This window comes from Phyllostomus discolor, chromosome 8, assembly GCF_004126475.2.
Source record: "Phyllostomus discolor isolate MPI-MPIP mPhyDis1 chromosome 8, mPhyDis1.pri.v3, whole genome shotgun sequence".
Taxonomy (NCBI): domain Eukaryota; kingdom Metazoa; phylum Chordata; class Mammalia; order Chiroptera; family Phyllostomidae; genus Phyllostomus; species Phyllostomus discolor.
Genome location: NC_040910.2, coordinates 26,007,321 through 26,079,409, shown reverse-complemented (window position 1 = coordinate 26,079,409; position 72,089 = coordinate 26,007,321).

Sequence of the window (72,089 nt, the reverse complement as noted above, 5' to 3'; positions counted from 1 at the left end):
ATAAGACACCAGTCTGAGCTACTAAATAGTGTTTTGCAGGGACCTGAGATTTTAATAGTAGTGACTGCATGAAAATATGAAGCCAGCTTAATAATGCTCTGGGATTTTTCCTGAGGCAATTTAAAATGAGAACATTTATTTTTATTCTCTCTATTTTGTCCAGAATGGTATTAGGTAAACAGCTGTAATTTTTTATTCTCTCTTACTGTGACAGGGGTTGACAGTCACTACTTGCCTCCCAAGCAAACCACATTTGACTAGAGACTAATGAGGTAATGAAGGCTTGCTCATGAACACATTTCAGTCGAGTACAATCAACCTGACATGCCCTGATGAGCCAAAATTTGGACGGGGAATAAAAATGTATCGGGTAACAAGTAAGCAAACAATTTCTAACTGGCCCAACCACCTTGAAATAACAAGTGTCAGCAGATTTCCTTCCAGAAATAAAAAAGATAAAGCAAAACATATATTTTTTCTAAAAATGGAAAGACGCTTGCAAATAACTTTTTCAACTTTTACTTTCATTACTTATTTCATTTTTAAATTGATGATCAAAACCACACCTACTTCAAAGGATTCATCTGAGAATAAAATAAGCACAATGTTATTTATGATAAATTTCTATGCAAATATTAAATTAACGCCATTAAGCTAAGAAGATGACAGTAGTAGCTTTTTTTGCTATCACAGTGAGCATAGTAACCAGTCGGTGTATTTTTAACTGATTTGTTGGCAAAAGGGCTCAATCTAAGTTCTTTTCTAAGAGTCTTCCTGTTCCTTTCTTTCAGGAGATCAGCATGCCCTTGTGATAATTATCATAACCAGCTAGAAATACACCCACTTGACTATCACTGTGTGTGTTTATATTGTTTCTTGTTTTTATTTTGGTTCCCAAGCCATATAAAAGCTTCTCAAAAATCGAGAGACATTGATCCGCATATCATTTGACTGCACAGTAGGCACGAAATCAATTCACATTCTGTCCATAAGAGCTGCTGCACACAGAGGTCTTTAATCATAAATCTCTATTCCAAAATCCAAACAGTTAAGCAAAAACATAACTAAGTTATAAAAGATCATCCTCTTATTCAGACCTGTTGCAGTCTTGATTCATAAAAAAAAAAGAGAATACAGGTTGTTTCTAGAACAGTAATATGTTTCCCTTTACAGAAAGACACACTCTCAGTATTACAAGTGGCTCTAGTAATAGAGAGATGATTTTTAAACCACCTCATAAGATAATGCCATTCAGATAACACTCTCACTTCATTAATATCCCATAACTTTAGGCCATAGGGAACAGGCAGTGAAACAGCCCGGATGGATTCTATTTCTTCCTAGCTGCACTCCTACTTTCTATGTAATTTTAATGGCCAATTTCTGACATGCATTGTGTCTAGATAGCTTTTTAGAAAACTAATTAGAGCCTAGCCACTTTCACCCACACAGATTTTATACCCATCCAATTCTCATTATCACATTCAAAAGCACTTATAAATTGACATTTATTATTTACTGACATATCTGATATATATATATTTAGCATAATCTTTAATAAATATATAATGTACACTATTAAAAGCCTGATTCTCCATTTAGATTCTGTTTATTGAAGTAATAATAAATTCCAGGACCTGTAGTGTTATCTTCACATAGGAAATACTCAGCAAACATTTGTTGATAAAATTCGTGATGCTGACAATATTCTTAAAATCAAAAGAAATACACCAATTTAATCAAAACAAAATCAAACTAGCCCAGTCCATCCATTTTCTACATAAATTTAGAATAAACATAAAAATACCACATGCATATTTTAGCCATCTTGAATATAGATTTATTAATTTTCTCCTTAATGAGTAATAAAAAAGACATGTCACTCTATTTACAGCTCTTTCAGAAGACTAATTTAGACCTTTCTACCTCAAGTAAATATTAAGAATTTGTATTAAGAATTTATATTATCTTAATATATATAATTTATATATTAAGAATTTTACCAAAAGAATCTAAGTCAAAGACAAAAACTCTTATCAATTATATTAAAATTCACTTCACTTTTAGAATACAGACTCCCATATTAGCAGACACAATTCTTCTATTCCATTACTATCACTATTTTTAGTGTTTAAGAAGCAAACACAGCTTCTTTTTGTTTCTTCTGTTTCCACAGAGCTACAAATATAGTAGATTAGAAAGTAGTTGATTCCGTCAAATTCTTCTCAAGGAAGTAAGTCGTTGCAAGCAAACAAGTCTTCGAGAAAAGGCTTCATGTCCTGACTCCCCTCCTCCACACACAGCCATGAAATACTAGATCCCAGGCATGTGCTACCACACCCAAAATTTTACCATTGTGGGTTTATTTAGCTTAACCGTTGCCTTTTTCGGGCATCTCCTAATAGAAAAAACAAATTGAAGTACACTGTTATTTATTCTATTTTCTCAAAGAATGCCAACTTCACCATCTTCGTGTGATCCCTAAGACAAATGAATTCACCCTTCCTTGTCACAGAGACCTGCACACCAGACCGAGAGTACGGAGTAACAATGCTAAAAATAGAAACCGTTTGTAACTGTCTTAACTAGATCTTATTATATTGGCCTCTACAGAATTACTCCCCAGTAAGTTGTGTGTTTAAAAAGCTCTGAATTTTATCAGGAAAAAAATACCTAAAATAGCCTATCAGAACTTATATCTTCATTTGTTAAAAAAAATTTTAGATGACTTTTCTTAGGTTTGCTTCACATAGAATCCCATTAAAATCCAAACAAAACAAAAACAAATTATTTTAGACTAAGTACTAGGAAAGATTTTGTTTCCTTGAAGAATGATACACATTTTATTCAAAAACATGGAGAACTGTGTAAACAGTCATTTTTCCTTACTGCTTTAAACCTCCGTGGATAATCAAAGTTTTAAAACTGCAAATTAGAATCATTCATTTCAAATAGGAATTATGTGACCTGTTTATTTTTGTTGCTGTTGTTATTCTTCTGTTATGGTCCAGCATGTGAAGAAATCAGGAGGGAGAAGTGGTGAATTCAAGAAAGAAACCTAGAGAACATGGCTTCCCAGATGGCCCCCAACGATGCCCCTCACCTCCTGGCATTTGTGCCCTTGTATAATGCCCTCCACTTGAGGGCCAGTAAGATCCACGACTGGCCTCTAACTAATAGAACTTGGCAAAGAGGGGCTGGATAGCACGTTTTTCATAGGATAGTGACCTCCGCCTCGCTGGCCAGCTCTCTCTCTCTCTCTTACTGATTTGAAAAGGAAAGTTGCCATACTGGAGAGGCCCACTTAGCAAGAAACTGAAGGAAGGTGGTCTCTAGCAAACTGCCATCCGGAATTCATGCCCTCAGTCTCACTACCCTAGGGAAGCTGAGCCCCATCAACAATCATAAAAGGAAGCTTGGCAACAGAACCTGCCCAAGTCAAGGCTTCAGATGAGGCCTCTGTACTGGTCAGCACATCAATCATGGCCTCGGGAGAGACCCTGAAGCAGAGAACCCTGATAACCCACAACCAGCTGACTAACCCACAGAAGATAATAACTGTGTGCTGTTTTTATCCAATAAGTTTATGGTAATGTGGTATGTTACAATAGATAACCAACAACAACAACAAAAAAAACACTCATATCATTTACTTATAATTAAATCCAGTACCAATCTTGCTTTGTGGTTAACACATGAAGAAATGTGCTCAGCTGGCTACAAATAGGTATCTTACATCTGACTTTATATTTTTAAGTCAATCAGATGGGCATTACAAATTATTTTATCCTTTTTATGTAAATAATAAGATTATTCCTTCCTTATGTTTAAGCCATTTTTAATGTTATGCCTTATAGTGGATTTCCATTTTATAAATCCAGTTTGGAAAAAAGCTATTTTCCACATAGGACATTTGAATGCTTGGGTAACAGGAGATTCCAAAAGTCATTACCTGGTAGTCAGAGGCCTGAGGGACAAAATGTAAATGAATGATGGCATGTTTTTTTTACCCTCTACTTTCACAGACTTCTCATAAAGCAAACCAGAAACACTTTTCAGTTTCTTCTGATTAAAGATACTGTCCTCTGTAAATAATTATATATTCTTGATGATGAATAAAGTCTGTGAGTCCTAATGCCATCACTGGAAATTGTTTCTTTTTAACATTGCAGCATTGAAGTATGCATGCTGTTAAATCCCTAGGAGGCTAGTTGTTTGATTATCCAATACTGTTCATCCTCTAGAATACACTGCCAAAAAATGGTTCTGTGAATGTTTTTCCCAAAAGTAACCAAGACTTCTTACACTATGTTCATTCCAGTCAGCCCCCTGTGTATCACAGGAATCCTACTTTCTAACTAGTTCATACTATTTTATTGCTTCTCTCTGACTTCTTCAGTCTTTTTATAACAGACCTCAGATTGCAAAGCAGTTAAAATTAATGACTTAGCCAAACAGGGTAGGAGTTTGACTCTGTGTTCTTTGCTCTCCTTTTCAGCCTCTGTGGGAGACTGGGTAACTTCTCTGCTCCAGAAACTTCTAATTGAGCATAAAGAAGGCTGGTAAATCACTGTACTGTAGCAACAGAGATCCAATGTTTTCTCTGCCTAATGATCCTAAAGCACATTCAATACATGTTCTTCACCTGAAATCTTAGCACTGTTCAAGGCATATTTATAGGTATTTGGGAGCGGGTTGCACAAATCCCCTTTGCTCCATTTCACAGTTTACTTCCATCACTTTCTCTTTATATAGATCAGTGAAACCCTAGAAGATTTACTGTGAGTAAATACTCTAGATATGGGATTTGCAAGATGTTAATACCAGGCACCAGCTGGTCATATAACAGAGATTATCTACACTGGAATAGGAACTAGTTTACAAAGTATGTTTCATCTCATAGTCCCAAATCTCATACTCATTTACATCTGTATCACTGCTGGTTTAGTAGCTAGCAAATTCTGCTATTTATTATTTATATCCTGCTACTTTCATAAAAGCTCTAAATTTACTTGAAAGCTAGTATGCAACCAAATAACAATAGAGTAGAAATACGTATATTAGACAGGTCTTGAGGCTGGACATACTCATGGAACCCTTATGGAGACCTTCCCGGGTGACCCATCTGGCCCAGTGCTCCAGTTGTTCTCTAGGACAGCACCCACACGTTTCTTCCTGAGCACTTTTCAAGAATTATAATCTCTTTAGTTACTCATTTGCTTAATTTTCTATCTTCTCCCTTCAACATAAGCTCCGTAAGGACAGGGACTTTGTGTGTGTGTGTATGTGTGTGCTGTTCAAAATTATAATGGGACACCATAACTCACGAAATATGGCAAAGCAACTGGCATGTAATAATAATATAAGCTCAGTAAGTATGTTACTAGATGTTTAATTTATATGGAAATGGGAGAAAAGGAGTGTCACCTAGGTGAATGTCAGTGCTGTGATGAAGACCTGTGGCAGCCAATTGTATTAGAGGAGTTCCCAGTGAATTAAGCTTTTTAAAGGCTTGGTCTCAGTGCCTGGAGAAGAGGTCAATCAACAGGACCCAGCAGTGGAGCACATGCTCCCAGAGATGTCATCCTCAGCTCGCCAACAGCAAACACCACCACTGAGGCATCTGTGCCAGCTGTTTCCTGGCGCTCAGATATAACAGGAGTGAGTGAGTGATCATAAGAAGTCTTCATAAAATCCCATCTACAGTCTCCCAGGTTAGGTGAGGCACAACATGGAAGTGAACATTTTATTTCCCCAACACAAATAGAGATTTTGAGACCAGCTACTCCTCTTTCCACTGCAAACCTTGATGATTCAAATATTTAGGAAGTAAGCATATACCCTAGCTGTGACCTATGAAATCAAGAGGTTCTGAAGGATAAATAAAATAAACAAATTATATTTTTACATCTCCTTGGGGTTTATGTTTTCCCTTAACTTTAAGCTTCAATGAGAGCTGGAATTACAGCTTAAAGTTATAAAATAACATATATATATATATATATATATATATATATCCATACACACACGTATATAATCATTGAGTGCTGCTAAGTGTTGTACTTATCACTGTTTGCACCATGACTATATATCATCTGCTAAAGCCTAGAAAATATATCTGTTAAAGAAAGAAAGACTCATATCAACAGACATGCTGAATAGAATAACAGAAGGCCAGAAGAGAGAACATGTGAAAGTGACTTGTAATGCTATACCGTTTCTATGGTTACAATGCAAATATGTCTCAAACTACCTATCAGCCAAAAAAATCCTAGATTTATTGAGAAATAAAAATAACTAATTAGAAAAAATACCTTCTAAATATGTAATTTTATGTAAAATATTCAAGTCATGGAACAAAATAGTAAACCTTACCCATGGATTTAGTTACTGACCTTCAATGGCTTATACTAATCCTATTTTTGTTCAATTGATTAATATAAAACTAAAGCAAATTGATAATTACTGCACAAATTTGACTTACATAAAAGCAATTGCAATATATGCTAGCAAATAATTATATTCAAATTTTCCTTTTATGTAACTATACAAAACAATATTGGTTTTAAGCCTGGCTGGTGTAGCTCAGTGGACTGAGCACTGTGCTGTGGACCAAAAGGTTACCGGTTCGATTCCAGTGAGGACACATGCCTGGGTGAGGGCCAGGTCCCCAGGTGGGGATGTCCAAGAGGCAACTAATCAATATATCTCTCAAACATTGATGTTTCTCTCCCTCTCTTTCTCTCTCCCTCCATCTCTACAAAGCAAATAATAAAATATTTTTAAAAACAAAACACAATATCTGCTTTACTGATGGAAGTTTTTGAATAAGTGATTTCATCAGGTTGACCTCTGAGAGCCATACAACTTGACTAAGTAATGAAAAAGTCCACTATGGTGTTATCATAAGGCATTCAAGTGACTTAAATAATCAAAAGACATCTAGTACTACCTTTTTTATTAATGATTGGAAAGAAATTTTCAGAATTTTCCATTAAAAATCTTTTTTCAAAAGCTAAAAAAAAGATTCCCTTTTTTTATAACTATAATAAAAATCATATTTGTAACCTATCTGGTTAAAATGCCAAATAATATTAGGTCCTCAAAATGGGTAAGTGTGAGAAACCTCAAAATTCTTTATTAGATTCAATTTTAAAAACCCATAAATATTGCATAAACAGTAATCAACTTAATTTAATTCCAGTTAATGTATGATCAGGGTGTGGACCATAAAAGGAAGGCTATATGAATTGTATGCCTAAGTACCAAATCAATTAGTTAATCATTCTAATAATGATTACTACCACTACTATTTTATGCAAGCCCATGAACTTGAGTGTCAGAAGCACTCCGTCCGGCCTTGAATCACTCAGGAAGAGGCTGTGTGGTACTGTGATGAAAAGCACGAGCTTGTTGGGAACCGCCCTGACCGGTATCAGAAGCTGAAACCCCCGCCTAGGCTAAGGCTAAGGGAACGCCCTTGGAACCGTAAGCCAGCAAGGAGACAAGGGCTTGTCTCCCTGGCAGGAATGCTGCTTCTGCTGCTGAACCCCAAAAAGCTTGGTGGGTTAGCCAAAGACGGGTAAGATTCCCCACGGGGGGAACGACCTAAGGCAGGCACGATCACTTTGGGTGGCCCCCCAAAAGAAGGACTTTGGGAGCTGTAGCAAAAGAGGGTGACGGACCCTCGCTCCTCGGCTTTGACGTAGCCTGAGTTCTTATCGTCTGGGAGAAAATCTCCTTACTGCCTTAGTTCCCGTGCTAAGCCTGAAACAATGACAGGGTGGTGCAGCTCTGGGCTGAAAAGGGGCGGATTCCCTGGGTGATCAGGCCTAGGAAAGAACATGTAAATTACTGTGAAACCTTCTTTGTTTAGAATGCTCTCAGTTGAATGAGAGGGGTCCAAGGAGGAAGTTTGTTCCTCAAAGTCTTACAGCTCTTTGACCCTGACTCAATAGACCAGCAGAGTTCCTTGTTTTCCATAGTTCCTTACTTCCCCCTGATAAGTACTGTACTTTACCTGAATTATTATGCAAAATGAGCCCAATAAAAGCATGTATGGACGGTATATGGGGGGGGGGCCCCCTCCCACTAGAAGGGGTGGCCATTTCTGTCCCTACTTCTCCACAGAAACTAGTCTTGTCTCTGTGCATGTGTGTTTTTTCTCGCGTGTTTTTCGGCGAGCCATCCACAGCGTTCCGTGGTCACTGCTGGCCAGTGACCCACGCGCAACACGAGCTCTGGAACCTGTGTCTGGGTTCGATCTGTGACCCCGCCATTAATTCACCATGTCATCTCAGATAATGCAATCAATCTCTCTGTTCCTTGGTTTCCTCATTTCTAAAATGAGAATGATATCAGTTTTTTATAAGATGTTAAGGAAGTCAGCACATAAAGCACTCAGAACAATTCCTATTTCCATAGATGTAAAGGTTACTTCTACTAACTTGCCTTTTTCCTTAGCTTGTGTGTATTACATGTTCCCAATAAAATTGAAACACTGGGTAGTATAAATATGTTTTTAAATGTTTATTCTGCCTCAGCACAAAGAAGAAGTATAATTAAAACTACATACATTATATAAATACAATATTGTATCTTATGTGTCAATATGATTTTTTACTTGTAGAAATAATAACATGGTGCTAAAAATACCTACTAATGATATGGCATATGAATGCAGTATTACCCATTTTTTTTCTGAGCTAATTTTGTAGGGAACCCCACCTCCAGTGCACACACACACTCACACATACACACACACTCACTGGGATCACCTTTGAGGCCACCCATACAAAGAGACCAAGAAGACTTCAGGATTATAATTGGTTCAGCTTTGATACTTGAAGGCTCTGTTCAGTAACTGACACTCTTCATCTAAATATAGTAGACATGAGCTACTCTACTGGAATTCTTAGTTCATAAAATTTTAGTTTCACTTATCAGAGGTTGCTATTTAAAAATGGTGAAACCGGTATATTTAAGGCAATTTAATCTAAATATAAATGTGAGTTGACTATTGAATTTCCTTGGCGTGCTTCAGTTAAGTCACCATACCAAGTATTGAGACACCCAAACACTTTGCTGGGGACAACCTCAGCAAGTAACTAGACCTTAAGCACTTGTGTGTTGCCCAGCAGCCTTAAAATTCTGCCTTCTTAATTTTTTTCATGAAAAGTTGCTATTTTCAAATTTTAAAACAAATACCCTAACTCTGAAGATTGATCATCCAAACTTCAAATGTCATGGTCCCAGAAAAGTAGCATTGAACAGTAGACTCTGCTTTCCTGGTAGAAGTATTATAACAATAAGATTTGTACTCACTAGGGAAACGCAACAGAATCCAGCTGACTGTCACGGAATGGACGGCCCAGGAAATTATCCCCCTCAGAAATTTTCCCACTTAAATAGGACTCTGAAATGTTCAGAAAATGATTAATGAATGCTTGGGAAATATAGCTCTTAAGTATTATTTAATAGGGGAATGACTGTACCGCAGGTGCTATTGTAATTAAGGCTCTCATTTATATATAGTAATACATTAAACTCGTTCAGTCAATATGATCCCTAAATTATAAGTATAAAAGATAGACACCATTTTCAGAAAACTAGGAATGAAAGCCTACATTTTACAAAGAGACAAATTAGGATTATTTTTTTGTATTGTCAAAGGATTTTTTATTTTGAGAGTAATTTTCCGGAGTTCTTTTATTAAATAGTGACTAGTTGGTGCGTGGGAGTGTTTTTAGGTTGTTTACTTCCCAGGCACAAAAACCTCAAAGCTAGATGTTTAAAATCACTGACAAATAATAAAGATAAAGCATCAATGAAATTTTCATATAAATCAGTAAAAAAAATATGATTCCATTTATTAAAAAATCAATTGATAGATATCTTTTGAAGAATACAGCTGTAACTTAAAGCAAGGGACACGTATAGTCAAATTCCCTGCTATTCTTGTTTCTTCTTAAATTTGAAATATACTCTGAAAAGTCTACAAACACATTTTTCCATGTTCGCAGCCATGTCTTAATTTCTTCTAATGGTTGAATAAAAAGTAAAAACATATAAGCAGTTTAAACACTAAGAAAGAAACTGCTATTTCTCCCTAACAATGCAAGTCTTTCCACTAGATTCTTTTTTAAACCATAACAAAATGCCATCTTTATAATCCTCTCAAACATCTGCCATACTAAAAAAGATGACTTGATACTAAAAACACATTTAGAAACTGAGAAAATTCTGAATTTTAAGGAAGATACAAAAACACTTCAGTCACAAAAATCACTTGTATCTTGAAAAGAAGAGAAATAAAACACTTTTGTCAAGATAAAATATCTCATCTTGTTTTATGTGGTAAATTTAGCTAAAATACTTAAAACAATAGAAAGTCAGTAACTCAATCACTATTGGTGACTTTCTCAAGCTAAAGGGAACTAATTAGGTCTTTGAATTAGTCGTCAGAGAGAAGAAACAAAAAGAAAAAAAAAAATGGTTCAATTACCTACGTCCCATACCTGTGCTCATAAAAGTACCAGAGAAAACAGTTCAAAATATAGGAACTATGTGGTTGGAAATCTGTTGCAAATCTATGATTGCTACTCATTTCACTATTTACATTTTTCAGACATTCTCTTAGACTTTAAGAAATCCATTTTGTATAGTTCAGCATTTGTCTAAAAAACAAGAAGAAAAAAACCCTTATAAGTCTCAACTTAAATAAATGTTTACAGTTCCTATAGTTCGTTTTATAAAAATCTGAGAATTTCTGCTATACTTCTTTTAAAGATATGTGTAAATAAACCTTCCTTTTTTCCCTCACTTCAATACTTCAATGAAATGACTCTGCACTATAACATATTTCCTTCAATTCTTCCATCTTTCCTAACAGGGTGGGACTTATTTGGGGGGGACTGGGTGAGAGAAGGTCTTTGTTAAAGACTATTTCTTCTCAGTACGCCATTGCCCTCTAGTGGTTCACGGCTAGACGTTCGGAGGCTTCCACCATCCACAAGGGAAAGACACCATTTTATGCTTCACTGAGAGACTAGGAATGTTCATGCTGAGTTATCACAGTGATTTCGTCTCTTCATGAGAAGACAGCCTTTGTATTTAGCCAATTTTTTATGCTTTTTGCCTAAAACATTTTAAAATGCTTGGAGTCTTTTATTGCATGCCTGATTCTTTCCAAGTTTCCACTTTCCTTCCTTCTTTCCTCCCTAGCCCCATCCCTTCCTTCCTTCCTCCCTTCCTTCTTTCCCCCAGTAGTCAACCTAATTTATTGAGAGAGGAACCACTTGTAACAAACGGGTACTTAAAATCATCGTGAGCTACAAAATTGTTTGTAGCACTTGCAAATTCTTCCTCACAAAATTTCAATCAGCACATTACATTTAGAGAGGCTGGACAAAGTCTGAGTCTGCAGTACCCTGACTAAAGACCACGAGTTACTCCTCTTTAAGAAACTCAGGTTTGTGTGCTGAGTATTTCCATAAAAGTTACCAGAAGACCAAACGATAAGCATGCATCCCATTTTACCATAGAGAGACTAATTTTAAGTGGTATTATTTCTAACGGCATTCTCTTTTGTTCTAAAACATACATTGATTTGTATGAAAAATTATATGGTCACCCTGCTTAGCAACTCTCAAATCCTACTACTTTAAATCCCCTAATAGCAAACATAGTGCTTCCCCTTTTCCCCTTCTGGGCATGATTAACAAGTGGCAAAAATACTAAGACAGAGAAAAGCAGATTAGCAAACTGTCACCAACAATGGTCATTTAATGAGTACTTTACTGTCTATATTTAAACATTCATTACGAAAACATTCACCATGAGAGAACAAACAACCCTAGAATGGATATTTAACAGTAGGCAATATATATCATTACCTATTATAAGCAACATAAGCTTTCATCTACATAAATCAGGGCTCTATTATAAGCAATATAGATTTTTCTCTTCGTGCCCTGATTTGTAGCAGGCATGTCTAAAAAGACGAACGTGAAAGCGAGCAGCATGGGCCAGAAAGTCGGACTTCACAGGTTGTCCATGTTCCCATATTTGCTCTGATCTTTCTAAGCTCCGTTTTGGTTTTTACACGAACACAGGACCATTTTTCTTCAGAACCATGTCGCCTGCTCCAAGAAGCTGAGTGCTCCAAATAACTGAAAGCTTGGAGCAACGTTTGAAAAATACAATCTACATGTTTGCTTCTTAGAGATACATAACAGTTGGGATATCCCCTCCACACCACTACCATCCCTCCATTCATGAGAAGGCGACACTCGATTAACTCAGAAAGGTGTCCTGAGAAGCCCCGTGCACTGGGAGCCAGAAGCCCGCAGTCATCCACAGGATCCTCTCTGGTCTCTGTTGCAGAGTGCCACATGTGATCTTGACCCGGATTTCTGGGGGTTTGGGCCTTTTCTGGCCTTTTCAGGGCGATTTGCTGGCGCCTGCAAGCTACTGTTAGAGCCTATGGTTCCAGCCATTTGCTTCAGATCATCAAGTTTCCATACATTACTGTCTTCTCATTCCTGCTCATGTCTCTGCCTTTTCATTGGCTCTCTCAGCACTTCTCATCTTCCTGTTATTAACTGGTAACTTCTAGAATCCCCGTACCATTCACTTAAGTCACGAAGAGTTAGACATGGACTGCCTCAGGTTCATCTATTTAGGTCATCAAATCAAATATCCCTTCCCTTTAGAGAATATAAAGTATAATATTTTTCAACTACGGTGAAGAAGTAAATTACCAATTAGCAAATCTGGCCCTCTGCCTAGCAGACTTCTGTTAACATGTATTATATATAGAGCAATGGCATTTGCTATTATGAGGAGGTTTAATAGAAAAGAAAATGCAAATCACAGTCCTAAACTATAAATTTACAATCCAAATCCACTTAGAGACATAGCTGTTTGGAACAATTAATCAGTTAGAATGCAAAGGTCTTTGAATATGAATTCAGAATTGTCTGAAAGTACATTAACTCTTAATTGTCACTCAGTTCTTAATATCTGTATGAGTAGAGAAAATAGAATTAAGTTCTTACCAAAGCAAACCTGACCAGGTTTGATGCCATCAGATAGATAAACATGAACTATGACAGCCACAAAGCCAAATGAAATTAAATTGAGTTTGCGGAGGAGAAAGCTCTTTATAAATCCAATAAATAAATTAATGGAAAGAATGGTGAGCATGCCAATATTGAGTATGTGTCAGGACTGATTTTGTTTAACCAAAAGAGACATAAATGTAAGATATTTCTCAGGCTCTTCATCTTAACTGGTGTCAGTTTTTTATCAGGACAAATTGTTCTCAGACTACTTATACTCTTACCCTTGGAATGAAATTTTTAAGACAAATTTTCTGCTAGGCTGAAAAATCAAGACTTATGGGCTAAACAAAAACAACATCTGTCTAACCTGTGAATGCGAGCACATTTTATAGCATTATATTAGAGAAACAGTGCATTTAAGTGCAAGCAGATATCTAATAAAACTTCTATTTAATAGACAAATATCCACTTGTATATATTTTTATATGTGTATATGTACATATGTATTCAAACTGTAAAGTAATAACACAGACAAAAGGTGACAACCAAGAAAAGCAATAATTATTTCTAAACACCTTAGTCTTCCTTTGTGCCTGGGTAACTAGAGCTGGGGCAGCCATTCTGCAACGCTGATGGGCAGGCCTACAAACACTGCCTCTAACACACTGAGTCCTGAGGCAGAACCAGGTACTGCCTGTCTCCAGACTTCTTGTTATATGAGGGGAAAAATTAAAATTATTTCTATGTAATCTGCTGTGAGAAGACTTTTCAGAGACGTGCAGCCGAACACACTCTTAGATGACACCCAGCTTCAGAATAATTCAGCAAGGTGAAGTAGAATTACCCAACTAGCGGCTATTACTATAAGATCTGGAAACCCAGGTACAGCCCACCATCTGATGCCCAACGGAGAGAGCAGTCTGACCTCAAGGAAGTCTGCTAGCAAAGACCCAGGCTCTGCATTGATCAAAGCAGCACTCGCAGCCTTACAAGAAGAGAAGAAACCAAGATAAAAGAAGGAAAACCTGGGTGGGGTCTCCCCTGTCTCTAGAAGTAAATGTATAAATAATTTAGTTACCAGATCTGGACCAAGGGTCAGAGTTGAGTAATGGGAAAAGAGTGCTTCATGTTGAGCCTTGTGTCAGCAGTGGAAGCTTCTCGAAGCCTTCAAGGACCAGAGAGTAAGAGGAGATAGACAGAAACCATGGGTATTAGGAACTCTGGACTGTTCTATACACTATGTAAATAATCAGCAATATCAAACATAAATGTTACTAATAGATAAAAAAACTAGATAGATAATATTGGCATTAACTCTGTTCAAGGGGTGTCCAACCTTTTGGCATCTCTTAGTCACACTGAAAGAAGAGTTGTCTTGGGCCACACATTAAATATATTGCAACACATAATGGCAAAAAAATCTCATAATGTTTTAAATAAGTTCACGATTTTGTGTTGGGCCGCGTTCACAGTCACGCTGGGCTGGCTGCACACGGCCCGCAGGCCACAGGTGGGACACCCCTGGTAGACTATCTAAAAGTAAAAATCACCTTCCTCCCTCTCCCTCCTTCTCTTTCTCCTCTGCACCCCAATAACATTTTATTATGCAATAGAATAATGAAATGGGGCTAACGTAGTCTCAACTTTAGCAGAAGCTACAAGGCAGTTGATTTCTGCTCTCCTTATGAGATGCCAGCAGTCAGCCAGAGAGAACACATCACACACATCAGAATGACACAAGGGAAGGAAAGTGAGCTTTAAATATCTCACAGGCTCACAGTACAGAGTGCCAGCTCATGATAGCGTGACGTAAGAACCTTCCCGCACTTTCCTGTCTCCCAGACTGTCCCCACCCAGTGTCAAACACTGGAGGGGTCAGAAATAGCAATAGGCAAAGAGAAGGATTGAAAATGGAAAAGAAGCCAACTTATGGCCCCTTTCTCACTAGAGGAAGCCAACATGTAATAACCCTGAACTGACAAAATGGGCCCATTTTATCTTTGTATAAAGTTTAAAGTTTTAATTATCACTCTGGACATATTAATTACTCATTGAGGGATTTTTATTAATAAAAATGACTGAAGAAATGCGGTGACTTGCCCTGATTTTTATCCAGTAGAAGGCAAGGCTGGCCCCACCGAATAAATGTAAAGGAAGACAAAGACAAAGTTGGTTAACAATAACATCCCATGAGTCCTGTTTGTTCAGCACAGCGGATACATTTGTGGTGGCCCCGATCACATGCACCTCAGATTTAGTATGTCCCTCTGTCTCCTTCGCTGTATTTTAAATGCCTTGAGAGCATGAAACTACTGCCACACCTCCACGTTTACTGACGACACAGAAACTGTTACAAGGGCTTCCCGCCTCCACATCTTCCCACCTCCTTTCAGCCGGGAGTGCCTAACCCTCCATCTCTCCTATTTCAAAGGAAATAATTGATTTGCTCCTTGTGAATGCTAAACCTACCTGATATCCTGGCACCTCTCCCTCGAGGATGTGATGTCAGCTATTGTCCTCTCTCTGACTGCATCATTTTTTCCTCTCTGCTGCATTAGTTCCATCAGCATAAGAAGTAGGGTACTTATCCCTTCTTAATGTGCACCTCCCTTCTTCATTCCTTCTTTCTTATGCTTTCTTGAACCCCATACCAGTCAGACTCTTACCATCGCCATCACAATTACTCTTGAAAATGCTACCAAAGAGCTCCTGTTGCCAAATCCAGAGCTGGACACTCAGTCCGCACCTCACATGATTCATCCAAAGCACTGGCACAGTTGGAAACTATTCCAGGACGCCACGCTGGTTCTCCTCCTCCCACGCTGCCCTTCCCATCTCACTCTCCTTTGCCACTGTCTCTCCCTCCCCAAGCCCTTCACATTGGAAAGCTTGAAATCTAGCAAAAACAGAAAAGCTTTTCCTCCTTTCTAGGTACACTCCTTTTTTTGGTGGTATCCTTTTATCTTAAATGGTATATAAATATACAATTCCTGAACATTGTATCCCATGATAACTCCAGGCCAGGCCTCTCTCCTAGAATCCAGGTGCATCTGTCCGATTCCTTACTCTCATTCTACTTAGAGGTCTAATCACCACTAACATGTTCAAAACCAGCCTCCTAAGTTGGCTTTTTTGGGTTTTTTTTTATTTCTCTCTATCATACTCCATATCTATTTATTAGAAAATCCTATGAGGTGTGTTTTCTTCTGTTAAAAAATCTGCCCATGTCTTACCACCTCCACTTTACCAGTTTGGTCCAATCCATTATCAACTCTTGAACGAATTACTGATAGATGCATCAGTGACCATCTCCTGCTCCTACACATTCTTCTTCTTGGCCTTTTAAAATTTTCTAAGTGACTCAATCAGAAGAATACATCCACAAGCTCCCACCTCATTCTTCTTATTAAAAATTATTCCTATCATCTCACTCATGCTTAAAACCTTTCCACATCCTCCAGAATGGGAGCTAAAGTCTATACAGTGGTCTATAGGACCTATTTGCTTTACTGCCTTCTTTTTTGTCTGATATCATTCCTGTCACTCTCCTTCTCTCCAACTCTGCTTCAGCTGCATGGAACACTCCCTTGTACCACTCAACTGGGGCACACTCTGGTCTCAGGGCCTTTGCACTGCTGTCTACTCTTCCTGACGTGGTCTTCCTCAGGTAGCCTCGTGGCTGGCTCCTTCACCTGTTAAGTTTTTCACCTTATATCACCTTCTCAGAGAAGTCTTCCTTGTCTACTCTATTTGGAATTGTAACTCTCACTCTGGACTCTCTACCTCCTTGCCTGCTTTATTTTTCTTCATAACTCTCATCACTATCTAATCTGCTATACTTACTTTTGTTGCTTATTGTCTGTCTCTTCATATAATACAAACTGTATCAGAGCAGAGCTGTTATACATGATGGCCTAGGTATCAAGTAGAAGATCAAGCACCTGGTACACACTCAAAAAATATTTTTGAAGAAGAATCTGTGCACTCCTCTACCCCCACCACCCTCCTGTACATATATGCAGGTGTTATTGCAAAGAAGAACCAACAGATCAATGAAATGGCACAGGCTGGAGCAAAGAAGGAGAGGAAACCTGAAATTAGCAGGAGAATGGGGAATGCTGTATGGTAGGAAGCATACCAGACTTTTAGCAGTCATATAATGTGATTTCTAATCCTTGTCCATCACCAATTAATTGATGAGCTTCATCAAGTAAATTTGCTTTTATAGCCTCAGTTTCTTTAGTTTAAAAGTGAGTTGAATTCTGTGATCCCTAACATCCTTCCAATTTGAGGGAAGGGAACTTAAATTGATCCTTGTGTTGGAGTTGACAGTGGAACAACCAAGGGGCATGTGTGCAGGAGAGCACTCTACATAAAGAATGGGGACTGGGAAAACCAGTCATGGCTGGAGAGGTATCTACATGGAGATAATTCTTAAAGAGAGTAAGAACATAGGAATGAAATGAAAAGACAAAGGAAAAACTTTATAAAATACCCACCCTAAGGATAAAACATAGAAAGTGGTAACAAATGAATCATAGATGAGTATTTCCAGGAGGGAAAAATAGAATGGTGGAGGTATGAATTTCAAAAACTATAGAACAGGATAGCTCCAGGTGCTCATCCATTTGTCTTTAGAATAGGATGAGGAGTCTGGTGGTGTTATAAATTCAATAATGACCTCTACATTTAAACAAGTAAGGAAATTGTGATGGCAGGCTAAAGAGTTTTAGAATTTAACAAAAGATAAGTCCCCCCTCTGTTTTTTATTGTCATTGTAGGCATTATGGTATAGATGTTACCATTTGGCGCATCCATTGAATAAAGGAGAGCTTCCCATTTTTTCACCTTTAGAAATGTGGAAGTGATTGAAATCTTCCTTGAAGCCATGAATTTTTCATAACAGCCAGGTGGCTATTCACCCAGCTCTCTAACTCTCCAAGCCCAGCTGTGATCCAAGCAAGGTCAAATGGAAATAATATTTGAAGTATTTCACTGAGCCCTATCATGCATGCATGTGCCACTTTCTTTAATTTACTTTTCATGCACAATTACTCACTCATATACTAAAAAAAAATCAGTAAACACAAAAATACAAATTTGCTTTTCATTCACAAGCAGTAAAACACCTTTCTGAATTTTATTGTTCTTCAGTGTTACATGCATTGTTTCACACTTTAAATTCTATATTCTATACATTTGAGAGTATCAGGTAATTATATAATCTGTATATTTTCTATTTTAATGGCAACATGATGATGCAATTTTATTATATAGTATATAACATACATTAATGCACACATGTGTATATATACCCTTTCATAAGAATTTCTCAATTTAGGCCATTTTTCTGAATTCCTAACTTTTGTGCTATTATGTCTGTCAAAGTTACTAATACCTTTGTAAAAATACTTATGTTTGTTTGTTCATATTTTTCAGTTGCTTTCTCAGGAATTAATTGTACCTAATATGGTATGCTTAGCATAAGAAGCAAAAAAATGTGTATGACTCTATTAAGTACTGTTTTATTGCCTTCATCCCCAAAATAGTATTCCAATTAACATTTCCACTCCTACTGCTTTAATAACTTGGAATATTGCTTTTCTTTTTAACAATTTTTTAATATTAGTGAGTAATTCAGCCAATTATTCCTTGAGACCACTGGTGTTAACCTTAAAGCAAGATGAACATTTTACCTGTACATTGGGAGTCTTAGAACTTTGGCTTCCCCTAAATATTTAGTTCAACACAATAATTAGAATATTAATTAGATACTGATTGATTTAAAAAGAAAAAATACAATATGAATCACTAGAGGGCAGCAAAGATCAGAGAACAGACATGAATTCAAATGCTGATTCTCAATCCAGGGTAAGACAAAACTGAAAGTTCTAAAGCTACCAAAGGGCCAAGTGCTTTCCCCAAATGCCTCTGTGAATCTTAAAGCCTTGGCTCTTATATCATCTTGGAATAAAAAGCTGCACAATCCTGTCATCTTTCGCAAGGTCGACTGCCTTTAATTTGCTTATCTGCGAACAATAAATACTCTCAGGCATTCTCAAGATATAAAAAAACACTTTTATGGGTAACTTCCCAACAGTTACGGTATTTCCAATTTTTTTAAAGAAATAGTTATAAAATAGGTCAACTGAGATTTTCTGTGGGATTTTTGTTTCTTCAGAGAGACCAGATGTTTCCTAATGACTTTTGTTTCCCCGTCTAGGGCACTTAAAAATGAAACATTTTTATCTCTTTAAATATGGACTTATTTTATGGGTCTTTCAGAAACACACAAATGTGTATAAAGGCAAAAGTATTACACAACTAATCATTTCAGTATCTGTTACTACTAATAGAAATTGTTTAACATGTTTTTTAATCTTGTTAATAAATTAATAGGAACGTCCAATAATCTACCTCTTCCTTTTTGAATTCTCAACATGTTGTATATACATATTCAAACATTTAATAATGTTTGAATCTAACATCAGAAGGAAATTCTAAACTTATAACAAATTCTGCTTGCAAGTGATTTACCCTACTCTTATTCTGCATTTCAAAATTCATATTGGAAGTCCTAAGTCCTTAGCATTATATTAGTATTTACTCTAGAGCAGGGATGTCAAACTCATTTTCACCAGGGTCCACATCAGCCTTATGGTTGTTTTCAAAGGACCAAAATAATTTTAGGACTGTATAAATGTAACTACTCCTTAACTGTTAAGGAGTTGAAATTATCTTCATCCCTTTGAACGCAACCGCAAGGCTGATGTGGCCCTGGTGAAAATGAGTTTGACACCCCTGCTCTAGTGGACTTTAAGATCTCCCAAAACATCAATTATATGGGGGTTTCTCTGGATATAAAACACACAAAGTAACAGAATTCTAGAAGTAAAATAAAATTATGGTTGTTTCATAATGTCATCCTTCTAATACTACCCTTGACTTTGTGATGTTGACTTTGCTTAGTGTCTTCTGAATACCCTGGCAACGAGCGGTTTATGTCCTTAGAACTTAGAAATGAAAAGTGAAACAAGGGGTACTTAAGGAGATGTGTTTGAGGCTTAGAAGTGGCTGGTTTATTTGAAAATTGAGAAACACATAAAAAATTTAAAGACCTCTCGATATCATTATAGGTTTCCCATTTATCTGCATGAGGGAAAAATTAAATTGGTTTGAAGGCTTCTTAAATAAGACATAAAATAGAACACAGGGAAAAAATGAGGGCATGGTGCATGAAAAACCATTTTCCTTGTGACTGCAAAATTTAAAATTTCACCTTAATGCTAATGGTCCCCAAATCTACTTTCCAGCCCATTTTTCTCCCTATAACTAAATTACTGCTGCACATTTCCATGAGGATTCAAGTACTCTGAAATTCCTCAAGATCAATGTGTTGAAAACTGAACTCATTACTATCTCATCTGAACCTAAAACCTACTTCTCTTATTTTCTCAACTTTACACTGGGGCATCATGCCTCACCCCTCATAAAAGCTGAATAGCTGAAAATCATTCTTGATTGTTTTCTCTCCTTCATAGGCAATCACTAAATCCTACTCTTTTTATTGTGTAAATATTTCCTAGATGTTTCCTCATTTTTAAAAGACCTGACATATCATCTGTAGAAACTTCCTAACAGTCCTCTCAAAGACATTATCTATATCGTTATCAGAACACTAATAGAGATATCATTATTTTACTCCACTGCTCAAACATCTACAAAGTCTCCATTAACCTACAGAACACACTCTGACTGCCCTAAGAGGGCATACAAGATTGTCACTACTTTTGCATTTACAGTATAGTCTTGATAAATTTTTGTTGAATAAAAAAGAACTCAATGCCCAATATTTCTGTGTTGACACAGCATTGGTACAGAAACAGAATTATTGTTGGGAGTTGTATCAAAATATTTAAGGTAAGAAAATTTAAAAATATATGTGTGTGTGTGTGTGTGTGTGTATGTAAAACATATATATACATATATATAATGTCAGTTTAATATATTTCTTAGCATCAAAGGAAAACCTGGTGAAAAACAAGCAGAGTAGGCAGTAATCATGACAAAAACTGATGAGGCAAATATTTCCCACAATATTGCCAAAAGCAATACAGAGAAGCATGGAACCGTACTGGAGATTTGGAGATTTAAATCCAACACTACAATCCAAATACAGTATTTCTGTCTCTTAGCTACATTTTTTTTCATCACATGTCCCTTTCAAAAAGCAATCATCAGCTCTGGAAAAACCTAATTCCTTGAGACATTTATAAACAGGGAACAGTCAGGACCGGACACTTCCTCTGAAGACGAGATGGAAACCAAACAAAGCCACTTTCATCTCCCGTGGCACTCGGGGAGCTGGCAGCACTGGGAAAGCTCTGTGTGTTCACTCGGCTCCTCCTGTGTCCAGGCATCCACAGGAGGTGTTTACAGAGCAAAACAGCTCATTTCTTTCTTCAGAAAGTCAAACCACTGCAACTGGTAGTGATTAATTAAAACAGCATGAGTGTGGAAAAGGAAGTAGCTGGTTAGTCCAGGAAAGAGTCAAGACCAAATGAGCCAATTTTTCATTAAATCTTAAAAATGATCAAGGCACATGTCTCCATGGATCCTGAACTCCTGAATACAGTTTTTTTCTGCCTTGTTTAGTTTTCAATTTGCATGAAAGTGTATTTTAATGGTACAGTGGCCTTTAGTTGGTCCAATTGTAAAGAACTTTTCCCTTCTGTTATTTTATACATCTTAAATATTTAACTAAGCAAGATTAGTTCTCCCATTTAATATAATTTATTTGGTATCATATGTGCCTATTTGATCCATGAGACACCCCCAAAATTACTGATTTTGACTAAATTTAACACTATCCTGAGACACTTAAGTAATCAATAAGTAATATTAAAATGATCAATGTAAAAAAACTCTCTAGGATAGGTGTAAACCAGAGTAAAGTAAATACATGATGAGGTATTGTTCTTCAATAACTTAAATATAATTAGAGTAAAAAATGGACACAGAGAAAATTAACACTATGAAACACCAGTATAAAATTTCATCAAGCACTGATTGGTACATCAGGTGATTGAAATCCTGTTCATACTGAAAATAACCAATGAAATCTTGAGTTCAGACCCATTCCATGCCCCAATTTTGTCTTTTTCCTATATTTAATTTATCCAGTCAATACAATGTGAATGATATCAGCACTTGACAGTACTTATTTGTATTTAAAATGCTATTGTTTTTCTTCTGTTCAACATGAGATGACTACACTCACTTTTCTAAATAAGGAGATGCCTGATTATAAACTAGACACATAAGAATTTGGCAGGGGAGGTTAGTGGGGGTAAAAGAGGGTACCAGGGGATCAATGGTAATGGAAAAAAATACAATAAAAACAAAATAAGGATTTTTTATATTTATTAATTCTTCATTTTTTTCCCTAAAACTCACTATTAAAGAATGTGGGTTCACGTTAGGAGATGTGGGGAGGGTTTGAGGAAATGGGGTACTGCTGTAGATTAGAGGGTGATGGGAAGCAGGAGTCATTCTATGATGACTTATCTTTCTTGGAGCACAGTTGATTGAATTATTTACCCTGACACATATTAAGGAGGGAAGACCAGGCTGAGACGAGAGCCGTCAGTAGAAAAGCAGCGGCAAGCACTCGCCTCAGCCAGGACAAGGAAACGGTCTGGCACTTGGTAGCCCGGGTAACATTCATGTTTTGTCTCTGTTCAGACAGGACTACCAAGTGGTATTGCTTTTCTCTCCATGTATCCTGGTCACATAGTGGCCTCTTCTGATGTTGATATCCTGTGAAATTGTTTATGATCAGAAAAGAAACACAAGGCCTGGCCGCACGTGTTAGGCCAGCTGGTTGCACCAGCCACGCCGGAAGCACCAGGCCAGCCGAGACGGCAGACGCTGCACGCTCCTTCTCACTTTCCCCCTGGCCCAAGTAAGATGTTTCTGGTCTGAGGGTTTTCGAGAGAATGTAACAACAGCTGTACTAGGGTTTGTCACCTGCCTGCTGTTGCTGTTACAGGATGACTTGTTGAAGACTCTGGTGTGGCAACTGCTGTGTGGTAGCATTCAAAACTCAGGACAGAATGCATGTGCCAACTGCAACATGACAATTAACGATCAGATACAACACGATCATTATTAGTCCTTGACACAAATCTGGAAGCCAGAGTTCTAGATTACAAACCAGGCAATACGTGCACCTGTGTTTGTTTTATAAAGTCAGGTACTTCATTTGTCTTAGTTGAGTTATGGATTTATGCATTTGTCTTGTAAGAGAGGTGCCGCAGAATTGTTTTTACTGTGGCAGAAATCTTGGTTAATCAAGAAGAAAGTGGGAATGAGGCAAAATGTCCATAATCCTTGCTAATGAATGTAGACTAGTGTTTTAAGCATTCAGAGTGGAAGCTGTATTTATAGCTTTTGCTAGATTCAAAGTCAAGTTCTGCACCATTTTGCCAATGTATTGTCTCAAGTGTGAAAATCACAGCCCATGTATTATGTCTGAGGGGGTCAGATATCTCTTCTGAGAGTTTTTTAAAGAAACATGCATGAACCTTCATTTGGAGGTTTATGGGCAATATTTTTCCCCAAGAAAACATGATTTGCCAGACAGATGATAGTCTTAAATATCTAAAAATCTCTAAAAATGACCCTGAATATAATATATAAGACAGTGTGTGGCAGGCAAATATAAGTCACTCAGGGAGAGAGTGTAGCTGGAGAGAAGAAAAGGACCAAGGGTATTACAACATTTGAAAGTCAGGTAAAAAAAAAGCCAGCAAAGTAGACAGAGAATAAGTACCTGATGAGTTAGGTTTAAAAAAGACTGGAGAATATGTCAAAGAGGCCACAAGAGGAGAGATTTTCAAGAAGGGTAGATTAGATATATGGTCAAATGCTGCTGAAATCAAAATTTAAAAAAAGAGAGAAATGATCACTGGCTTCTGCAAAAGAAAGGTCATGGTAATCTTGTCAAGAAACAGATCAGTGACTGGTAGTGACAAAGGCCACTCTTGAGTGAAACAGGGATCAGAGCAATGAGCAGCTGGAAAGTATAATTTTTAAATATTCTTGGCAGCATCAAATTACGAAGAAGCCTAATAGCTCCACAAAATCCATATTAATAAAATATTAAGTAAAACTACCCAAGTTATAAAAAAAGAAGTTAAACAAGTTGAAATTTCTATTGTCATTGTTCTTTGATGAAATATCATAAATATGTCTATTTCCCTGAGATAATTTATTCATTTAACTTGATCCTAATACATTTACTCCAGAATTTTTCATAGAACTTTGCAAGTTGATTCTAAAGTCTATGCAGAGAAAATGAACTTACAACAATACTTGGGAAATTCTGAAGCAGAAAATAATGAGCATTAGCCATATGAGATACTAAAAATTATTATAAATCAGTAAGAAATATTAGTACTGGCCACAGATATTCAATATAACAGAAACCATAGTCCTAAATGGATATGGATCGTTAGTTGCTGGTGAAAGTCTCATTCTAACTTAGTGAGGTAAGGGAACAGGGTGAGTGTTGATTAAATGGTGCTGGAATAACTGGATAGTTATTCAGGGGAAAAGAAATGAGGTAGAGTCCTCCTTTCAATTCTCACACTAAATGATTTTAAGAAAGACTAATGTTTTAAAAATAATAAGAATCAAACCATAAATATGAATGAAAAATTCTCTTATATTCTTGTGTTTGAAATGTCTTTCTAAGCATGGTTCAAAACCTCTCTAAGCATAATACAGAATCTATTAGAAAAAAATATTGATCAATTTAATAAAAATTAAAATCTTTTCCATGGAAAGGAAAATTTAAAAGAAAACACAAATTGCAAACTTACTAACTTGGTTTTTTTTAGTAGCACACATGCTAATAAGCTAATACCCTTAACTATATGTCTGCCCATACATATCAATTGAAAAATTATTAGTAACCCACTTAAAAAATATGTAGAGTACATGAATTCACATGAAAAATATGCAAAGACTTTTAAATTTTGAAGATACAATCAGCCTCAATCATAGCAAAATGAACGTAAGCTAGAATTTATGCTCCGACTGCACAAGCGAAACTGCACCCATTGGACAACTACTCCCATCTGCTGCACAGCATGGCGCCTACAGTTAACAATACAACATTGTGCACTTCAACACTGGTTAAAGAGAACAGATCTGGTGTTAAGTGTTATTGCCACAAAAGAAAGAGGGGGTGGACACCAGGAAACTTTGGGAGATGTTGGATGTGTCTCTCTCCTTGACATTGGTAATAGGTCACAGGTATTTGCATATGTCCAAACTCACCAAATTATACACATTATACATGTGCAGTTCTTTGCGTATCAATTATACCTTAGTAAACCTGTTTTTTATTTCAAGTTTTGGATACCAAGTTTTCAATTAATGCTTTTGGCAAAAGCAAAGTTCCTTTCATACACTGTATCAGTGAGACTATGGGGAAACAGTCTCCCTCATACAGTGCTGGCATGAACATAGGTTGATACAGCCCTCTAGAAGGCAATTTCAGAGAATCAATCAAAGTTGTAAGTAAGTATATTCTTTATTTGATAATTCCACTCCTGAGTTTATCTTTAAATATATGCCATACAAATATAATTTAAAATATTTTTAGAGCAGCATTTATGAGACAGCAAGCCATGAAGTTGTTAAAAGGAGTGATGTGTACCTATGTACACATCCCTGAAACATTCCTAGATAAACTGTTTAGTGGAAAAGCAAAGTGTATTATAACTTGTGCAAAACAAAACAAAAACATAGAGAAGAGAAACCTGAGTACTGGAGATTAAGGATAGAAAAGTTACTTACTTCTTACTGTCTAACATTTTGTGCTGCTTCAATTTAGTACCAAGTCATGCATTGTCTTCCCCCCAAAAATATTTAAAAGATCTTTTGAGAGGACAAATGTGTGAATTGATGAAAAGTGAAATGATGGCAATGAGTGAGGACAATTATTTGTAGTTTGCTGAGGACACAGAGAAACTGAATTAATGTGAGGTCAAAGTTTTGCTGTTTTTGTTGTGAGTGTAGCTGTTCTTCAAAAGCAAATGAAACACTCTGAGGGTGTGGTTGTGTCCCCATCAGAAGGAACCAGCTGGTGAGGAAGAGACAGGTGATTCTAATAGAGGCGGATAGCGAAGTCCTTGAGGAGGCATAAGGGACTAAATTCAGGTGAGCAGGAGAGTCTGCCTGTGATTAGTACAGGGGTGCTTCCATTTTAACAAGTAAAATGAAGAAAGTCGGTGGTGGTGGTGGGTGTGTGGGTGTGTGTGTGTGTGTGTGTGTAAATGACAAAACTATGGGGGAGAAGGTGGCCTTGTGGAGACAGGGACACCTCTTCCATTTTTACAAGGAGAATACAACATTATAGATACAAATCTTCTGAGAGCTTGCTGGAGGTGGCTGGAGAACTTTGAAGAAAGAAGATCATGGGTGACATACTCATCTTGGATCATGGGAAACTGAGTAGAACTATCAGACAGGGTTGAGTATGTTTGGAGACTTGTGGTTAACGTACAGTGAAATTAGATTTTTTTCTGTGTTCAGCTATTATGTTACAAGTGCAGTGGAGGTAGGTAGTTGGGTTAATTGAGGTTAGGGTATCAGCAATTACACAAGGGAGTAAGAGAGTGATAAAGGAAGTGAAACTGTTTACCAGGGAGTATGATGATTCACCTTGCAATCTCAACGAGGCTAAATGTAAGTGAAACTAAAGATCAGGAGAGGCAAAGAATGATGTAGTGGTAGGACAAATGGATTGAAGATCTGTTCTACTTCAAAGATAGTCACTCTGGGGACTGGTAGAGAAAGTTAGCCAGGGGATAAAAAATAGGGCTAGAGTGGGATGTCTGAAATAGCGATCCAGATAACAACAGGCTACAGAGTAGAACCATGAAGGTGGGTGGCTAGTGTGGACTAGAGGGAAAGACTGGAAATAATATGGGATTTTCTATTTCTCATATTCTAAGAGCTTTGACAAGTAGTATGTATTGAACATTATCAAATACATTTTAGCCTTTTAGAAATTAGCTCTTTTTTCTTAGTGAATATGTATATAATGTCTGACCAGAATAAGTCCAGCCATTGTTAATATAACAAGAATGGTTTGTGCAACATCCATGTAACCTGGCTGCCAAGGAGAGTGACTGGAATGCACATGTGTAAACAATGATGAATTCACTGTACCAGTCAGTGGGGGTGGTAGACACCACTTGAGTGAGCATGTGTACTGTGTGGCCATCACATTTAAAATGAGCAAGCAGAACAACAGACCTGCATCCAACATTGTGTGAAGCTTGAACATTCCTTCGTGGAAAGTATTTGGATGATTCAAGGCCGCAGCTATGGGCAGCTGCTGATTGGCAGCTTCTTCAACAGAATGCGCCCACTTATGCATCATGTTTCATGCAGAGTTTTTTGGCAGAACATCAAATCACCCAGGTGACTCAGCCCACCTACAACTGAGATTTGGTGCCCTATGACTTCTGGCTTTCCCCAAAACTAGAATCACCTTTGTAAGGGAAACGATTTCAGACCATTAATGAGAGTCAGGAAAATATGACAGGGCAGCTGATGGTGATTAGAACTGTGTGAGGTCCCAAAGTGCCTGCTTTGAAAGGGACTGAGGTGTCAACGTCCTATGTACAATGTTTCTTGTATCTTCTTCAATAAATGTCTCTATCTTTCATAGAATGTGGCTGGATAGTTTCTGGACAGGCCTCTTATATATGCATATATATTGTATCTTTTGTTTCTAATATTAAACCATCTTCTCAAAGAATAAAACTACTTGAAAACAGTATGATTTTCTTAATAATCTGTTTTATGTAATTTGCTAGGATTTTATTTTCAATTTCTATATTTCCAATCATAAAAGTGATTATACTTTCAGAACAGTATTATCGTCAAAGCCTAAATTGGAGAATTTTCTATCCTTTCTATACTCTTGACCATATGATTTGGCATGGAAATGTTAAATCTGTTCCTTGTAAATCTGTAATAAATCATCTGTTTTTATTTAAAGTTCTATGTGAAAATAATTTTGCAATTTATCTTTTTTATTTCCTAATTCTTGGTATGCTTTAGAAATTTATTGTCTTCCATAAAATAATTTATTTCAAAAAATTTTCAAATGTATTAGCATTAATGAGTATTCAGAATTATCTTACAATTTTAATATCTTATTTACATGTGGTTGTATTCTTTCTCTCATGAAAAATTTGCAATTCATGAACACAGTTTCCAGAAATTTAACTTTTTAATTGTCCCCAAAGAATCAACTCTTATCTTTCCTTTGCAGTTCCACTATTTTTTCTTGTTTTTTAATTCACTTATTTTAATTCCTTCCTTATTTTCCTCTTCTTCTTTTCCTTGCTCTTGTTTTTGTCTTTATAATTTTTTTCTGGACCATTCTAAGTTAAAGGCTTAGTTCATTTTTGTGTTATTGATTAGTCATAAAATCACATCCAAGTTTAGCTTTGAGAAAATTATATTGGTTTTGTATTGTTGGGTTCTCATTTTTATTATTTTTAAGTAGTTTATAATGGTACATTTTAATGATTTTTTTTTATCCTAAAAGTTAGGTCAATGAGAGTTTACATTTTATGGTTATTGCTTCTGCTGTACACACTGTTCACATTTTAAATTTTGTCTGACACAGCATCAGAGCTTTATTTTTATATGTGTGTTGAAAGAACTGACCTGGAAATCTTACGTGAGGACAAGCCTGAGAGCCACAGCAATTACTTTGATATCTGAGGCACTGAAATACCTTAGTAACATTACTTCGGTTCGCACTCAGACAGTCTCTAACTCGCAGTTAACTAGAAGTTCGCTTTTTTTTTTTAACGGTCATGGTGGGGGTTTGTATGTTTGTTGGCTTTTTTAACAAAAAATTGCTCAAATAAAAAACTCTGGGCAATGGTTAAGTTTTAGTACCTTGGGCAGAGAAGAACAAAGAATAAATAAAATACCATTATCACTAAGGCACCTATTATCTTACTAAATGGATTTAAAATGTATGTGGCATAGCAACAATTGTTATGCATATGTGCTCATATTCTGAGAACAAAACAATACTGTTGATATCTCTGTATAATGCTTTGAATTTTATGATTGATACTTGACAAGTGCCAATTTTACGTTTGAAATTCCTGGATCAATTATGACATAATTTGTTGTGAAATGTCTATAATTATAGAGTCAGGCCATGAGAAAATAGTTCACTATAGCCATAAGAAATAAACAATACAAAGATATTACACAGTTTCATGCTATTTTCCCGAGAATCTACCCTATAAACCACAAAGCCTCAATTTCCCTGAGGTTCTCGGTTAAGGTGGTAGTCTTAAGTGAAAACACAGGAATCAATTTTCTAAAATTAACTTTAAAAGTCAGAAATAACTACAGATAATTTATTTATGATGCATATGTTTCTTGTTAGGAGACATTTGAAAATGTTACTAATAACAAAATTACAGTATCCCAAAATGTTACAGTACTTACTGAAAATTATTTGGTATCCTATGATAAACTTGCATAAATTGTCAGATATTCATATAACTTTTTTTCCTAAGAACAGATTACTTTTTACTCAGTTTCTATCTTTAAAGTCATTCTTATTTTCAAATAAAAGAGTTTCCTACTATGTTTGGTTATTAATCCAAACTTTTCTTCCTATTATAAGATCCATTTCTCATTTACTTATTCAGAGCTGTGCATTACCATAAATGCATTAAAAAAATTGCTTAAGCATATAAACACTGAATTTTCCTGAGCATCTATTTACTAGTCTAATGAAATCATTAAGAAAAGACTTCCGTTTTCTTGACATATTTTATTATTGTTTCTCAGTCTCCTTTATCATCATCCTTCTTCCTTTGCCCTTAAACACTTGGTCGACCCTAGAATTTCAGCCTAGTGTCCTTCTCTTTACACTGATATCTCTATGTAAGCAAGTCCATGATTCTGGCTCAATTACATCCCACTAATCTATACTCCACACCATAGCTGACTATCCTTCAACAGCATAGATCATTTCAACTTTCTGATGATTTTTTGAGCAACCGCTCTGTTGCCAGCACAATGCTCAGATAGAGAAGACAAAATTAAATAGGAGAGGTAAAAGTCCACTGGGTCATGTCAGCCCTCTACTTTTTAGAATTCTCAATGACTCTCCATTCTATAAAACATGTTCAGACTTTCAAAGTATCCACAGCTTATAGCCCACCCTGTAATGAACACTTTGTGCCCCTCCCCCCATAGCAACATCTTAAACTTTTTTGGAAATCAGCCCCCCCGTATACAATGCACCCAGTTTCAGTAGAATGGGAACATATGACTCAAGTCATATGTTGGCAAATCATATGATTTATGATTTGCATATGATTTAGCATATCATATGCAAAAGGATATGCATTGGCAAATCAATACACTGAATTCCCTAAAACACAGTGATTAACTTAAGGATGGCCATACGAACCATGCTTAGCCAAGAAGCGGAGTTTTCCTAGTTATAAAGATTTATAGAAAATTACCAGGTGAGCCAAGTTAATCCGAGCTGGACTCATGAACAGACACAAAACCTTTCCACTGGACTTGAACTTGGGAAGATATCAATTGAAGTTACTCTTCTTATATTGTGAACACAAAAAAGAGAACCTATGTGTATTAGTTAGGGTTTGATGAGGGGAAAGCCCTTCTCAACATTCTGAATGGATTAATGTGTTTCCAAAGTCATTACTATTTCTAAGGTGACAACTAAAATGGCTCATCCATCTATGTGTATGTCTCTTAGATGTAATAAAAAGTTTTTGGTAATCAGTTGGTGTGTTTTTGTTTTTCACACCCTACTAGTAGTTATGGCTTAAAATTACTATGTAGGATTTAAAATAATTTATAATGAGATCCTGGCAACAGCAGTTTTATTGTCATTTCTAAAAAATATATTCCTTTTGTAAGATCACTTTTTTAAAATGTATACCACTTCTTTTCTGGGTAAAAAAAAAATTATACTTTTTAAATAAAATTCTGCTTATTGTAATATTTTTACACAGAGTAGAGACTCAATGAGTGTTAACTCCTAGTTATGTTCAAATTTTATGCATTTTTCTTTGTTGCATCCCTTCAGAGTATTTTCTTTTTTAAAAAAAAATATATTCCCATTTCAGTAAGTACTGGAAAACAATACTTTTCCAAAGTCTCACAAACGAGAAAGGTATTTTAAGGTTGACAACACTCTATTGTTAAGAGTTAGGCTTTCTACCACCTACTTTATGGGGCATGATATCCTCTCTAGTGCTCCAGGGAGAAGGTGACACAGTCGCAGACTATGATTATCAAGACTATTTTAGATGCTTTCCTCATGACCAAAAAAAAGAACATTTATTTTTAAGTTGGGATGTTACAAAAAAAATATCATATCCTCCGTTTCCTTTTAGCTCAACAAGTTCCAGATTGGTGTTTTATAAGCTATTTTTCAGATGTTTATGGCACAATGCAAACTGTTTTTATTAGGAAATGGCCTGTTGGCTGAGTGCCCATTCATTATATTACAGCATTTTCTCTCAGCTGTATCAGAATAACAAACCAAGAAGTTCATACTTCCTCATTAATTCTGGAAAACGCATTACCATGAATAACATAGCATGAACCTTTTTATGTCTTGACAATTGCTGGAAGTGTTTTATTTTATAACAGAATTAAAGAATGTCCAAGTTAAATAGCTAACAGTGGTTTACTGTGGAAACCAAGTCTATAAGTCTCATAACTCTCTTAAAGGGCACTAATTGTCCTTCAAAACCCCATGAGTTAGGCACTAATAACTGTAAGCTTGTTGTTTTCTTTTCAATGGTTTCTCACTTACAGAATATAGTCTCCTAATTTGTGACTGTGAAGGATACTATAAGGGATCATTTTTAAAGTCTTGATATTTCCTACAGTTTACAGAAACAATTGAAGTCACTTGAGTCATAAAGATAAAACTGGAAAGCCTGTGACTATTAGCATCCAAGTGAGACTGTTTGTTCACATTTAGGATAAAAATAATACCAAGAGAAGGAAAAGTGTGGATTAATAGGAAATAGTTTTATCCTATTGATAACTTTAGTTCCCATCCATTTGCTCTTCCATTTTCTGCCTTTGTACCAACTAAAATCTCACTCTTTCTACATTAATATTTATAATATAACATAAAAGAATGACCTTGGGCCCTGGACACAGAATAATCTGGGTCTGCTTTCTGATTTCCTGTCTATGTCCTTTTGTTCAATTAATTTACCTAAACCTCAATTCCACTCAGTATATGATGAGAAACTGACTTTGCTCACAAATGTTATGACTATATTAGAGAAAATGGATAGAGAAAGTTCACTCAAAAAAAAAGATGAGACTTGGTGAAACTCAAGTAGGCATTCATAATAGGTCCTCAACTAATACCCTCAACAACAGCAGCAGTATTTATCAACTGTAATTGCTTCGGGCCAGGCATCCTTACAAATGCTACTTCATCTATCATGTAAAAACTAGTAGATGCTGTTGCCTTGTCATTGCTGCTGTTTTGTTATTTTGCCATTATTCCCCCAAGTTTACACACAGTGTACTCTACTAAATTAAATTCTTAGATTAGAAGAAAAGGTCACTGATACTCTGGAAAGAAAGACAAAGCACAACTTAAGAAGACCACACGCATTTCCTTTCCTCCCTTCAAAAACAAACTCGCTATCTACCGCTTCCTGATCTATCTCGCAGATGAGAATCAATATTAGCTGTTCTGGACATATATTTATTTGTTTTGGTACAAAAAGCTTCAGACTGACCAGTAACCAGAGATTACAGACAGATTCATTGGCCCTCTCAGCACAGGCTGCTGTGGGCTTTGGGGGAGGTCTGCCAGGTCCGTTTGTCATGTTCATCCATCAACGCCATCTATTTACCGCTGACTTACACAGGCACAGAGCCATGTCAGAAGGGCCCCGAGAAATATCTATCCTCGGAGACCTCCTGGGGCCCCAAAATGCAGAGAACTTTTTTCTTTTGAAATGGGTGTTTCCCACTCCCAGTTCATCAGTTTTGAACTTGAGACAGCTGAGAAAGGGAACAGTGGCTCGGTTCGTCAGCTGCAGCCCTGCCACTTCACCACCCAGAGGGCACATTCCTCAGCCTCACTGCCAGGCGTTGTGCTCTGCCTCCTCCGACCATGCTGGGCATCGTGAAGGCTCCCGGCGAGTCCTCGGCACCGCAGGCACCACTCCTCCTGGGTTTCACCGTGTGATCTCAACTATATGCCAGTGGACACGCAATACAATATACAGACGACGTACTATAGATTTCTACACTTGAAACCTATATAATTTTATTAACCCATGTCACCCAATAAATTCAATTTAAAAAAAATTTTTTTAAGAAATCTAAAAACAGTGTGTCCGGAAATATAAGTATACATATAAAATACAATTAAATAAATTATCATTCTCATTTATAAAGTCACAAGAGCAAGCTTTGTTTAAATTTGTCAAGGGCAGAGGTTCACATTATGGTTAAGAACAAATGGGTCAGATTCAGGCCCAGCTCCACAGCTCTCTTGAGATCTTGGGCAAGTTACTTACCTTCTATTATGCCTCACGATCCATATGCTATCCATACACTTGAACACACCAGTAGTTTGTTTGGATAAGGAACTTTATTGAAAGGAGCTTAGAATAATGATTTGGAAAACATGTAATAGGCGCTAGCCAATATTACCTTAAGAATATCCAGGAAATGACTATTATTCTAAATAATTTATATGGTCCAGATTCAAAATTTTAAAAAATAACATTTTTGAATTTTAATAGACCACAGCATTTGATTGAACAAAATATAAACCAAATGTTTGGATAAATGCAGTAATCTCTTTTGGATTTGCATTTGAATATGTTAAAATATGACAATATATTCAATCTCTGATTAATTCATTATAAACTTTTATTAAGATGCACACATGCTGAACTTCTAATTTTATATGTATAAAGCTTGTTTCCAATTCAAATTTTCTGTAGCTGGTTTCTTTCCATAATTCAGGTATAAACTCTGAGAATGGCCTTGCTTGATCACCCTGTCTAAATTAGACCCTAGGTCCCAAGATTTCCCCATAACACTGTCCTATTTTATTGTCCTTCTAACCTTAGTTACAATTAGAATATATCTGACTTAACTGTTATTTGTTCCAATCTGCCTCCCTCCACTATTGTTTACCACTACACATCACCAGAGCCCAGAATACTGTCAGACTCAAAGAAGTAATAAAGGTAGCTTACCTTTATATATTTTGTACATAACTTACTTGTACACTTCATGTGTACTGACAAATTAATCTTCACAGCAACCCTGCAAGATAATGCTATATTACAGTCACGTTAAAGATGAGAAAGAAGGAGGTGAAGAGTGGTAAAGTAATCACACAAGTAAAGAGCAGTCACACTGTTGTTAAGTAATGACTAGCTGTGTGAGGTTTGGGGCACGGAGCAGAATATGCCAAGGTGAGGAAGTCCTACTCTCTCAGGGCACAGGGTGCAGTAGTCAATGTAAGGGAAGGAGACATGGTAAGTTAACAAGCAAGGTAATACCTTAAATTTATATGGTGGTATATATCAGTTATATCTCAATAAAACTGGCTAATAAGGTAGATTTCATGAACCACTATAGAGGCTTTGATGGGAACCTCCACAGGGCACAAGGACAGTGTAAACGGGGACACGGCACTGCCTTTAGCAGTGAGGTCCAGTTTCCTCATGAGAGATGATGGGGAGCATCTGCGGGAGAAGAGTGAATATGGGGGTCTGAAATTGTACAGCACTGAGAATCTCTAAATTCAACATTATACAATGCATGGTTCTTTTTTGGCATAAAATGGCATGGCAAGTTGGATTAGTGTGCTGAGCTTGGCAAGGTTTATGTAAGATTTCTGGATCTTAGTAGGCAATAAAAATATTTTTTTTCTGTCAAAAATTTTCTGTTAACATTATGATAAAGGAATAAGTGGCCTTTAAAATGTACTTCCAATTAGCCTTAAAGTTTATATTATATAAAGCAAAAATTATTTGGAAAATAATGAGACAAATATTAACAATACATATAGTACCCTGAAAGTATGCAGACAAACTACATTTTAATTTCTCTAAATAAGCCATCTTCTGCCACTTAATGGTATTTGGAGGAACAGGAAAATGAGAACAAAGAACACATAAAATATGAGCAAAAAGAAAGGAAATTATAGGATCTGTGGTATATATTCTGAAAGTGGGGAAATCAATATCTAAGGATATTTGAAAATATTAAAATTTTAAAAGGTCATAGGAAAAGAATCACACTATTCTCAGCGCATAGTGATCAAAAGAAAGAATGGTTCCACTGGGCTTTTGTAAGAAAGTGAATTAAATTTCCATTCCAAGTTGGAAATTCAAATTTGCTTGTTCAAATTTGCTTAAATGGATCTGATATACCTTTTTAAAATGAGACAATGTTACTCATTCACCTTGGGGGGGAAAGAAAAGCTTACAGGACATTGGGAAGTTCACAGTATTTTGCAAGTCACTGTAAGCAGGAAGAAATAAAACACAATTGCTTATTTGTGTGTTTTCAGTGCACTCTTTTTCAGAAAGCTTTTGAAGTATCCTCTTGATTGGCATTGTTCAGTCCCTAGGTAGTGTTCCATTTGAAAGGAGCGAATAACAGTTGTTTTGAATTGAAAACACTCAAGCACAGCCAAGGAGTTAGAGGAAGAGAACAGCCAAGGACAGCGAATGGTCCTGCACAACACGTGGCCTCTCACGCTGCTGTCTGTGGGGCAGTTGTTCTCTCTGTAGAGCCCAATGACAAGAAAACAAAGCCGCACAGGAGGCCTGGTCATGTACGACACCTGATTTGGTCCTGTTTAACGTACAAACAGACTATCTCTGTCCTCACACACTAAACATTTTGTCACTCATCTCAAGAGCCCAGAAGAGGAGACGGACTGCTGCTGCCGTGGGCAGAGAAGGAAGACACTTGGCTCCTAAAAATAAGCCAGTGACCTCAGGAAGCATTATTCGGGTCAGGCTGACAAAGAAATTAAGTATAAACGACAAAAAACAATGTGTTCATTTTAGGTATTTATTTCTTTAAAAAGCTATTCTAAAATATTTTCATTTTATTCTTCAACTGAAGCTATAGATTTTCTGTCCAGTATATTTTATCTATATTGCCTTCATAAACACAAAATTATTTTATTATTGTTATATTTTTAATAAATTGGACTTACTTAATACATGCAGAAGCTATTAAAATTCCACATACAATCAATCGGTGCCCACTTGATTTACTGTTACCACTTTTCAGAGATAACCATTCTAAGCTCTTTCTTATTTTTCTTCAGTCACACTGGTGGTTGCCATAGATATTATTTTTGATAGATTTATAACTCATGAAAACTGTTCCCCACAACACTCTAGGGAATGATTAGGGACATACTCTTTGAGTCATATCTAAACTACTGGCCTTGACACTTTTAACATTGTCTTTCATTCATTGAACACAATGGTATTTTATGCTACTCTGTGCTGAGTATAGTTCCAGATACTTTGCTGCTAACACATTGTTTGAGTAATAAATGGTTATTGTTCGTTACTGTATCCTCAGTCTGGAAATAACTTTATTATTCCTGTTTATTACTATATCCTCAGTAATGAGGAAAAACTTGAAATGGGTAATTAATAAATGCTATATACTCTACCTTGTAATACCACTAGGAATAGTCCTAAATTGTGGATAATTTATGTTGGTAATTTCCTTTAAATTGAAACATGAAATTTATGAAAGGATAACAATATCACATCTTGTTCACCGTTATTTACATAATTAATTTCCCTATCACTACATTATTTTTTAATTCCTGGGAACACCATTGCAAAACATAGAATAAATAACCTGATACATATTTATTTCATTATTGAATTTAATTGTAATCACAAAATATTGACATTAAAACCATGAAGCCTCAAAGTGACCTCAAGGTTCAAGACCTTTATTTTTATTTGAATTGTTTAAAAGAAGTTGCAAATTTTCCTATGTCAGCCAGTTAGCAATTGAAAGAAATAAAAGAAATTTAGGTCTTCTACTTTCAGAATACACTCTCTCCAATGAAACTTTTTTCTTTACCTAGGCTTTATCTAGGCTTTTTGAGCACTGTGGAAAATTTTTTTCACAAAAAATTTTCCGCAGTGCTCACGTTAGGAAATAAAGTTGTCACTATATTTTAGATTTAAAGTGATGAAAATGAATGAAATGGGGTTGACTGCTGGGCAAATCCAATATTTCTAGTGTGTTTTAAAATTTATTTTCTCCTGAAAGATTAGTGCTAGCTAGAGATGCCTAGTGGTTTGTCAGGGATTCTGGTAAAGCTGGGTATGGAGCAGTGGAATTTTTCTAGGAACTGGCTGCCTTACCATCTTGCATTCAAGTGGGATCACATAATTGCATTCTGGCCAAGAGAATGTGAGAGGAGGTGATATGAATTACTACTTCTCAAACTGGAAATTGCATTTAAATTGCCTGGGGAGCACATTAAAATATCTATTCCTGAGTCCCTCCTACTGTGTGTCTAACTTGGAAGGTCTAGAATAGAACCTGTGAATTTGCAGTTTTCACTCCTTAGTAGGTGACGCTGCCGCTGCCTTCCACGACCCACACCTTGACAGACACTGCCACTACTGTGCCCACATCCAGGGGGAAAAAAAAGATGTTTTTTAAGTGAAGTCATTATTTTTTGTTATGAACATCTATTTACAATGTAACACATGAATGCATTCTCTACTACCATCAATTTTTAATTACAGAAGATGTGGGCATTTACAAATTCAGTTTTTAATGTGGATAATTCAAAGGAGAAGACCCAGGGGATAGTTATAAGAAAAAAAGATGTAGGAGGGAGATGAAAAGTAAGAGCAATGAATTTAAGGCATAATTTATCATCTCTAAGTTATTTCATACTTATAGAAGACAAAAAAATAATACAGATAGAGTAAGGAAACTACTAGCCCATATTACCTGGAATTTGGAAGACCTTTGCTGACCACCATAATGATGTTAATTACTTTCTCATGTAAACTACAACAATTTAAGCCATTCCTAGTACACTGATTATGAACTTCAGAGAATCATAAGCATGTGAACACAACTAAACACCTTTATTGTGGATTCTTATTTCTAACAGAAAAACAAGATGTTCTACTGGTATGCTAGGAAAGACTCTTTGGCTTAGAAGACTCTCCTTCCAGAACCACACTTATTCTCTTATCTTTCAGTCCACTTTTCAGTTTATTTGTAACCTGCTCACAGCTCAACGGCTTCACTCTTCACCTTCACCTTTCCACCTCCAGCACAAAGTTTAAACAGCTTATCCAACGTGTCACTCAGTCTCCATGGTTTCAACACATTATTTCAACATCCTTAGGAAAACTAGCACTCCATATTTTATTTCATAATATGCCTGCTATTCCAATCCTCTATATCTGCTTAAACCCGCAACCTCTCAAATTAGGCTCACTCAGGTGGTTCCCCCTTATTATTTTGAGATTTAAGATTAGACTTTCCTTGGTAATAAGTACTCAAGGTGGACAAAGGAGTTTGTGTTTGTCTTCCTTGCCTACCACAGAGCTGAGAACTCTAGCGAAAACTTACATCATCATTTTCTTCCGCGTCTGTGGTAGATATTATCGTTTTATAAATGAGATACTTTTTGTAAAACATAGTCACAACTTGCCTAATAACACAGTCAACATTTTTTAGCAAAGCTAAGGTTAGAAGAAAAACCTCACAAACCCATTGTACATATATTTTAAGATATTTAACCTTATAATAATACCTATGTTATGAAACTTAAATGGACCCAGAGCACCCAGACCTGTGACTGCAATACATGGGAAACTGATCCATGATTTATATTTCATGATCTCTCTAGTTTATACATTCCATGTGGTAAACACAGTATGTATTATTTACCATAATACTACCAGTATAGCATGGCACTTTGAATTGAGAAGGTACTTGATAAATATTAGTTGAACCAATGTTGAAAATATTAAATAAAATCATAAAGTATGATTAAAGAAAACCCATTTATTACTGGCTTCTTTTTCTTTTACATAATATGGTTGTTAAGAGGATAGTTTCTGAATCAGACCGTACACCACTACTAAGTTATCTTCACTGCTCAGTTTCCCTATCTGGACAATGGTATAAAAACAGCAACCAACTCATGGAATTTTTGTGAGAATTAAGTGAGAAAATTCACTTTAGCCTCTTAAATTAGTGTTGAACACACTGTAATCACTTAGTAACTTCACTATTATGGGACTTCCCATTGGATACTGGCAAATAGCTGGGGTTTTTTTAAACTTATGACAAATGTATCAATCATAAAGAGATATAAAGAATGGAAATTAAATCGGAGAATATCACAAAAAGATATTTTCATCATAAAATAAATAAAGGGCTTCACTGCTATTTTAAAAATTATTTTCATAATATTGTCTAATATACATTTCATCTTGATAAGGGCCTTACTAAATAAAAGGAGTTTCTTATTATCTTGTTCTTTTGTTCCAAGACGGAAAATAAAGATACACCATATTTCAATCAAAGTTGCACATCCCTAAGGAAAATACTTGATATTCAACCTTTAGTCCTCCAAACCACATACTAGACCAGGTTCAATAACTTATTCAGTTAATACCACTGAAAAGAACTTCCACATACCCCTCACCATATGTACCTCTTACTGAATGTTGCTTCCTATTTTCCTCCTTTGCTCTCTTTCTTCAACTTCATCAGCTCTTCTATTGCAATTGGATTTTGGCATTTTATTCTTGTTGTTGGTGACAGTGATGGTGGTAGTTTTTCAAACAGTTTATTTTTCTTTTCTCACCATACTTTTACTTCTTTCTCTCCTTGAACCAAGAAGTGAAAGTACCCAGCAAGCAGAATTTAGGATTTAAACTATATGACCTCTGTAATCACTTGCTCTAGAGAAGACTTCTTTTTTTAAGATTTTATTTATTAATTTTTAGAGGGAGAAGGACAGAGAGAGAGAGAGGGAGAGAAATATCGATGTAAGAAAGAAACATCCATCGGTTGGCTCTTCTACACGCCCCATCCAGGACTGAACCTGCAACCCAGTCATGTGCCCTGACCAGGAATCAAACTGGCAACCTTTCGATTTCCAGGACAATGCCCAACCAACTGAACCACACCAGTCACGATCTACAGAAACCTTTAAAGAATCATTTAGAAATGAGCCAATGCTCTCAGGCATTCTCTGGTCACTGGCAGCATTTGCCATCCATCTTCAAGTAGGTAATTCCCTTGTCAAGGGCCTAGTCTCTCAGATAATTCTATACAGTGCATCATTATGTATTTTCTCCAATAATACTCTGGAATCATATCAAATAAATTATGTGCTGTGGTATTAAATGCTGCTGAAATAAATGAACATGAGGCTTTAGAGCGGCATGCCCTCGGAATCAAAGTACTTATTATTGGACACACTTATCTTACTCGTTCAGGAGCTGACACGGGGTTAATATTTGGAAAGGAGCATCATAATTTACAAAGGATAAGTGCACTTACTTCTACTGAAAAGATTTCCTCTTGAAAAGGGTGGTCATTTATTTGGAGAGATTTGGACTCTTGATACAGACCGTTCATACCGCTGTTGAGCAATAACTAGGGTTTGTCCAGACCATCCTTGTAAACATGTAAAAGATACAAAGGACGTGTTAGCTCCAAAACCACTAAGCTGGCTCAGGTAAACATCATATTCTGCATAAGATTGGTATCAAGGGGTCGTGAAGAATTCTTTTCTCTTCAAAAGATGATGTGAGAGCTGCTTTTGAAAATAAGTTTAGAAATAACTTTTTATGCCATGGTATATGTATATGCTGCAATAATATATGTATAAGTGGGTTATAAATATGATTGATAAGCACTATAACATTATCACAATTATATAAGTAAATCATGAATATAGAAAAGTAACAGGGTTAAAATGTTTCCTTTGGATAACAAGATCAAATTTGGGTGACTTTTTAAAAAATTTATATATTTCTAAATTATCTAAAGTATTAATTTTTTATATTTGGAAAAATAAAATTAATATACTTAAAATATTTTAGTTGCTAAGTCATAACTCATAAAGTAGCGCTTTCTTCCTATTATTGTCTTAATGATTTTCATTCAAGCTTTCCTGTTGTCTTTTCTCTACATAACTTGTATTATTGCTTCAGATAGTGAACATCAAAGGGTTACTGTATTAAAATTACTTGAACTAATAGGTTTTCTCTTAAAATTCTTAATGAGAATTTGAAATTTTTAAATAATTGTAACACTAGCCCATAATATAGCTCAAAATAAAAAACAGGGGCCAGACCACCTGGAAAGAAGAAAACCTCATCTCTGACACTTGCTAGCTGCGTGACCCTAGGCAAGTTACTTAGCCTTTCTGTGTTTCATTTTCTTCACATTGTAAAGAGGGATATTAAAGGAATCCATCTCACTGTTGTTATAAGATCAAATGAGTTATTCAGTGTGACTATTTAGAACAGAGTCCCACATATATTAAGGTCTACATAAGTGTTTGTACTATTCCAAATTTTGGTGCACCTTTCCATATTGCCCCTATAGCTATATAAACAATCATGATTTCCTCTTAGCATTTCTCTAGTGCTCCCGATAGGTTCCATGATGGCAGAGAACTTACTGGTCTCATTCACTCCTAAGTCCCAACTGCTTTCATAGTGCTTGACACCTGGTCTGTACTCTAGGAATATTTGCTAAATAAATAAATCTATAATGAATATTACAGTGTCTTGAAGCTATGTCTAAAAATGAAATTTGACTTAGTCGATTTCTAAAAATGGCAAGGCTATCTCTTTTTTGCAAAGAGCAACTAAAAAGTGTTTCAGTTGAACCATTTTGTGGGCTCTTACACTATTGTTTATGTTTCAAGTGAGATTCTGTTGTTCTTTAATGACCTTGCATTCTTTCTTGATATGAAGCTTATGTTGAATCTGAGGAAAGGGTCATGTTTTCTGAGTGGGACCAACATGTGTTTACCATCTGACTTTCCTCTGTGTTGCTTTCAAAGTCCATATACTGAAGGACGGTAGAGGCCTCTCTGTGCCTCAGGAAAAACTTCACACTGAGAAGTTCTACTGGCCAGATCCCCTGACTATGAGTCATAGTCAGAACATTGCTTGAGAATAACTTTACAAGGCATGAAAAGCACAAACTAGTATAATGACTGGCCCAAAATGGTCTGTAATTGCAAATGCTTTCAAGAATCCATAGATGTTTCATTCCACGCACTTGATATTTAGGAGTATGTGAGGGGTACGTATCACCTATTTTATATTACGGAGATAATTTATAACTGAGTATGACAGTAGACACAAAGCTCAAATTTGCCTGTTGATCATATTTAATACTTTTTGGTAAACCATATTTTCACAGCATTAAGTATATTTTAACCCATGGATCAAGCTCAGATCGTTAAGATCTTTTCAGTTCTGATTTATTCAGTACAATTATAGGATGTGGCAGGATTTTCAAAACATTTAAGTGGCTCTATAAGCCTGAGACTGGAAATGACTCACAGAACTATTTTTCATCTGGTCAGTCCCCGACATCATGCTCAAGGAATTCTTATAGAAAAACAAATGCCTATTCAGAGAGCATTAGCCATTCCATTCCCTGATATCAGGTCAGAGAAGTAGTCTCTACAAAGAAAGTTTGAAAATATGCAATCATACCTTCTACAAAATACACATGTATAAAATTCACCAATAATTAGGATATTCATTATCTCACAAGGGCAGCATAAGAACAACAGGAACAAATCTAAGGACCCACACACCCTGAGCCAAAGAGGCTACTGGATTTCATCTAGCATAGAAGAGCTGTACATCTAAGCACAGTTATTTGGTGTATTATTATTGACTTCCAGATATTCTAAGGAAAAACCATAAGATTTAGTGGTAGACAAGTCTTTATTCACATCTACTCCAATATTTCTTCAGCCTTGACTGCACTGTAGGATTAACTGGGGAGCCGTTATAAATCCCTATACCCGGGTCAACTCCCAAACCAATCGAATCCACTTCACTAGGAGTAGGAACCCAGACATCAGTATTCTTTAAGCCTCTTATATAAAGCCAACGTTAAGAGGCACTGCTTTAGTTATATTTTGGTAGTACGGCCAAGCGTAGGAACTATCTTTGGGTATGTTGGTAAGGGATGGGTAACTCAAGGCAGCATTCACTATTATTATATGTTGGCACGTTCTTAAGTGCTTTGCTCTTAAGTGGTAACATTTAATCCATCCTAATAAGTAGAAACTATTATTATCACCATCATTTTACAGGTAAGAAAACTAAGAGAAAGGTCATACAACTATGAATAGTGGAGTGGTAATTCAAATCCACCATTATACAATGATATTTACTTAACACTAATTTTTAAGTTCATATTACATATCAAGCACAGTGTCAAAATACTTGTTGGAGTCTCCATATGCTTAATGCAATAAACAAGGAGATGCCTTCTATCAATAAGCACCTAATTATCAGCAACAGCCTCACCACACGTGCTAGAATTAAACATGAAAAAAATATAATGTTGTCCTTCATAGTATCCAGGAAGAACTGATTATATTAACTAAAATAATAGATAAAACTGACTAACAATGACCCAAATTCTACTTCCACTGACTTATGTCTGACTTCCAGAAGGTCACCAAAGTAGAATCACAGCCACTGTTATTCCAGCAACACTGAACCAGCCTGGAACCACATTCTCACACATATTCAGCACCCAAATGAAACAGTGCTCAAGAAACAGAATTCATAAGAACAGAGAACAGATTTCACAGTGTAATTTATGTCCTCTCTAACCTTCTATAAATGGAGCGCTGTTTAAGACATGCCTTTTACAGGGCCATTCCCAGGAGTAAGGGCCACAGATGAAATGACCTCGTTTATGTGCAGTACTCATCCTACATACTAATGCTGACTTCCTGCTTTCCCAGAAAAGAAGGCATAAGAAGACTGCCATTGCTTGCAAGGAGAATATTTTCTGTATTTAAGAGAATCGAAAAGCAACAGTTGAGAAATATCAAATACATTCTTCTCTTATATCTCGGGATGAAAAACCAATATAGACCCAAATCTGAGTAAAAATGGTCTTATATAAGTAAATGTCAGGAAGTTAATATATGTGAGTTTAAAATAAACCTATTTTTCCAGCCAGCGATCACCTGTATTATTTCAGAACCATTCAAAGGAACTAATTCCTCTCTCAAAAACTCACTATCCACAAGTACGTCTACAATGAGCTCTTCATTTCTTTAGCTGTTTTGCCATTAAAAACAATGTATTTTTGAAGGGGTTAAATGTATACCACTCATAGTCATTTACAGTCCAGTTTGAATGAACAATCCAAAAGTAAGCTTGCTTCTGGTTTCAGGAAAGAGAACATGCGGGTCCTAAGAGCTGGAAATGATGGGAAGAGGAGCCAATTACCAGAATGGGAGAAAGAGAAAGTATGAAAACTCTGAGAATGCCAAAGACCAACTTCAGCCATCTCTCAAGTTTATCTTGGAACCACAGTCAGTAAGGAAATGGCAGATATCTGCGAAGGGAAACTAGAAAAAAAATTTTCTTTTGTTCCCTGATTATACACATTTCTGAAGGCTAATTAAACTATTTAGAATGTACAAAGAGAATAAAGATTATTTTAATTACAGGTAATTTATTACTAAAATTTGAAAATGGGTGTAATATAATAATCCTAAAAAAAATAAAGAAAAAAAAAGAAAGAGAAGAAGAATTTATATCATCCTCACCATTGTCATCATCATTATGATAATTTGGCACAATAAATAACCAGAGAGATAGGGGCTTCGAAAAGTTTGGCCATATGAGGTAAGACTGCAAATAAGAACTATTCCTGGCATAGATCAAAAAGCCACTGACCATACTAAAGTGCAGAGAAACTACACTGCAAAACATATGAAGACTCAACCGTGCATGAAAATTAGACCAAAATGATGAGCTTTACAGAAGTAGAGAATACACAGAAAGCCATGATTATCTCCAAATGATAGAAATATTAAAATAGATTGAAGATACATTACATATCATATAAAGGTAATTTCCAATAGTCTTAAGGTAAAAGAAGATACTGCTGATTCTTAGTAACGGCACTGATTCAGAAAGCAAGGCATCATCCTTGTGCTGTCAATTTCATTTATAAAATTCAGATTCATTTTCTCCAAGAGAGACAGAAATAAAGAAAGAAAAAGAAGTGAGAATTACAACTCTCACAGGTCGAAGAAAATGAATATCTAGCAATAAATATGAGAAGGAAAATAATGTCAACTCTAGAAATTAGGTATATCATTCTTAAGATAAATATAATCTGACAATAACTAATTTTTCTATTTATTGAAGAAATCTTTCAAGAAATAAATTTGAGAAAGGGTGGAAAAATCATCTCAGTTACTAGTTTTATAAAACAAATCTCTCAAAAACTGAGTGGCATTAAAACAATAATAATGCTATCATTTCTCAGAATTTCTATCTGTTAGGAATCCATAAATAGCTTGACTGGGCAGATGTGGCTCAGGGTCTCTTGGGACACTGCAGTCAGATTGTAGGTAAAAACAGAGCTGCTAGGGGCTGGCCAACCACCTCTCTCTCTTCATATAGTCTCATGGCTTTTTCATGGGATCATTTCGGATGTTCATTTGGGCCCCCTTACAGCACAGCAGCCTCAGGCAGCAGAAGTATTCATACTGTAGCTCAGGACTACAGAGTGAGTGTTTCAATGAGCAAGGTGGAAGTGGACTCCCCTTTTAGGACCTGACTTTGGAAGTCAGCTAATTAAACTTATATCACATTTTATAAGCCAAAACAATCTCCACAGTTTTCAATGCATGGCATATAATCCAATCTCTACATGGAAGGCATATGAAAGACATTGTAAGAAAATTATGTGGAATTGGAGATAGTGTTGTGACCACCTTTGGAAACTACAGTCTGTCGCAATAGTATCTCCCACACCATTTGATCTTGCAATATGTTTTTCATACTCCTTCCATTTGGAGGATAGACTTATATCCCATGCAGGTTTATTTTTTACTAGACTACTGCAACACTGAAGACAATAATATAATTAAAAAATAAAGTATCTCATTTAATCCTAGTAGTCCCATTTTATTGTTGCAAAAATTGAGCTTCAGAGAGTCTACTTAGCATACTGAAAATCACACTACAAATAACATAGCCAACATACAAACATAGATCTATTTCAAATTCCAGATGCTTTCCATTACATCATTGCATAATTATTTTAATCCTAACATAACCAATTACCCTCTTAAATCCAGTTCATCACTGAATTCTTACTTTCGGTAAGGATTACTTCTCAATGGCATTTTTTAAGTGGAAAATCAGCACTAAACCCACCAAAACAATGGCAGGAAAATGCTCCTCTTGGCCCCATGGAGGGTTACTAGGTCTGCAAAAATCAGACCCCTGCTTGCCCATCGATACTGCTCTATAATATACAATTTAACTTTACTCATATCACTTTCCCATTTCATGTCAGTTGTTACAAATTTGTTTGTTTAATCTAAATGTCAAGTTTCTCACTCTTCACAGATAACCAAGTCTCCAATTTGAAGTAGCAAATACTATCAGGTATAAATTCCTTCAAATCCCTCCCTTCCATGTCAAGTTTATCTTGACCCATTTTTATCTTTTCACTCTATTCCTACTTGTGTCCAAAACTAATTCCTTCCCCTGTATTTTGGATCCCCTCCCTTCCTGTCTGTTCTTGAGAATTTTCTTTCTTAGTTATGTCCCGTTATTTTACTTTCTACCTCCCTCTCTGTTGGCTCTTTCTCTTTTAAAAACAAGCACCATTCTTTATCCTGGAAAAAATAATCCTTCTAGTATATTCCCCTATCATTTAAGCAACTTCCTTTCCCAGGTCCTTTCAAGTGTGAACTGCTTATCAGAATGGTTTACATTGGACAGGTTCACTTGATTATCTCCTACTCTATAACTCATTTTGGTCTGCTTTCAGCTTCCCATTTCCTTCAAGCTATTCTTTCAAATGACACATCTCTTTAATACAACTCTATGACTAGCGGTATGATGGTAGCATAAGCAGCTTTTATAGCAGATGTCCTCAGAGTATTTATCCAAGAGTTAGTATTTGCCATGCAAAAGGTTTAGTTTCATAAGCTCCTCATCAAAAATTGTGTTTTTTCCCTTTCCTTTTAGTATATATTCAGAACAGAAATTGCTACATCATATGGTAGTTCTATTTTTTATTTCCATACTGCTTTCCATGCGGCTATACTAGTTTACATTCCCACCAACAGTGCACAATTGTTCCCTTTTCTCCACGTCCTCACCAACATGTTACTTCTTGTCTTTTTTGATAATAGCCATTCTAACAGGTGCAGCACAATGTCCTAGTAATTTTTAGTCTGCATTTGATTAGTGATGTTAAGCACCTTTTCATGAACCTTTGGAAAAAAAATGTGTATTTAGCTCCTTTGACATTTTTTATTTAGGTTATTTGGCTTATTGCTCACATAATGAGAGTTTCTGGAGAGAACTGTGCAGCCTTTCAAGCAGGTCTGAAAGTGGCTTGAGAGGCAGCAGGGCAAGGAGACTGGCTGGCTGGTACTGGAGTCAGCCATGGGGCTGGGGGGAGGAGTCCAGCAGGCAGACAAAGCCTTGTTCAAACTTCCTGCTGGTGCCAAAGGAGGAAAAAGTATAGATTATCTTATCACCTTGCCCAGATGCAGGGCAAAAGAGGAAGGAGAGGGATGTGGCTTGAAAACTGTCAACAGTCAAATGTAATCTATGGAGTCAGATTCTTTTATCACAATCCAATATGTAAAATTTTGAAACGGCAAGAGTTATACTTCAGGAAAATCTTATTATTGGAGATTGTAAAAGCTAAAATAATGAAGAATTTATATAGGGCTGACTATTCTCTTCTTGAGTCTATAACTATGTTCCTGCATGATAAATGAGACAATGCAAAAACATCCAATTATCTCAATTCCTAAATTAAACATAATTCTCTCAAATGCAGACTCTTAGAGGGATATTATCATTTTCTTTGTATAGCAGCTAACACAAGTTTAGTGTTATGAGTTAAATAACAACTAAATTAATAATTTTTCACCATTATTTTTAGTTCCAAATCAGAGAAATCCACAATGAACTAGAAAAAATAAGTAAACGTGAACTGGGTTGTAGTCATGTAAAACCAAGCTGCATAATTCCAGAAATATACTTGATTCAAAGATATCTTTAAGTTTGACAGTATCAGATGTCAGTTTTAAGGGAATGTTGTCCTTTCAATACCTATTTCATAATAATATTTTTGAACTGCTGCTTATTTTTGCACAATACTCCATTTACATAAGAAAAATATAATGTCTTGTAATTTTAATCTGATTGGCTAAAAGTTCTATATTAACAATTACCAGTCAGTGTCCAGTATATTTTCTTCTGAGAAAAAAACCACACAGATACATCAGAAATAATACCTGCCCAAAGGGGGAAAAATTGGGACAGCTATAATGGCATAATCAATAAAATATACTTAAAAAAAGAAATAACACCTGCTAAATGTTAAATTTGCCACATGTGAACAAATACGCATCTTTATTACTATTCTTGTAAGGAGATACATATATTTATCTTTGAAAATTTTTCAATTTAAATATTAAGGCTAAATAAATGTTAAATGATGTCTATCTGAAATCCTAGAAGAGAAGGACCGAAGAGAAAATTAACAAAAGATATAAAATACTGTACTTAGATCCAGCTAGCGAGATGGTCTTCTGTATTTCTCATTGTTTTCAAAGGGGATTAAATCAGGCACGTGTGTACTATATCAGCAAAACTATTTGGTACAACCCGCCCCACCTCCCCAGTCTTTGTGGTAGATCCAGATCACTGAGGTAGAGAGGCCTGCCCTTTCTGATCCAACATTCCCAATGTCATTGCACAGATGGATCCCAGGAAAGTCAGCAGTTTAAGACTGTGTCTACATGTGACCACCAGGTCTCCCGTGTTGTCTTGAAGCAAGACAGTTCTATCAGAAGTGGGTGACAAGGCCACAGTGTACATACAATACACCAGAACACTGCAAATTGAGATTGCACCACTACCAGCCCTGACAAACCTTCAGACCAGTATTGTTTTAAAAAACTGCAGAAAAAATTTTTACCACATTAACACTTTGGTTAGACAGTTCCATAAGAATGCAGATCTCCATTTCATTTTCAGTTTAGAATTTTAACAAAGTACATTTGAAGATCAAGTCCTTCTCTCTATATATGTATTTTTATTTATATGGCAATAAATAAACCTAGTATTGTTTTTTGTGATTACTGCTTATTATTATTTTTATACTTTTTCTTTATTTCCTATTGTTTAGCAATATGGCTACTTAAACTTCTTGGAGGGACCCAGAATTGTTCTTCTTTTTTGGGGGGGGGGGGGTGGATGGGGGGGGGCACAGAAGGGAAGTGATGAAAAGCAAGATGTGTCAGTCTTAAAAAAACAAAATCCTGGCTGGTGTGGCTCAGTGGATTGAGTGCCAGCCTGAGGACCAAAGGGTAGCCAGTTCAGTTCCCAATCAAGAGATATGCCTGGGTTGCAGGCCAGGTCCCCAGTAGGGGGCACTGAAGAGGCAACCACACATTGATGTTTTTCTCTCTTCCCTGCTCTCTAAAAATAAATAAAGTATTTTTAAAAAACATGTGTCAATCTGTGACTAATCACTGAAACTATTGCAAAATTGAATGCAATAAAGTGATTATGGCATATCTGTAATCCTACAAAAAGGATTACAGATGTAATCTTGACTGGTGATGAGCTAAAATTAAAGGTAAATAAGAAGTGTAATAACCTTCCCCAATAAATACCTTTAGGTAAATTTTTTTCTTATCTCTATGTGGTAAAGAAACTGTGGACAATACTTAAGGAGAAAAGTAAAATCATATAATCCTATTATATAGAAATATCTACTTTTAACATTTTGAAGTTTACTTCCAATAATAATAGTTTTGATGTGTATGAGAACATGTTCCTTAGAATATTACTGAATGTTTTGTCCATATATAAAGATAAACATGCAAACAGAAGTAAGCTACTAGTTTTAATTTTATATAATGTTATGCTTTATTTCTCCATGCTGGTAAATTCCCTTCAAATATATGGAGTTTATGTGACTATATAATCCTCAAAATTATAAATATGCTATAATTCATTTAACTTTATCTTATTATTAGACATTTAGTTTATGTCCAGGAAAGGGTTTGCATGTCTTTGTCATAAATAATATTTCAATGATCATACCTGCATATAAAGATTTGTACTAATCTGTAAGTATTTCATTTAGATCTAAGAATTATTTTACTGGGTCACAGTAGTCTGCCATTATAGTCATAACCAAATTTCTTAACCAGTGAGTTGTGCCAATTAAGAATCCTAGGAGTCAGCAGTCCATCATAATGTCCCTTCTGAAATATGTTTACATTCTATGTTCATTTTTTAAAAAATCAAATTAGTTTGCCTCAAGCAAGCAGCTGTAACTCTCCAACATTTCTAAACAGGCACAAGATTACACATGGAAAAGAAAACAGCAGAACATCTCTTGCTTTTTTCTCTCACCGTGACCCCCTAGGCATATTTTTTGTATTTGCATCTTTAACTTGAGTAGGAAACACACATTCTGTATGAGAACGGAAGTCATCATTTTCCTCTGACGTCCCCTTCATCTTTTTCAGCCTCACTGTGCATAATAGCTGTGCCCACTTACACAAGTGCAGTGAAATTTGATGGATTGTGGAAAGCATTCTTCTGTGGGGAAAGAGTGCCACACATGTCTTTGAAATGTAAGGAATTTGACCCTAAGTAGACAGGAGCCACATTCTATATAAATAGTCCTCTATGGCAGTAACTTTCATCAACTTGGACTCTTATGTTAATTTTACAGGAATAACAAAAGAATTGCTACATTTTTCATAAGCTTTCATTAGAGAAAGGGATGACGTTCGTGAAGCAAGACTTGGTGTTGAAATCACAAATTCAGCATTGACAGGAATTCCAAGTCCGGATCTGCCCTCTTGACAACGGGGCAGTTTTTTGACCTTTGACTTTTAACAAACTGGTTAAGTTAAACAATGCCTGGAAAGCCTTCAGTTAACATCTGCAGCTGTGTAAAAAATGGCAGAGAAACATACAAAAATATGAAAATCATTTGATCTAATCACTTCAGTTTTGTTCAATGTCTTGAGATACTTATTATATAATATACTGTCTATAAAACTTCAAGAGCCAAAGACATATAGATGGGAGTGTAAGTAAGAATGATAAGGAGCTAAATAATACTCTGATGCATAGTTGCAAATATGTTCCCTGATAACACACACAAGGGTCTGTGTCATATGTATTAAAAAAGGTCATAAAAAAGACCTCATAAATCCAAAAATGTAAATATAATACAAAAAACATTTTCTGATAATATAAAAAATCCAGAAATTAAAACAAGAATAAGAAACAAGAAGTCCTTACATTTGAAAATAGTTTCACATTTTATAAATTAAAATCTAGTCATTAAAAAACTTTTAAATTAATAAAAAATTAGGAACCAAAAATCAAAATATCCAGAAAGCAATGATAATGAATATACTATATATTTTGGATGTAAACCATAAAAGATAAATAGAGAAAAACAAAAGTGAATGAGTTAGAATACAAAAAATAGGAACAAACATATAGGACAAAACTAATAACAAAATTAATTAATTAAAATATAACACTAAAAGTAATAAAAATCAAAGCTTGGTATTTTTTAAATCAATAAACTGGATCAAAACTATTATAATCAAGAAAAAAAGAAGGAAGAAAGCTATATGTACAAGAAAAGATGGCAAGAATGAAATAAATATAGAAGAGTAATTTTAATATTAAAATATTACTTTCATAACTCCAAACATAATGAAGTTAAAATGTGGATGACATAAGTATTTTCCAGGAAAATACAATTTACCAAAGTTAGCCACAGAATCTACATAAACCCTAAAAAAGAAATCTAAAAGTCAGAGAGAAAAGAGCTAGCTCCCAAAATAAAAACACTAGGCCTTAACTGTTTCACAGAAAATTTTTTGTAAATTTTTAAAGCAATGTTGGTTTTAAACCAAAAGTTGAGATTCAACTATTCTACAGCACATTATGAAATAAGATTGTAAATTATTTTAATAAAGTCTGAGTTACATTGTTATTAGACCACCAAAAAGACTGCAAACAGAAAAATAAGCAAAACAAAATGCTGACCAATTCTCACTAAGAAAACCCTACATAATATTGTAGCAAGCCCATCAAGAAACATATTAATGTAACAATGAATCAAAGTCAAGAGGGATTTATTCCCCCCCTGGCTGGCGTAACTCAGTGGATTGAGCGCGGGCTGGGAACCAAAGTGTCCCAGGTTCGATTCCCAGCCAGGGCACATTCCTGGGTTGCAGGCCATAACCCCCAGCAACCGCACATTGATGTTTCTCTCTCTCCCTCTCTCTCTCTCTCTCTCTCTCTCTCTCTCTCTCTCTCTCTCTTTCTCTCTCTCTCTCCCGCCCTCCCTTCCCTCTCTAAAAGAAAATAAATAAAATCTTAAAAAAAAAAAAAGAGGGATTTATTCCAAGAATAAAACAAATTATTTTTATTGCAAAATAATTTTTAAAATTTGTTTAATTCCCTTCATAGATCTAAGGTTAAAAAATCATATGATTATTCTCCTAGATGCTGAAATGGCATTTGATAAATTCTATACTTATTTTTAATCTACAATACAAATTTTTAAAAACTAAAAAAATCAAAATTGGTAAAATATTTGCCAACACACACGGGCATCACCTCACACCCAGAAACCAGCACAGTGACTAAGGAAACGATACTGGGGGCAGAAACAATGCGGACATGCCCACTGTTACCATGACTAATGAACAAGGTGCTTAGCAGTAGTACCCACTGCAATCAGGGTAAAAATATATTTTTATTAGAATTTTAAAAATATGAAATAATGAAGTACTATTAATACACATTTCAGATGATATAATAGCACAATTGGGGAAAATCCAAGGTGAGTTACAAATGGAACAAAAGTAACAGCAAAGCATGAAACCATAAAGGTATAAAGAAAATAAGAAATGTATTTTCTGCCCTGGCTGGCGTAGCTCAGTGGACTGAGCGCAGGCTGGGAATCAAAGTGTCCCAGGTTCGATTCCCAGCCAGGGTACATTCCTGGGTTGCAGGCCATAACCCCAGCAACCGCACATTGATGTTTCTCTCTCTGTCTCTCTCTGTCTCTCTCTCCCTCCCTCCCTTCCCTCTCTAAAAATAAATAAATCTTAAAAAAAAAAAAGAAATGTATTTTCAATAACATTAGAGTGGTAAAGGAAGACCTTTCTAATCATGACACAAAGTACAGAGGTCGTTAAAGTAAGATTCATAAAATTAAGTGGGATTTTTTAAATGCCATTATATGAAAAATGAGTCACAAAGACATTATAAGTAAAAGGAAAGACAAGTGGCAAACTTAAAAATTAAAAAAAGTAAATTTTATTGCAGGCAAAGTATAATTTCCCAATTACATAAATTTAAAATCAAGGAAAAAAAGCCAACAGAAAAACTCAACAGAAAAACAAGCAAAGCCATGAACTATTCATTAAAAATCAAATAAAGATATTCCCTGAGAAATTAAAAAATGTGCAACCTCACTCATCATAAATGAAATCTTAATTAAAATATGATAATATTTTTTCTCTATCTCATTGGTCAATACACTCTGTTGGTGAGGTTATATGGAAAAAAAGCATTGTCATTCCTTCCTGGTGGGAGCACAAAATAACATGACCCTGTGGAGGGCAATTTAATAAATCTTACAAAATTCAAAATGCACTCACCCTTATATGCAGCAGTTCTTCCTATGGGGATTTATTCTGCAGGATCACCTGGAAAGATTTACATACAATGTTATTTTCTTGCAGTACTTTTTTGTTAGCAAAAGAGCCAGTAACAACCTTCCATACCCACCTAAGGGGGACTGATTAAATAAACTTATGGTATAGTTACATATATGAAGAATGCTTCTATACCTGGATATGGAAAATTCTCTAAGATTCACAGTTAAGTTTTAAAAAATATATTCAAGTTACATGACAGTGTTATATCTTTGTGTAGGGAAATAATAATATATATTTACATTTGCCTGTATTTACATAGAGAAACACTGGTAGGTTCCTCAAGAACATAAGAAGACATGGTTACTCGAAGGGAGCCCTGTCCATACAGGGTGGCCGGGGACGGCCATATTGTAATGCCTGTCTACACACATATATTTGTATATTTCATTTCCATTTTTTAACTCTGAATGCACTACAAACTCAATTTTTTAAATTCAATACATGTAAAAGATTTTCCCAAATTACAGAATATCATATAATAGAAAGTCTGTATAACAGGTACTCATGGAATATTTAATGATAAGAATAAACTTATCACTCACATAAACAAATGAAAGGAAGAAAACAAAGAAGAAATGTAAGGAAACAAAGATGAGGGAGGGGAAAATTCCACTTGACTTTTGCATTCACACATTCTATTTTTATTTGAGGTTAATTTTAAATGTAGCATTTGTTGCCTTATCAGTGAGCATTTCATGTAAGTGCCAATAGAGTCTCTGTAAGTAATATTGTATCAAAATTAAAAGTATTACAGCCTGTTATGAATACATACTGTGTGATTTTTTGAGATATTATTCAAATACACACACACATGTATATACACTCTGCACATTAGCACATTAAGTGCTTCATTTCAAAGAAATTTGAGGTGGAAAGCACTATTACTTAACTTCACATTTTCAATCAGAATAAAACTTGATTTCAATTTTTAAAAATTGTTTCCAAGAGTTGTATATACATTCAATTGGGCTGCACATTTGAAATTTATTTCAACTTCATTTTTCATTTGCTGCCTTAAGGGGATATTAGAAATGTTTCATTTTTCGGACTGGCACTATGTATGTGTGTAGATAGAGATAAGAATTCATATATTTTTGTTACTAATACTAAAAAATTTTACCCACAATAGAAAAAGTGAATTTCAGGCAACATAATGCAGTTTGAGTGAAAGAATCAAACAAAAAAAAATGAGACATTTTTAAGAAGATGGGGGATTTCATGAGCACATCATCCCAACTGCGAATTCTTTGCTCAGGGGTAGGTAGCTTCGGTAAGCAATTCCCAACTGAGCTGTAACCACACAAACTCAGTAACTGTTCAATGTGTCCAGCCATGTGCAGGAAGGCTCTAGCTGTAGAGGGAATGAGTCTATTCTACAGGTAGCACACTTTGTCCAAAGAGCACAGTAAGAGATATGTTTACTGAGGTTGTCCTGAACCTGACCTGTCAATGTAAATTGAGTATATGCAAAGTAAATCACCTTTTTCTACTCATAAATCTGTGTCAGCGTGCCACACCTACTGATCATCAGCTGCTGAGGTGGAGACCACTGAACATCGCCAGAGACCTGACCTTGATGCTGTGATGGGACCTGGCTGTTGGACTGTTTCCCTTAGAGAAGGACTAGATCCTCAATACTGATTGTTACCAACTTTATCCCGAATGAGCGAGTGAAGTGGAGATACTCTGAATCAGAGACAGATTATCACAATTCGCTTAAAAAGCAAATGATGACAGTGTAGTCCCTCACATTCTGATTCTCACCCCTGGGGTCACACAAGGCAAGTCGGGTGAAAGGTCGTTCCCATACCAACTGCAAAGTCTGTTATCTCCAAAGGAGTAGAGAACAATGGATTTTTCTCTGTTTATATTCAGTAGCAAGATAGCTGTCCACATTCCCTCTTGAAAGAAGGGGGAAAAAAACACACTTTGGGTCTTTTAAGAAGGGAGACAAAGATCCTGGATTCTCACCCTAAACTTTAGGAATGTAAACACAAATCTTCCCAAGGTCCAGATAAACACTGGCTGTCTCCTGCCTTTGTGACCTAGAGATGTAGCCAAGCCCCGACCTCCACAGATTTTGGAATGTAAATACCTAGGAAGAGAGTTCTCCAGTCTTTTTGGCACTTTGGGGCTTAACCTAGGGACCTAGTCCAAATAGCCATTTTCAAATGTGAAGGGTAAATGCTTCCACGAAAAGTCAAAGCAAACATTTCCTATTTTTTTTTTTGTCTTACACATTTCCTTGGACCAGAAGGCTCAGTGTTTCTGTAAAAAAAAAAACAGAAATCCAGAGAGTTTTATTTCCCTGCATGAAGGAGAAAGTATATTTTTATGCAAGATGAATAATAATCTGATTATTTGTAACTGACACTCCATAATCATCATCATTCGTATTGTTCATTAATATTTTATTACCATTTCTTACTCTCCTCTTTCAGTAATGTGGTTAAATTGTGCTTAATGGCCCCTTGAAGTTAGGCATAATCACGTGACTATGTCGGTCAGTGATTTAGAAGTGGAAGAATTGTGTGTCATTTGCAGGTGGAAAGCTTGAGACACCACAGCACTGTCTTCCGAAAATGGCAGACCCTGACACCCGGCACCGCTGAGTGAGGACGATGTGGCATAGAGCCCGGAGGCAGTCCTTGAAGCACCTACAGAACGAGCAGAAAGCTACGCTCTTGGTATTTTAAGTCACTGAGATGTGGCTGGTTGTTTTCTATATACACACATAAAATAATGGAAAAACTACTATTGATCTAAACTTCCGGCAGCTGATGTGCTTTGAGCTATGCATCACTCCTCCTCCTCCCACATGGCATGAAATGCTCAAAAAAATTTAATATTTCAGAGATTGCATCTCTGGTGTCAGCAACAACCCACAGAGTCTGATCGGTTTCCTATCAAAATACAATAGATACTAAAGTTGACAAGACTTGAATTCCGTTAGATCCCTGTGTCAACCGATTTCCAGTCTTGAAATATACACAGTAAAAGTACACATACACAGTAAAAGTACACAGTAAAAGTACACATACACAGTAAAAGTTAACTTCTCTGTAAGAAACTTGCTGGGTTTAAGGAAATAAACCTTAGTTCACTTATATGCAAAACTGGATAACAAACAGAATTTTAGTTTACTTCGATAAAATAGGAATAGGATTTCAACATACCAGAGAGTGAATCTGAAGGGCCTATGGAAAACAGCTGAGCTTTAAACAAAGGGGGGTTAGGGGCACAGAACACAGGCTTTAGAAAATCCGGGTGTAACTGATTCCCCCAAAGTTTAATGCTCCCTCGATATCTACTAGGCCTGAGTTCCAGGAGTCCCGTGGGTCCCTGGCTGTTCAAACCCTTTATATAACCTTAAAATAGCCTAGGCATGCATACAAGTCAGTTCACCGCATCCGCAAATTCCCTACGTCCAAGGTAAACAGTGTTTCCCATCGAGGCTGCTTGAATCTGCAGATGCGAAACTCCGACTAGAGAAAGCCAATTCACTGGGGGTTTAGTGTGGGGAAGGAATCCACAGATTGGTGGACCTGCACAGTTGAAACCTATTATTCAAGGGTCAACTGTATTTCCTTGGTTTTTTAATACTCCACAAACATGGTCATTTTAAAAGAATGGTCTTAAATATCTTAGAAGAAAAGTTTTTCAAGTTTTCTTTAGTCAAGATTCTATTTATTCCCAAAATTAACCTTTTTTTCATTGAGTTCCCATCCCTGAGGTTTATTTACTTTCTTGTGAGGTCCTGTAGGTAATTGATGATAAGAAACCTTTTAACAGCCGGTTATATTCCTACAGTTCAAACTCCGAGCAGCTGAGGTCCACAAGCTATTATGGCCATTCACGCAATGCCTGGGAATTGTATTCGTGACACACTCTCACTAGAAGCCAGAAAATAAATTTAGTGATAAGTTTAACTTCTCATTTTATAATCTCAGATTTAAAATTGGTGTTTCTAATTTAAAGAAGCAGTTGTACTTCAGAGAGCAACACATAATTGTCCACTTTATATATAATTACAGTGTGCAGAAAAGGATAAATTGCTGCCTTTAAAATTATTACTTATCAAAGGGCTTAAGACTAAATGTGCACATAAAGTAGGCAATTAATTACACAATTCAACACACAAAAAAGAAAAGCCTCATTATTGAATTTGAGCTTGAAGCATTTGAGAGGCTTCAATATATGTATAATATCACTATTTTCCTTTGCTATGCCTTTTTTGTTCTAAATGAAGAAACCAAATCCTCTTTTTGATGGCATCAGCTAAGTGAGCAAGTTTTGTTACTTTTACCTCCATTCATGAAAGAAGAAAAAAATATTATTTGAGATCTTGTTTAAGCTCTGATTAATCTTTCAAAATCATTGCTTTTCTGAAATTATTTTCTGCAGAGCCTAAAAGAATAACTTCATTAAAGATTAATAAGACACAAAATGAATAAAATGTTCCTATCTAAAATGATTTTTAACAGACAATTGAAAGTTTTCTAAAGATACTGATAGACTAAATAGTCTTTGTTTTATTTTTGTTTTTTGTTTACGTTGGTTTTTCTTATTAATTCATACACTGATCAAAATGTGAAAAAAGAGAACAAAAAAAAAACCCTTTTTTAAAAAACTACACCTGATCAAACACATATCTATTATCAGGGGTGAAAACTATTTTATTTTTAGAAGGAAGGGATGGAGAAAGAGAGGGAGAGAAACATCAATATGTGAGAGAAACATCGGTTGCCTCTTGGCACTCCCAGCTGGGGACCTAGCTTGCAACCCAGGCATACACCCTGACTGTATTGAACAGGTGACCTTGGGGATGGAAGGCTGGTGCTCAGTCCACTGAGCCACGCCAGCCAGGGCTATTTATTATAATTTTTAACACATTTGTTTTAATGCAAGTCAAGACCAATTGATCTGCACAAGTATATTTAAAGGTAAATTAGATTTAAGAATATTAGCATATTAAACTTTTTCAGTGTTTACTTCCAGCTTTAATCACTAAAACAAAATATCCTGGATTAACTAGATAAATAAGTGATATTACCAAATTCTCTTCTTTTTGTCTAGATCAGTGTTCTGCTTTCTTTCAGTGTGTTAACTCTACTCCCATCTAATGGGACCAACTCTCTGAGAACATGTAGACCACGCTGTTGATGAAAAAGGTGTTATGAGTTGGTGATTAAAAAATAATGTATTGAATCATATAAATATCCTTTTCTAAATACATGAAATTGAATTTGGGGGTAACAAGGTGTCTGGGTATTAATATAAACATCATCTTTAATTTTAAAGTAATCTAGCTCAGACCAAAATTGTAGGAGAATGAATTTGGTGTTTGCAGTCTAAAGACCATGGATCTTATACTGTGAGGGCGGCCAGAAACGGAAGACTGAGAGATGCCGCCATTTCACTGATTCAGCAAAGGAGATAAAACCCTTCAGTTTCAACATGAGGCTGAGAATGACAGAAGGAATCGGGTGCCACACCAGAAAACTTTTGTTATACGTATAGTTGTCGAAATCTAAAAAGACAGCTGTTTAAATTCTAAATCATTCTCAAAAATTTGTATGTAATTGACTAAATATGCAATTTGGAATCATTAAACCTCTTGGGACCTATGTTACATCATCAGAGATCAAACTGAAAACATATAAAACTTTAACGCTCTAAGTAGTTGTTTGAAACAAATGATCTGTTTATTCTCTCCTTAGAGTCGACCTTTGACTTTATAATGCACAAAAAAGTGAAGGACTTTGTGTTGCTTTTCCCCCTTAATATCTAAGTTGTCCTTTTGTGAATCTCAAAAAAGTAAGAACAGACCTCAAACTGAGTCCCAGCTTTCCCGACTTTCCCAACTCGCGTTCCCACACCATCTCTTGGGAAAGAGTTCCCTCCCTCGTTGTGAGTGCTCACTGAATCAGCTCTGTCATGGGCCTTGGGATTCAAGAGGAAGTTTCGTAATGATACTCTTAGGTTTTGGCTCTGCAGAGGAAAGCAGGAATTTTAAGAGCTTTGACATATTATGTATCATTTTGTCTCTGTGTTACCTAAGTTAACAACAACAAAAAATTATTCAGAAATTTTTTTTTCCTAAATACTATGGTACCTAAGGCAGCATGGAGACCTCTATAAGAAACTTGGAAAGAGTACCCAACCCTGAGCCTGTCTCAGGGTAACTGCATTAAAGAGCATCAGGAGAGGAAGAACTTGAAGGAAACCCATCACCTTTGCATTCCAGGCAGCTGAGACCTGGATAGGACCCCATCTGCTCACAACGTTGCAGAACTGTACCTCTCAACCTTCTCAGGGACCTTGGATATTTTAAGTTTTTTTCTGTTGGCATCATATAGCACAGAATAGAAGGTCTATAATAAGAAAATATAATAACTCTGTCCTCTCTTCACCTCCTTTCCTCACTACTTCCCGAACCACCAGCAGAAGAATTTTGGTGATATTTCCGAAAAGGAATGTGACAAGGCCTGTTTCATTTTAAAACAGTAGCTGTTGAAGCCATTTCCTTTGACTAAGCATCATGACGCTATCTTGCATTCCTTCCAAAAAAGAAAGGCTGACATCATTGGTTAGCTTTTTTTAATCTACTAAGTTATGTCTCTGAAGAGAACTTATTGAAATAATAGATGTGGAAATGGCTGCAATAGTGCCTGGCGTTTAGAAGCCAGTTAATAAACGTGCATTTTATAAAAGATGACGAACACTATTAAATTTATTTGTGAAAACAAAAATCCATATTTAATAGATTATATAGGCTTTAAACTATTGAATCTCCTAAACCTGGATGTCCATCAGAATCATCTGGAGACTTTAAAATCAGTGTCATGTTTGCTTAAAGCAGAAGACCTCTGCCCTCAGCTCCAAGCAAAGTCACTTCTGTTACCCGCATAGCTGGGAGGACCAGCTGTTGAAAGTCAAGGCTTTACAAGATCATAGAAATTCTACATCAACAGAAGAATGTGAAAATATGACATATTTGGCTGCCAATCTATATGATAAAAGCATATATGGTGTACATGGTAACTCTTTCCTAAAAGTTGTCTTTAAATCCTATAGGATATTAAGATATTTTTAAATAAATGCTCACTTACTACACAAATTTTTCATCTTACATATAATTACAATAAAGTATATGTGTTACTATGTCCAATAGTTTCTTCAGGAATAAAATGTGAGTATATACAGACCTTATAAGAAACCAAAGTTAGTATAAATATAAATGCCTCAGCAATTCACTCATATATCCATCAAAGCTAACCTCTGAGGATGAACTAACAGGATAAAGCATAACACAATGAGTGATGAAAATATGCCTCACCTTGAAGCACATTTCATAAATAGTCAACTGCTTACCAATGTTAACAATTTTTACCAAGATTAATAAACATATTGATGGGGGACAAAGAGCATACAATAAAATATTTGGCATACTGTGCTCCTGTTTCTCAGGATAGCACCCATGACGAAGTCTCCCCGTGTTATTTCAGAGCCTACCAGAGGTCAGAGTGTGCTCCATATGCTGACTGGTTTTAGGGGCAGTAAGCAGTTTCCTCTGTGGTGGCATTCAAGGATGCTGGCAAGCTAGCATGCCCTTCCAAGTGCCCCCATGTGCTGACTGATGAATGACACTCCAGAATGCTTTATCCCTCAGATCGCAGGTTCTAAGCAGGGGTGTCCCTCAGTGTTTTAAAATACCTCTATCTAAAAGCACAGATGTCCAAGCCCCACCCAGAATTGCTGAATCAGAATATTTGGAGATTGGATCAAGTACATTATATGTGAAAACTTCGGTCTCTACTAAATGCTAGTTCCTTTCCCCATCCCACCCACACTCCTGGCAGAGTTCTCAGCTAAAGTCATACTCAAGCATTTGTATTTTAGCATGAATTATCTGAAAATAGGTTTTGAGGAGGTAAAGAAGAGAAGAATCCATCAGTATAAACTGTGGAAAGACCAAAGTACACATTTCAGAAAAGGGTGGATTTAATCTAATGTTTTAGATCTGGCAGAAACTTACAAGAAAATGAAATTTTATAGGACTTAACAAAGTAGACAACCCTCAGCTTATTTTATTTTTAGAAAGTAACTATAACAGAGAAAATTTCTTTTTTTTATTTGTAAAAAATCATATATTTATTCTTTTTCTTTTTTTGATAACATTTTTTAAATTTTAATTGTTCAAATACAGTCTTCTGTCTTTTACTCCCATCCCAGCCCACCCACCCAGCCTTCCCCTCCTCCCTCCCATTTCCACCCCACCCCCCCAGTTTTTGTCCACGTGTCCTTCATACTTGTTCCTGTAAACCCTTCCCCTTTTCCCCTGAAATTCCCTCCCTTCTCCCCTCTGGTCATTGTTGATCTCACCTTTAACAGGAACCTAAACAACAAAACAAACAAAAAAGAGTAAATTTTTTAACAGTTTGAAAGACTTTTAAAAAGTTACAAACTAAAAGAAAAGTAAAAGCCAAGGAGAAAAAATTGAAAAAGCCCCCTTACCCACAAATGGACAATTATAGAGAAATAAGTAATCACAGTACTTACAGTATTTACAAAGCAATATAATATTTTACAGTACTTATAAAGCACCTTTTACACATACTATATCACTGTCTTGTAGAATTAAGTGTAAGTAGGTTGTGATTAACACTATTTAACACATGAAGAAACTCAAAGAGGTTAGGTGGCTTTGCCAAGTCCCATCCTCAGGACACAAGAGCTTATACTTGAAACTGTTTGCCTCATGTTAAATGGTCCACTCCTAAATCACAGCACTCTGTGGAAAATAAAGAGAATGTGATCAATTAAGGCACAATTCCTGTCTTTGCAACCCAACAATTAAAATATGTGTTTATGAGCAATATCTTTCTCAAAGGAAAAGCATTCTTCTTGGATTCCTCATCAAACCCTTGAGGATTCCTCTTGCTCATTGCTTTTTGGTAGGTTCTAAAGCTTTCTTCATGGCACAGAGAATGTTTGGAGCTCTTTGGAAGCTCATTGGCATTACAGGAGGCTGGGAACTGGGTCAGGCCCTCTCTACTATCCCCATGTCATTGTGGCCTAGGGAGTATCTGTTCGACTAAAATCCCCGAGTGCTCCAAATAAAACTGAGACCCTCGTGGCCTCCAGTCTTGATTTTCAGATTTATCTCAGGAGTCCCATTATCTGCCATTATATCTAGACAAGATAAAATCAGGTCAACGCTTAATGTTGATTCTCCTTTTACTGCTCAAGCTTCCATCTCTCTCTCTTTTATCAGTTGCAAAATATCTATTGACTGAGCTGATCTTTACAGAAAACTAACTCTTAGTTCCATTGATTTTCTCTAATCTTTTTCTTGTTTCTCTTACATTGATTTCCACCATAATTTTATTATTTTCATCTTCCTCTTATTGGCATTGGCTTTGCTGTTCTTGTTTTCCTAGCTTCTTAATGTGGACACCGAGATATTGATTTTAGGTCTTTCTTCCTTTCTAATGTAAGTGCTTTAAGTTATAAGTGTTCCTTCCTCTAACCACAGACTTCTTTCTGTTATTCATTTCTAATTTAATTCTATTGTGGTTGGAGAATATGCTTAGTATGACTTCCATCCATTTGAAGCTACTGGAACTTGTTTTATGTCCTCCCATAAGATCTGCCCTGGAGAATGAGTCATGTACACTGAAAAGACTGTGGATTCTGTTGTTGGGTGAAAAGTCCTCTATTTGTCAAAGTTGGGTGACAGGAATATTCAAGTCTCGCATATTCTTACTACTTTTTCTTTTCCTAATTGCCTTGTCAATTACTGCAAAAGGAGTATTGAAATCTCCAACTAAAATTGTTGCGTTGTCTATTTCTCTTATAAGATTCTGCTTAATGTATTTAGGAACTATGTTTAAAAGCATTCACAGCTGCTAAATCCTCTCACCATATTGGATAAGTCCTTTCCTGTCTCTAGTAATATTCCTTGTCTTAAAGTCTACTTTGATATTAATACAGTTACTTCAGGTTATTTATTGCTGTTTGAATGGTATGTCTTTTTGCCATCTTTTACTTTCAACTATTTATTTCTTTGCATATAAAGTATTTCTCTCATAGAAAATGTAGGGTTAGATCTTGCTTCGTTATTCAGTTTGGCAATCCCTGCCTTTTGATTTGAGTGTTTAGTCTATTTACTTTTAAAGTTATTATTAAGGCTGGATTTACATTTAGCCACTCTTTTCATATATATTTGTTCCCCTTTTACTGCCTTCATCCGTTATAGAGAAGCAGTTTTAATTTACTATATTACTTTCTCTGTTAATGTTTAGTTTTATACATAATACACACACCTACATGATATTTAATTCATCATTGATTATTTTACCATACCAACACCTCCAGTGTGTCATTGGATACTGCCATTTGGTCTCCATTGTTTCCAATAGGAAATCAGTTGTTAATCATAATTTCACAATTCGTTTTTGTTTTATTGTTCACAACATTTTCTCTTTGCCTATGACTTTCAGCAGTTCGACAGTGTATTCTTTCGAATGTTTACTATACTTAGGTTTCATTGCATTTCTGGGATCTGTGGAACTGTATTTTTTCATCAAATTTGGCAAGTTTATAGCCATACTTCTTCAAATATTTTTGTTCATTTCTCTCTCTCTCAGCTGGAGATAAGAGAGAGCTAGGATTTATAGCTGGAATGCATAGCTTTGTGAAGCAGGTCTCTGAGACTCTTCATTGTTCTTCAATCCTTTTCCTGTTCTTTGAATTGCTGTTTTCTGTGGTGCTCACTCACATTCGCAGTGGTCCTTTCTTCTGCTAGCTCACATCTGTTACGGATCTCCTCGTTACAGTTATTGTAATCGTCACCTTTAGAAATTATTTTCCTTTATGTAGTGTACATTTCTCTACTGATATTCCTATTATCTTACTGTCGTCCTGCTTTAATTCTTTGAAAACTGTTTCTTTTACTTATTTGAACATATTTATAATGGTTGCTTTTAAGTATTTGTAAAATCCAGCAAATGGACCCCATTCATATTCAGTTCCTATTGATTATCCTATAACTGAGCATGAGCTACACTTACCCATTTCTTTGTATGTCTTATGATTTTTATTTGAAAGTGTATGTTTTAGATTATTGTAGCAATTTAGGATTCTTGCTTTTCTTTTTTTTCTTTTTTTTTCTTTGAGGGTTATTGGACTATTTTTTTAAGTCCTTGTCTGAATTTAAACAGCAGAATCTATCTGCTCCATGGTGTGCAATTACTAACGGCTCTGCTGTGGTCTTTTATTCTTACGTTTGTTTGTTTTTTAGCCTGGTTTTTAGGTGTGGCCTCCAATAGCTGCCTGACTAAGAGGTTAGCTAATGCTTTGGACAGAGGTTTTGCTCAAACACCTTGAACTTGTAAGGTTTCCACCCTGTGCCAATGCGTCTTACATGGTTTGAGAAATGCATTCAAAGTTGTAGCCTGTTCTCAAGTCTCTCTAGGCTTTCTCTCTTTTTTTTTGTTTTGTTTTGCGGGACTCTGTTAGGTCTCTCCTCAACATGAATAGGCTCCAGTCAGCCCATGGGCATGTGGAGAGCTTATCTCAGCACTTCTGTATCTTTCTTTTTTCCAGAATCTCCCTATGAAATGGCTGGCTGAAAGGTTTTCTCTGCTTATCCCCAATTGAGTCTGTTGCCACTATTGATCAACACAAAAGGGGTTTCTGTCTCCTTCTCTGCATGGAGTCAGTAGGCCCCAGCTGGCAGCAAAGCCACAGGTGTTTCTACCCAGCCACAGCTTGTAAAACTCAGGCCGTTGCCACCCAAAGACTAGGGTTGTGGGCAGTTCCAGAAAGGTGGCCAGAGACACCTGCTGTCCTGACTCAAAGCTGTCACAGGTTTTAGGGAATTACTTCTTTTCAAAGTGTTAAAGGCTTTTTCTTATTTTCCAGTGCCTTAAATGATTATTTTTGACACTTTTGTCCAGTTTTATACTCTTTTTTGTACTGATAAATTGCCAAAGCAATCACAACTATTATCCCATTTCACAAAAGGCAAAATCATAAAAACCAGAAATGTATCTGTGGTTTCCAAGCACTTGCTGCAGACAGAAGCCCTGACTACAAAGGAGGTAAAAGGAAACTTACCAGAGTGATGGAAATATTCTGTAGTCTGGTTTTTGTTTTGGTTATATGACTATAAGTATTTATCAAAACAAAAAAAATGTACACTCACAAAGGGTGAATTTTACTGTTGGTAATTGATACCTTACAGAATCTGGCTTTAAATAGCAATAACATACATGGAGTAAGACTATTCAAGTTCAATTCCCAGTTCTGCCTGTGAATATCTGTGTGACCTGAGACAAGTTAACCTGTTTCGTATTCCAACATTATCAAATGAGTATAATAATTGCACTAGTTTCCTATTGCTGCCAGAACAAATTACACACACAAATTTATTACCATATCATTTATTATCAGTTCAAAAGTCCAAAGTAGATCTTACCAGGCTAAAATTAAAGTGTTGGCAGGTCTGTGTCCTTCCCATGGCTCTGGAGAAAAATCTGTTTCCTTGCCTGTTACAGCTTCTAGAGGCTGCCTGCATTCCTCGGCTTTACCCTGCCTTGTGTCTACCAGGTGTGGAGCACAACACCTCTGCATCTCCCTCGTCCTTACTTAAAGGACGCTTGTTGATTATATCGGGTCCACCTGGGTATTCCAAGCTACTATCCACATTGTGAGAGCTGAGTAGTATCCTTAGTTCCATCTGAAACCATCCCCCTTGCCATATAATACAATACGTAATACAGTATCTTCACAGGTTCTGGGGATTAGGAACTGGACAATTTTGGAATGCCTGGCACAATAATAGTAAGTACCTCATGGGTAGTGAAGGTTAGGTTATAAGTGCAAAAAACCTAGAATTATACCAGCACGTAGCAAATACTGCATTATTACTCTCCAGCTTCTTTTTTTTTTATTTTATTTTAATCATTGTTCAAGTACAGTTTTCTCCCTTTTACTCCCAATCCAACTCTCCAGCTTCTTATACTAGGGTCAGGCATGGAGTTAGCAAACACTGTGGATAATGATGGTGACGCATAGATCGACAAGAGGCTGCCACATTCTCAATGAAACTGAATGGGGAAATGTCAATATATAATAATGTTCACTCAAAGACAAGTTGTCATTCTGGGGTTTTTTGTTTTGTTTTTTTGGGTTTTTTTAGTAGAACAAGGGAGAAAGAAGGGAAGGGAGGGAGGAAAGAAAGGGAGAGAAACATCTACCAGTTGCTTCATGCATCAGGACCGGGGACCGAACCCACAACCCAGGCATGACTGGGAATTGAGCCAGTGAACCTTCACTTAATGGAACAATGCTCAACCAACTGAGCCACCCACCCTGATCAGCACCATCCCTCTGTCTTTCTGTCCTAATATCAAACCTATACTTTACCAAATCGCTATACAACCAACCAACCATGTGAGGGAGATAAAATTTTAAATCCTAGTTTTCTTCTCTTCAGGCCATCCCCCAGGTGAATAAAATGATTGTATATTATGAAAAATGGGCTTATTCTCAGAACACCCATAAAACTCAACTTAACTACTTTTCATGGATCCACAGACATGCACAGCCTCAGGCACTGTGGAGTTCTTTGTTAAATCCACAGCAGGGTAGGTCACTCTCAAGCTTGCAGATGCCCGTAGACCGGAACGGGAGCAACCCAGTTATATGCTTCAAATTTCTTCGAGGTTGGTTAGAATAGAAGCCATTATTCTCAGTCTCTGCCTATGTGAGCCATGTAAGCAGAAGAGAGCTTTAATGATTCAAACTAGAACCTTTGTTTATTCATTTCTATATGATTGCTGTTTTGTACAATAAAAAGACTTCATTCTTTCAGATGAAAAAATATGTATTTCCTATGTATATATTTGGTACCCTATCATGTTAGGCAAATACATTTTACTTAGGAATTATATAAAGCCACTACAAAGTAACTAAAGTAACTTAAGTTTAATTTGGCTCAGTAAAATCAAGTATTAAAAGTGTTTTTGTATAAGAAAATAACTTTGAATGAAATACAAATTTACACTAGGGGAGCAAAATTTGAGAAAACTTTTGTAATACAACTGAAGCACTGCACAGAGAAAAATCTATAATTTTAAATATCACCTTAACATATAAAATATAAAATTAATAAAATAGAAAAATGAATTAATAAAGCATTTGTCTTAAGAGGCTATAAAAAAAACTAAATAAATGTATGGCAAGTAAATGGGAGGAATTAATAAATATAAAAACAGAGTTTAATTTATTAAAATTATTAAACTAATAGAATAAAAATAAATCTAAGAATTGTTTTCTCTAAATTACAAAATATGTAAACCATTAATAATTCAATCAAGAAAAAGTATAAGCAGAAATACAAAATATTGAAATGTTTTTGTGGAAATAACTATAGATAGAAAAGACACTAACAGAATCATAAGAGAATGTTTTGCTCATTATTCTGCTCATGACAATGAGAACTTGTATGGAATAAATTATTTTCTCAGAACATATAAATTAAAATTAAACCCAGAAACACAATACAGTATTGCCAGACCAATCACTCTACAAAAAGATAACTAGAAAGCCGGTAGACAGCAGTGAAAGTGGAGATTTATATTTTACTGCATATTGTTTTTTTTTTAATTTTGTACTCTCTGTGCATGAGCAATTCAAACAAATAAATGAATGATGTTGTTAAAGAAAACATACACCAATAAAAAAATTGTCTACTTTGAAATTAGCAGTGGGTTTAAAATAGGCTAAATAATTGGCAAAAGTTAAAATTTAAATATTTGTGATATTTTATTAAGGTGATAAATGGCAATAATGGAAGCAGAATGCTGTGAAGTCAGAAAGTCTAAAAATTGTCCATGCTTTATTTAAAATTTGTTTTATATTCAAACACAGAAATCTTTATTCATGCCTGCAATTTTATGTTTTTATAATATTTACTGTCCTATAATTCTTATAAGTAAAGTATTGGAAGATATGCCTTTAATAAGTCAGGATTTCTTTTATAACTCAGCATAATTAGTAGGATGGTAATACCCCTTTTAGGATACACACAAGCTTTTCTACTTTAAATAGCCCAGGATCACTAGATGCTAAGGAGCTCCAAAAAAACGCCTCGTGACAATGTGGAATGCACCACGCTTCCCATGTTCTGGGAAGCTTTCATATGAAAGGACCTTACCAATATGAGAACCAATTCCAATTCTTGTCTCTCCTTTGAGTGCTTTCATTCAGATATTCGCTTTAATCTCAAAAGGCATTCACTTAAATTGCCCTTGATATGCCTTTATTCGTAGCTCTCTGGTACACTTTCAGACTTCCATCAACTTGCACTCAGAAAGCTCTGAATCGTTAAATTGAGGATGATTTCTTTCCTAAAGCTCTCTGACACACCTCACTTAACTGATTGGGACAATTCTATCTTGCAACAATCCTACAAAACCTTCATAAGCATAGCCTGTATTTCTAGAGCAGAATCTGTAATTAATGGAGTCATCAAAGGTTGCCTTTACTCAGGAATTAGACTTTGACTTACTTTGATCATACCATGATCTTGTCAAGAACAATAACACTCTTCATTGTGTGCTTAAGGAATTATAGAGGAGTAGAAGAAAATAAGTAAACAAAAAATTGAGAACAACTTTATTGCAGATATATACTTCCCCAGGTCTGGCTGCCAGAGAATTAAAATTTATTAGAAGGATTAATAAATATTCAACTAAAAGAAGTGAACAGTTTATTTATTCTTAAAGTGTTAGTAAAGATATTCAAATATTTATTTGCTTAATAATTGAGACAGTAATTGCTAACATGGATAGTGACTAATACTGTGATTTATCTGCCATTTGCAAAATTTGAGGAGACACCCAGCACCATTAACTTTGGTAATATTTTCAAAAGGAAATATTTTAAAGGAAATACTCCCATATGTTTAGGTAGATAAGTTGGAAACACAATGTTATTCCCAACTTCTGCACATAATAAAAACAATAAAAATTAAAACATCCAGATAAACAGGAATGAATCAGTATTGATTTTTCTGCCATATAGAAGGAAAATGAAGTGACCTCTCATGTTGTTTGTTTGATTATTAATTATGTGATTCTTTTCAGGCATCAGCAAGCTCTTCCTGTAAAGGGCCAGGTGGCAAATGTGTCAGGCTTTGTAGGCCCCGTGGTCTCTGTCACAAGCACCCAATTCGGTCGCTGTAGTGTAGAGGTCACTGTAGACAACAGGTAAATGAATGGGTATGAACTTCTTCTAGCAAAACTTTATTTATAAAAACAGGAGGCAGAATAGCTGCATCCCCTGTTTGTTTGCATCCCCTGATCTAATTGAAAGAAATAAATGATTCATAAATGTATAGTGAAAAGCAAACAATAATTTAAAGCCCCAAATCTTGTCAGCTAGGTGCCTCTCATGGCAGAGATAGCAAAAATCCATGAATGCACCCATCCGATGTGGTCTGACATTGTACACTGACCCTCTCCCCTCTAGTGCACATTGTTTACAAGGGATAGAATTTGTAGATTCATTTATATTTTTATTTCACAATTTATTTTCTAATCTAAAGATTTCACAAAGTAGCCCTGGCTGGTGTAGCTCAGTGGATTGAGCGTGGCTGGCAAACCAAAGTATTGCAGGTTAGATTCCATGTACCCAGTCAAGGTACATGCCTGGGTTGCAGGCCATGTCCCCAAGCAACCACACATTGATGTTTCTCTCTCTCTCTCTTTCTCCCTCCCTTCCCTCTCTAAATAAATAAAATCTTTTAAAAAAAGATTTCACAAAGAAAACCATATTGTTTTAGAAAATATTCTACCGAATTCCAATTCTGTTACATTAGAATGGTATAATGTAAAGGATAAACATATGATAAAATAGCACAAGAAAATTTGAGGGAAGGGAAACTTTTCAACATAGTTAAAGAAGTGTGTGTTAAATAAATTATTGAATTGTGTTTTATTCAATAAAATAAAATAAAATTCCTAAGTATCCATACATGCATGAATGAATGAATGCTTAAAGACAGCATGCTGAAATTAAAAGAACTAGTAATAGATGCAGAAAATTTTTTCAGTTTTTCCAACTTCCTCTCTTCCAACTTCCTATTTCAGTTTTTTCATGGAAAAATCAAGCCATGAAATGTCACAAGTTAAAAAAAACAGTAATTCTATCTTTATTTCATTATTCATTGTCTAAGGTAAGAAAAATAACCAACAAAAAAATCAAATAAATGAGCAAAGCTCAATGTCCACATTCTACATTTTGAATTTTCTTCTTAAGCCTTTTTAATTCTGTTCTCTCTTTTGAGATGATAGGTAATACATAGAAATTATCTAAGTAATAAATTTGTGTGTGGCATATAATAGATACAAACCTAAGTTAGTGCTGTCCTATTCTTCCTATTTTTTTCACCCTGGTACTTTCCCTGTCTATAACAAGTAACAATCTCTTTATGCTAATTATGCAGCTAAAAATGTTTTCTCTATGCCCAGTATGGCTAATGAACATATCTAGATAATTAAGAGGTACACTGAGAAAATTTTAGACAACTCATTATATTGATTAATATTTTGTGGGGAAAGATCTTTTAAATATATGAAGAATTACAGGACCCAGTACATTGTATTCAGACTCTGTTCTAAACTGCTGCAAAATAATTGATCAGCAGTGGAAAATTGTCATATTTATATAACATTTTCAAATACCTATACCACTATTAAAATGCTTTATTCTTTAAAACTCTCTGAAGCATTTAGAGTAGGTGGTAATAGATTCATTTTGCAGATACA